General features: G+C 38.9%; 6 protein-coding genes and 1 long non-coding RNA gene across 14 annotated transcripts in view; 6 read left to right on the top strand and 1 right to left on the bottom strand.

Moving 5' to 3' along the window:
- Positions 1–4475, top strand: part of LOC111271991 (proton-coupled zinc antiporter SLC30A2) — a 16159-nt gene extending 11684 nt beyond the window's left edge. For 2 of the 3 annotated variants that reach the window (XM_022853104.2, XM_022853103.2), the window contains one exon: positions 1–66. This exon is cut by the window's left edge and continues 2043 nt beyond it. The gene's annotated coding sequence lies outside the window, so the exon portion shown is untranslated. Of the gene's footprint in view, positions 67–4405 lie in introns of those variants that run through there. The other variant, XR_015315558.1, reaches the window with a different exon arrangement.
- A 28375-nt stretch (positions 4476–32850) lies between these two features.
- scra (anillin, actin binding protein) lies at positions 32851–44681 on the top strand. The gene is made up of 11 exons (XM_022853099.2): positions 32851–33086; positions 35689–35978; positions 36665–37279; positions 37485–37708; positions 38856–39202; positions 39586–40029; positions 40428–40629; positions 40975–41297; positions 41488–41729; positions 42376–42604; positions 43661–44681. The coding sequence occupies exons 1-11, from the start codon at positions 33063–33065 to the stop codon at positions 43856–43858; spliced, it is 3138 nt and encodes a 1045-aa protein (XP_022708834.1). The 5' UTR covers positions 32851–33062; the 3' UTR covers positions 43859–44681.
- Positions 44682–44755: 74 nt separating this feature from the next.
- Positions 44756–50702, bottom strand: LOC111271988 (ubiquitin-conjugating enzyme E2 S). Its single transcript, XM_022853101.2, has 5 exons — positions 50413–50702; positions 48446–48616; positions 47944–48075; positions 47241–47442; positions 44756–46685 (listed from the first exon to the last, which is right to left on the bottom strand). The coding sequence occupies exons 1-5, from the start codon at positions 50419–50421 to the stop codon at positions 46546–46548; spliced, it is 654 nt and encodes a 217-aa protein (XP_022708836.1). The 5' UTR covers positions 50422–50702; the 3' UTR covers positions 44756–46545.
- Positions 50703–51566: 864 nt separating this feature from the next.
- On the top strand, positions 51567–55254 carry LOC111271989 (uncharacterized). Its single transcript, XM_022853102.2, has 2 exons — positions 51567–54577; positions 54842–55254. The coding sequence occupies exons 1-2, from the start codon at positions 54341–54343 to the stop codon at positions 55238–55240; spliced, it is 636 nt and encodes a 211-aa protein (XP_022708837.1). The 5' UTR covers positions 51567–54340; the 3' UTR covers positions 55241–55254.
- Positions 55255–55331: 77 nt separating this feature from the next.
- On the top strand, positions 55332–56296 carry LOC147751913 (uncharacterized). Its single transcript, XR_015315559.1, has 2 exons — positions 55332–55906; positions 56028–56296. It is a non-coding gene; the product is annotated as an uncharacterized LOC147751913 (long non-coding RNA).
- Positions 56297–60522: 4226 nt separating this feature from the next.
- On the top strand, positions 60523–64266 carry Hibch (3-hydroxyisobutyryl-CoA hydrolase). 5 transcript variants are annotated; one of them, XM_022853095.2, is made up of 2 exons: positions 60523–60679; positions 62199–64266. In XM_022853095.2, exon 2 carries the CDS (start codon positions 62201–62203, stop codon positions 63317–63319), a length of 1119 nt encoding a protein of 372 aa, XP_022708830.1. In that variant the 5' UTR covers positions 60523–60679; positions 62199–62200; the 3' UTR covers positions 63320–64266. The 5 variants fall into 5 exon arrangements, with proteins under 5 accessions (XP_022708830.1, XP_086829248.1, XP_022708833.1 ...); XM_086973122.1 differs by lacking the exon at positions 60523–60679 and adding an exon at positions 60699–60721; XM_022853098.2 differs by lacking the exon at positions 60523–60679 and adding an exon at positions 60746–60799.
- A 310-nt stretch (positions 64267–64576) lies between these two features.
- Positions 64577–70178, top strand: LOC111271985 (zinc finger Y-chromosomal protein 1). Of its 2 annotated transcripts, none has more exons than XM_022853093.2 (2): positions 64577–64889; positions 66683–70178. In XM_022853093.2, exon 2 carries the CDS (start codon positions 66683–66685, stop codon positions 68480–68482), a length of 1800 nt encoding a protein of 599 aa, XP_022708828.1. In that variant the 5' UTR covers positions 64577–64889; the 3' UTR covers positions 68483–70178. The 2 variants fall into 2 exon arrangements, with proteins under 2 accessions (XP_022708828.1, XP_022708827.1); XM_022853092.2 differs by having other exon boundaries at positions 66678–70178.
- The last annotated feature ends 1682 nt before the right edge of the window (positions 70179–71860 follow it).

Below are 71860 nucleotides of genomic sequence, written 5' to 3'. Positions count from 1 at the left end.
TCACAACGTATATGTCGTAGGATAAATCGAAATAATCCAAATACAAATCGCACTAATTATATGTTATTGGCATAAAGTGTCCTCGATGCAGCATAAACTGCTAAAACATAGTAAGCAGCAAATGTTTTTATTTGTTTTATTAGCCCCCCCACCCCACCTAATCAATAGCCACACAAACATTTTACCCCTGATAGAAGCAGTTAAGTTCGGAGATCGACGCTTCATCGTCACCTATTGCTTTTTACCAGTTTGTTCCTTATATGTATATAATAAGTAAGGGTCAGGCTGGTATGAACATGAAAATAGGATGTACTATCTGCTTGAACCATGTAAGTTATGTGAGAGTAAAAGAAGCATCTAATATTGATGTATGGTCTAATTTACAGTACGATAATAGAAACCGAGCGATACCCACTATTGTTCTAAAATCAACTGTCAACTTGTTTGGAACTATAACGCTTAAGCCAGGCATTGCTAGCAGACGAAATTCGGTCAACAGTCGCGCCAAGTCAGTAGTTTTTCAGGTTAAGCATCATCAGCGACTCATGAATTTAGAGGTTGAAATACGTTTTAATATAGGAAACATACGCTCAGCAATTAATAATTTGCGGCAGGTAAACAGTAAAAGCGAGATAATCGATCTGCGTCAAAAAACCTAACTTATTGTCACAATAAAATTGTGAGTTTCAATTGACTTTTGGGTTGCGCTACTAACAAGGTAAGGTCAAGCTTCGATTTTTAATGATTGCTAGATGTTAACGCAATCATTAAAAATCCATGATTTTTAGATTTTCTTAAAAAAAACATAGCCAACGTTGTTATACGAGTAGATAATTATGCGCAAGTTAAAGTTGCAAGCTGTGGCACGTGTGAAGCTAAATCGGACCCTTATGATCTATAAGAAAGTTGCGTTCAAGTGATGCTTAGTATAGCTCCCGTTCGTATTTATAATAGAATATTCTATCCACAGATGTGTATCATTACGGTTACGAAATGCTTCGATGCAAAAGAACCAGTCGTCTATATTGGTTAAAATTAGTCTTTTTTTTCTTATAGTATAGTTATAACAGTATTAAAAAAAAAAAAAAAGATGATAGCAATCTATCGGTGAAATTGTTTTCGTAGTGGAATTTCGAGTACTGGAATACGCCCAATGTTTCATTTATCTCTTCCTTTGACTGGTGATCGCTTGGGCTACTTCGTTCTTCTAGATAGTCATTCGTTATTTTTTTTCCTTTTTGCTAATTTGCTGGTGATGGCGCAAAAAATAGTTGCAGCAGTCGTCTAGTGCTGGTCATGGTTTTCGCTTACAAGACACACGTTTCGTCTGAGTAATGTATTACGTATCACAAACGTTTCCTGTTCGGTTTCGGCGACACTACGTCAAGAGCGTGATGATCTTTGAACAATTAACAGCGTCGTCACCAAAAAATCCTACTTCCCCTTTGATGACCCATCACTGTACAAAATATTGACCAGTCAATCGGCAATCGTTCTTCATGAAGGTCCTTGCCTAGTAAATCGCAGAAGTTCATAGACAATATGTAGTTGTCACTACAGGCAAGTCGTTCACTGCGATGTCCAAACATAGACCGGATTTAGATTAACGTCGATGAACTTAGATTGTTACATATAGAAACAAATCTTGGATTTTGACTCTTCTGCGGGAAAATCAATAATGACAGTAATAACAATTAACTCCTGAGTTGTCTATATCGTCAATTTGCCCGAAGTACTCTGTCAGATTGTGAATGTAGAAGCCCTAGCGTCAAAGGAGGTGACCTAAGCCCCGCTTCATCAAAGAACTTCCTGCGTATAGACAGAAGGTAGTTACTCCACGATGTCCTAATTAATATGATAAGCACTTATCTAATTCGTGACGCAATTAAGTTAAGAGCACATACTCAACCTAAGTAAAGTTTTGGTTTATCTATAATAGGACACATAAATTTACAAATATCCTCGTACAGATACTATGAACCCACGATGAAAAAACGCTTTCCGATTTAATTTAAACAGTATTTAATAAATAGACGAATAAATAAATTATTATGGTATATCACCCTTGGTCTCGCAAAATTAAAGAAAAACTGTATGTTACCTCTAGGATGTCCGTGTTATCAACGCACAACAGTTGACACCTGTTTCAAAACCTAAATATATATATATATATATATATGTAATAAGTTCCTTTGATAGTGTAGAATCAATTATATAGGGAAATTTTTGGCAAGAAAACGCATTATATTGTTCAAATTTTAATAAAAAAAATTAAGTTACGGCACGTTTCTTCGGTCTGCTAATTAATTTACTCATTGTTCCCTAATATTTTTAGTTATCGGACAACGTAATAATGATTCGTTGGAGTGAGTATTATCCTCCATTCAACTTTCTACTAGGTTTCAATAGGCAGGAAGCGATTTTGCCTCGTCTGTTGAATAGTTAGGTGTATTTAGTTGACGCAGCTGGGATATATTTGTATCGTTGTGTATGTAACGTCTTGTTCTTTTTAAGCGTCTCCCACAAAACATAAATAATCGATCGAGGTTTGCTGTAGCTCTACGGAGAGATGTACCTCTGGGACTAGCCATTTTTTTTTTTGGCTTTTTGATATCGAGCTAGAAATGTTACTTTTCATTAAAGGTGAAAGTTCTCTATAAAAACCAGTTCTTATACTTTGTGTTACTTAATGCCGGGCAACAGATTGAGAGGCAATGGAAAACCGTATTCTTTCATGACGTTCACTCAGTTTTTGGGGCACCCGGAGCTCCTAATTTTTAGAGTAAATCCTATGAATATAAGGTGCCCATCGATAGTCATATGACTGCATTTCATTTTCTCAACCAGTTTACAAATTGCTTCAACTTCAAAAGCGCCTTCAATCGCTCCTTATCAACCTCAGCTATCCGACAGAAGCGAGCTGCATCTTCCAGTCTTAACGTGCTATTCTTAAACGTGCCTCAGTTTTAGAGTACTCACTGTGCATGGCACGAATATCCCATGGTGGTTCAACAATCGTTTGACTTCGATAAATAACGAAATAAAGTAAGTGAACGAATAAATACAAATAATTAATTATAGCAAACTTACAGAATGGAGAAAATACTTTCAAATCGTATGTAGAAGTAAAGAAACATGCAAGAGTATAAAGTAGGAAGATTAAAAACGTGTGCCTCTGAGTGACGGCTACTTTGGTGCTTGGCAGGATCGACTAGAACTTGGAACCCGTTAATCGAGCCAAAGATATTTTCGAGTAAATTTATCGCCTAGCTGCTCAAGTCCTCGTTCAGAGCCACGTACAATTATATAGCCTATTGTACATATGACGTTGGTGCAACAAGCAAATAAAATTACCGCATTCATCGTGAAAACGTTTTTGAAACATGAAAAATTTGTAGTAGATGAAGACCGCCAATAGTCGTGCGGGACACGAAAGAATGGAACTATTAATTTAAATGAATAAAATCATTTTTCTACTTGTTATCCCTTATTCCGAAGATCGTTCTACATTAAAAAGAAGCATGAGTATTGTTTCCTAGTATAGGAAACATGCTATCGATGCCAGCCCGAAGGGTTACATGTGCGTGATGCCTAGTCAAAACCAGCTACGTCCTAAAAGACTCAACAGGGGGAACATCTGAGACAGCGCTGCTAGCGTCTGAAAATTTACTGATGAAAAATATCGAACAGATATTTACAGTGGGACGATTCGGAAGTGCGCACGATTCGGATGAGACAGTGAGACGCTCTAAACAGGACTCACATGAGCGATAAAGGTAGCATTTGAAACCGGCGTTGACCTGACGACCGCTGGCGGCGCTTTTTTGCCTGTATATTAATTAATAAGTTCAATTCTGATAAAAGCAAAAATCCTGCGTACAAAGTAGCATAATTGGAAGAAATACTGAAACGAAGGTCTAAGGAAATGGCTAACACCAAGTCAAGTACCACCTGTGAATATTTGTCGAGTTCAGGGGTTACATTTGGGTTACTTTTATTTGTTTCATTTAAATAAAATATTGTTACAGAGCATAAATACGCTTTATTTAGAAGCTGCGTACATACGACTCTTGAGCTTTGCTTTGCTGATAGAAGGTTCGGAACAATTCGGCATGTTATTTTCGACGCTCATACATAAAACTGTCTAATGACTATTTGTGGAAGGGACGTTGTGTGACAGTACGTACGGCCGGCCCTTCATCACCTGCTGTCTAGAGAAAAACTAAAGAGCCCAGATGAAGAGGAACCCAGGCGACAGAATGGGTTAGATGCGCGCCTGCGTCAATCTGCGAACCCGGAAGGCTCCAACTGTTATAAACGGTCATTTGTAGAAAGGAGTCAGGGTTTCCTTGTCTGGACCTCCGAAATTAACATTATTTAACTAACGTACGGTTTTCTTTTTTAGTTTACAGATGGATGATCTTAGCTTGACCCTTTTACGCTTAGAGTCTGCCGCATTGAACCTTCTCCGTTACACTAAATACTCCGTTTTGCTTGTAGATTTGTTGCTAGATCGGACGCGTCCATAATATGTTCTTATTGTATATCCTGCTCAATAAACAAGCATGCATATTCAATTGCAGGGACCACTCGTTAATTTTATGACGACTCTCTAAAATGCCTAAGCAGCATTAACAAAGACGACGCCGGACGTTTGAAAGTTATCTCGGCAACGCAAGGGGTTTCTATAGAACTGACGAGCGACCATACTTAGTCATGGTCGCGCTGGCAATGTCAGCCTTAAACAAACTCTAAGACGGGCAAGAACTTCGATTGTCCATCTCCCCGTACTGCGATTGTTGATGTTGAGGCTGATCCGAAGTTCGGCGAAGTTCGCTCTATCGAGTTTTTTTGGGATCAAAGGTTCTTTCCAACGGTTATTCGTTCTCGTCGCGACGCCACCGTTGATCTGTTTTTGGCTTAAATGCAGCTATTTCGGTCCACTCCTCCGGTCCTTCAGTCCAACCTCCAGTTATCTTAAGAATATCAACGTTTATGATGTCGCTGCTCCTTCTGGGGAAGGCGTTTATGATGATTAGCGCTATTAAAATTTACCGTACGGATTAAGTCCTCGCGCGTAATATACCAGTGGTAATGAGATTTCATAAAATACGGGTGCACGGTGCTCGAGCCTGGTCTTGCTCTTCAAAAGGATTCCATAATGGAACTAAGCTAAGCGCAGCTGATGTTGACACAGAATGCATCAGGCAGTCCGGAAAAAAAACTATACTCACGTCAGATCCGTGCCATTTGTGGAAGAATGGAATACACCTGTTCATAAGCAGCTTTTTCGCACGGGCTATAAAGTGGGATCGAATATTTACGACGCCAGATGGCGCTAGTGTGCCCATTACTGCGTTGGTAAATGAAAGGCATATTAGTCTGATACTTTTCCGCTATGTTTAATAATAAGGAATAAATAATCTGTCCATCAAGTCTGCCATTAAAACAAGTATTGTCTGGGCAATTGCTCTGGAGCAATCTACTTAATACACTTCGATTCCATTAGTCATCTGAGCATAGCCAAGATATAGCATATGTTCTTGCAGATCCTATTCAACTGCTAGTTTACTTAAACTTTTGATATTTCACTGCAGTCGTACTCGAAGTACAAAAGTAACGTCGCTTAAACCGTTATGGTTATCTTTCTGTTAACCTTTCAGACTTTATCTTTGCGACACGAGCCCCCCAGACGGGGCCGTATAGATAGCACGTATTGAATAGACGGCAGGGATTGAATGTATGTTCATCAAAAAAAAAAAACCTAATAATAGACAACGACTATTCTAATTCAGGGCGGAAAAGTCTCCAGGAACCCGACTGACACTTCTGTTGGTCTTCCTCTTTCATAGCAGAAGTTAATGTAACAGCTACGAGTATTTCGCAGTTACCTAACTTAGTCCGACAACTTCTGACAACAGATTCGGTTGCTAGTCTTGGATCTACGCCACAGTAACTATGCGCAAGCACTTCCCCTTCGAAAAATTGCTTTTTGGCACATGAAATAGATCTGTGAGCAGAGGTGTATCTATCTGTGTGTTCTTCGTTATCAGTGATGACCTCATATAATACACAAAAATTATCATATACTTTGTCTGAAACTTGAGTATCCCTGGCACGAACGTCTTATTCAGAATAACCCTAACAACTGTTTTATCAGTACCAAAAAACGCCATCTTCCAGTTGAGCGGTTACTCAGCTTGCGGGTCTAAACGCGTTCCGTTCGACAGAAATTAAGTCAAACGGTCAGCTGGCCACAGCTGTGAACCTACTTTCGCATTAGATCTATTAGAGATATGAAGCTCTGGCTTTAAAACGATTTGTTACCAATTGCAATGTAAACCACGACTTCAATTAGGTCATGGTCATCGTTGTTAATTTGACGGGTCAGCGAAGCGTTGTTTGCCAAAAATATATGACGTATTTTTCGTAATTTTAACTAGCAGTTCTAATGATTCTATGAAAAAATGCCGCATAGCCATTTTGTATGTGTTCCTTAGACAGCTCGCTTGAGCATTTCGTACTATAAAAACTGTCTTGGCTAGTATTTCGGTGTAGCGCTCCCCAATTTTACAGGTGACTGCGTAGCAGCTGCAGTCTTCATATCATCGAACGTATCGCTGTTATAGTACCTTTTATGTATATGTACTGAATTCATGTTGGTTTTCTATTTTCTGCCCAGATTGCTAGTTACATAGGTATACGGACAGGTCCATGATATGATTCTTTTGATTTCGCTTCAATCGTACATAGTCTGTCGCAGACTGATCCCGTTCAGTCAACATGATATCCCCACAAATGTTCCACGCATGGGTATCGTTAGAAATGTCCTTATCGTACACCATAGGCCACGTCATACTAAATGCATTCGTTTGTTGAATCATTTCCATCATGATTTATATTATATCTTCTATATCATTTATGTCAGGCAAATCGCAGATTAGTGACTCTGTCACGATGAAACCATCTAGCAGCCCGCTGAAGAAAGACGGCCCATTTCACGGATTACCCTGTCAAACAGGAAATATGAACGTAAAGTCGAAAAACAACAAATACGCCGTATTGTATAGGCCGCCGCATGCAGGTGTGGGCTGAATTTTCAGGGCACAGATGATCGGAGGCAGAACAATAGATAACTTGCTACAGAGTGATCCATTCTACATAGTCTACAAACGCGCATCGACACTACATTTTAGCGTAGTATTTATTTCGTTGTTTGGTCTGGATTAGTTTGTTTTACGACATGCATCGAATCTTGTAGTCATTCTCTATATACGGTTTTCTTCATCGTGTTTAAGGGCCTTTCGTTCCTGGTCATCATATTGTTCCTCGTTGTTAGTAAAGTAACATAAAGTCGATGAGCTGTTATTATAATGTACAATAATAGTTGACGCGTTGACCGTGACGCGACCAGGATTTTCAGGCCGAGAAACAGCATCAGTAATATCTCACTGCGTTCGACGTCAGTAGAGCTTCGCTTTTATAGAACGATTAATCGATCGACTGTGGCCAATTGTTATGCTTGCTCGTCGTGCCTAGAGCGGCGACCAAAGAAGCTACTACATATCGAAAGTCTACAGATTTGCATACAGGTAGCTGTCAAAAGGACATAAGCAGAGGTAAGTCAGGCACAGAGAAAGCCCTTCGTACGCCGGCCAGTCTGGCGCAATCGAACCACTCGTGATAATAACGGTCATGGTATATGCGTGACGACAGATAAGGCAGTAGATTTTGGGACGTACCAATCGGTATAGCTTCCAGCGAAGTCTACGGAACGTCCCAGCATTAAAATGTGGTCTGTGGCGCTGTTTGGAATTAATCAGGTCTGATAGCGTATCGACCTCACAGCCATAGTGTTCATAGGGTCTAGCCGGAATGCAAATCTGTTGATCGCATTTGATCATTTGTTCCGCTTGCGTGTCTAACAGGCGAACTTCGTTCCAGCGGATACGGTCTGCTCGTCTGAAAGCGGAGTCACTCCGATAGGTTGCCATTCAGATAAAGGGCACAACCTATCCTTGAAAAAGTCACTTTACAATAGTGCATAAGGTTCCACTATCACTCTGTACGATATTACATGGCCATCGAGCTTGGAACAGGGGCCATCTGGCGGACACAGATAAAACGTGTAACAAACATGGCACGATGGACGCTCGTTATGATATTTCATTAGAGCTAGTGGATGCTATAACACGATCGATGTCGAGTTTAACCGCGATCTTTTTTATTGAACTGGCTTGCTTTCAGAAATTTTCCAAAGGTACGCCTAATTATATAGGCAGAAGGTGGTCTTCGAGTTCCTATCTTAATATAAGTTAACAATTCAGTTTTGCGTGAGCTGCCCATGTTCGCCCAGAGTGCGTAAGTAAGTTGGGTGCGGGTGATTTTCACAGCCTAATCTTACCTACGACTTTTGATGCGATGATTTATCAAGTTGAACACAGCTGCAGATATCTCGCAATTTTGATATACCCGTTCTGAAACAGAAATGAAATGAGTATATCCCAAAAAACTCTTAGATGAAAATCATTCACGAATGATTTTTTATGTTTAATAATGCACCGTCTCATTTGGGTGTTTTATAAGCCAAGCTTTCGCATTATGATGATATATATGTGATAATGATTTGAAAAGTCAGTCTATACATTGTTTTCAGGGATGAAAAATAGCCTTTTTTTTTTCAATATCTCTTGTTGTTGTTTCTTATTTATTTAATCATATTTGAGAATTTTTTAAAAACTCTGTACAATTAATATGGTTCCATATTGATTCCATGTACCAGTTTCAGTGCACAGCTTTTCTATCAAATTAACGTTCAGTGGCGAAAAAAAAATGATAAAAAGCAGTTTAAGGCTAAAAATAATAACATGTCTGAAAATAATTTCACAGGCTGGCATGAGATGGTAGACGAAACTGAATGACTGTTTACACAAAATGTATCTTTTATATGGGGATTTTCTAAAATGTTTTCTTTATACAGAAAAAAAGTCTGAACGATTGTTGTTTTTTAATCCGCTATCTCCTTGTTCGACTTGTGTGTAGTAGAAATGCCAGCGCCGGATGTTTAATTGTAAAATTTTACTTATTTCAACCTTGTCGATGGCATAAGGTGCTAGAGATGTGAAGACTACAGTGTCACTAATAGAAAAAATTACCTACTTACAACAAAGGCGGCAAGATTTACCGAGATCGAAATTGTACCGATATGTTGACATTAGGCACTCTGTAGTACTATTAAATAAAGATCCAAACTAATAATAAAAATAATAATAATTTAGTAATAAAAATGAACAGAGATATTAATAGCCCTCTCAAACGTCAAACCCCTTTTACACACGCTCACGTAATAGTCTTTGATCATTTTAAGGAAGTCATTTCCGTAAATACTCAAACACTGAATACTACAAGCTGCCAGAAAAATATGTCGGTATGGTAGATAGCCATGAAATACGAAAAAGAATTAACAAATTACTTAATTTGCCATCCATCTCTACAATTACAGAAAACTGTTTTGCCTATAAGGTTCGGACGGACAGAATATTACATGACATCTTGATACATCGACATCGGGGTAACGCGGCAGAATATCGAAAGAATTGTTTGCTTCCTTTCAAACTTTTTTGCCACAACGCTACTAAGTTAATACAGCGATGCTAACCAGTGTTTATTATAAACTATCAGTGGTAAACGATACAGAACAAAGGCAGTTTGCGACCTTTGTGCTGTTTTAAATATAAAATGGCTTCGTAGAAATAGGTCCGTATGAGCTAGTTACAATTGTATGTACCAATATATGAGCGTAATCCAATGCGTTCTGTATCAATCAAGTTGATTCAGCTTCGGGTAACAATTATTGCTTCAGTCACTTTGAACACGCCGTACAGTCGTAGAAATGGCTAGGAGTGTTTAATATACCCTTTTATTACCATAGTCGCGGTTTTCGCCTCTGCCCGATCGACAGTCGAGCATTGGAAGCCCCTCATATTATGTTATGGGTCTACGGTGTAGACCCATACCGCTGCGGTGGGTATTAAATGATGAAGTTGTTGATAAATTAGCTCTGATTTCGATCTTTGAACACATTCATATATAATGGCGAATTTGGTCAATTTGTATTACGTTTAAGTGAAATTATAAGAATAAGATCGTAATGGTGATGATTAATTAAACGCTGAATTTAGTCAAACTAAAATAGTATAGGTTTTAGCAGATAATACGAAAAGCGATGTCGTTAGGTATCGGTTTGTTTGCCGCTCGAGATGATACAGAATAGGGCCCAACTATGGACTGATTGTGGCCAACCGTCGTCACCTGGCATCTACGCTGCTCCAGTTACAAACGTGTGGCTGCATGTAAAAAAAAATCGAGCATACATGGCGAAAAATTCCGTTCCTAAACACTAACTTGTGTGTTCTACTAATTATTTTTCTGTGAGCGACTCTAAGCACACTACAACTGTGAGATGTATAACGCGGCAAGTACATAACAACTTAGCGCGTGGTTGATCTTTGTCTTCGGCGATAACGCATTTCGCAGCGACTCTGAGTATCAAAGGAACCTGCCAATTTCTTTCATTGTTTAATAAGTGCATGTGGCTAACCGAATACAGAGCGACAGTGAAGATTTAGGAATGGTACAAAAGCCAGTGTTGTACGAAAGATCCAGCTTTCGGAACGGACACGAAGATAACGCATCGTCGGGTCGCCATGTAAAAAACCTCTTATTGTCACGTATCCTCGATACGCCAAAATGCTTACCAATGCTAACGCTCACGCACGGGCTGATCTCAGATGTCCGTCGGTGGCGCTGCTACTGCTGCTGTTGTCATGGCAACGACAGTAGTCATAAATGGACTGATCAATTGCGACTCAGAACAGATGCGGTCAAGCGTCGATGGTGAGTGTGGGCAAAGCGGTAAAATAGCAATAAACGCGATGCGTACCTAGTAGCTTCGGTTTTTGCATCGGCGGTAATAGAGAAATGACTAATAACAGAACATTTCTTATTGCTCTTGGTTACTTACAAGACAATACAAGAATGAATGCGGTAATCGTGTTTATTAAAGCCACTTAAGGGAGTTCCGGGTAGTTCACAGAAGTTATCAATGCTCGGGTAGAACACAGATGTGGTTGCTATTACATTAATGAATCTAATATTCGTATTGTGTTTATTATATGTTTGTTTATAGCTTGTCAGTTATTACTTTGTTATCGATTAGAAGTTTCGGTTTCAACCAGAGTATAAATAGGGCGGTGCAAAAGTCCGTTGGCAGCTTGAGAGTCTTAACTTTTCAATACCTGTACTGTATTTAGCTGTTTGTTAGCTGTATGTTTTAGGTAGCTTTTTCAAATTGTCAAGGCCAAAAAGTCTTTTCGCAGTTTTAAAAGATGTACCTAAAAAACAATATATATATATAGGCTTGTAGATGGCTAAGCGAAGAGATGTTCGGATACGGATCACTCTCGTGGAGTTTATAAACGTTGAAAAGTTGTTCTGAGTTTTGTGGACATTTACAGCGGTAACAGACAACTAAGCGGTAGAAATTAATATTAGAAGCAGATTCATAAAGGACCACAATATAATTCGTAAAAAACAAGGCGTACTGCAAACTCTCGATGTATACTTTTGCAAAAATTTCAAAGTTTTTGACAAAAGTTAGCCTCAAATACAAAGACATTTTTCAGATACAGAAACAAGACTATTATGAGGAGATCGCTGTAACAGTAATAATTAAAACACAGTAAATGAATGAAGGTGAACATCTATATCCTGTTAATCCAGAAAAAAACTTTCCTTCGCTAAAATAAGAAAAAATACACCGTTCGATATACAATTAATTCGTTTCGCGTTATCGCTGTACATATTTATTTATTTTATCGTATCATTCAGCAAATATAGTTAAATAAATATTTACAATATTTTCTGTGTTGTGGTTATTATTTTTTCGTCGTTTTTTGGAGAGACTCCCCTCATCAGTTTAACGGAATCGGAGGAAGAATTAGGATAAAATTCACATATTCAGTTACATGGCACCTTCAAAGCACCATCCCAACATCTGCAGCTTAAATAAGTCGCTGATTCGCTCGGCGAGTTCTTATAATACAGCGATCAGCCTATAGAGAACTCCAGCTCATAGGGAAGCCATTGTCATCCCGCATCTTATCTCATCAATACTCCGCAATAAAAGCGAGCATTGAAAGAGCGCCTTAGTCGCAATCAAACAGGTTTTTTATTAAAAAAAAAAAATAGTACGTTCTAGTTTTCCCATTCAGAACATTTGCTTCAATAATTTTTCTCGGTATCTTTCTCATCCACTATTGACATTTTGAAGTTCATTCAGTTTACCCAAACGCGGATGCCCCGACAACTGAGTTCCACTTTTCGATGATATGCCTTGCTGGATGCGGTCCCTTTTTACTTCGAAACCGCTTGTCGGCAATACTTTATAGCGTTCATTAAACTGGCCATTCGGGTGTATAGCTGGAGCCGGTGTTCAGAAGTGTCGTTATTTGTCGGGTCTTGAGCATAGAAATTGCAGGTTTGGCTAAAGCCGTGAAACGTCAGCGTGATAGGTCAAACGCGAACTCGAAATGTAGTAGTAACTTAAACACAACGTTAAATCTGTTTCTTCTATATGACCGATGACAACTTATCCGTTCTGCCATGTCTGCGCTGTGTACCGTTTTGCATACGGTTGGATGCAAATTTTCCGTTTCCATTCCGTTAGAAGAAAAAAACAGTGGCTATTTTGTTTTTTTTTTTTTGCGGACAACCAGCTGACTGAGTGCGTCTCTGTGGGTTTTTGCCGCCAGTATGAATTCGACTAACATCCATATGCACCAGTCAAAAAGCCGGTCTGGTTTAACTTCATGTATTAGCCACTAGCCAATCAACGAATTGACGAATAGGGACACATCAGAAATAGCTCATCAGAAGTAGTAGAGGGGTGCTGCTGCAATAGGCGATTGCTGGTGGGGCTGTTAGATATCGACGAAAGCGTCACTGCGTCTGTTATTGAATCTTTCTCTAACAACATAGCAATCCTTTATTGAAACAGCTTTCTTCTGACTCGACACAAGGACGCTAGCCTCCGCTAACTCATTGGTTGTAATAATTAATTATGAGCCTGATAAACGTTAGGTGCTAAAAGGGAGAAGTCAGAACAGAAATCAAGAAAAAAATCCTGAAATCCGGCAAACGCTGCGATCGTCGTTGACCATAGAATCTGCCTTGTTTAGTATTAGCTGACCAATACTTGTTGAGGCGATAAAAATCGAATATTGAAATTAAGGCTCGTTAACCATGTTAATCACTGATCTCTAATGTGGTTTTATATGTTTATATCGTTCTTCGATAATACGTAGGCATATAAACGAATAGCAAAGAAAATAATGTCGGAAACTTTTGAAGACTGAGCACGCTATGCACAGAGCTGTGTATTTTTCTTACACGTTGATTAATTAGTCTCTCCTGTAATCGTAGATGTTATTTCTGCCTTCGTAGCTCCTTGCTGAAGTTTGTTGTTGACCTATTGTATCGAGTCTACTCTTGATGAAACTATACCTCGCATCATCACTGAAACGTGGAGAGAGGTGGACTTCGAGCGCGTTGTTACCAGGTTCGTCTTGACAGAGACGTCTAATGTTTGGCTAATTGCATCGAATGCGCGAAGTCGCACTGCGGCCGTAAACGTGTCAATCCATTATAGAAGTAATTCTATTACACAGGTGCAAACCTCACTTAGCCTCTAAAACAACTAGTCAGCAATCAAGGCGGAAAAAAGTCACACTAGAATACGTAAATAGAGCACTCTTAGTTAAAACAACTTTAAAACCGATTGCCCTGTGATCAGGCCACGTGAAAAATACATCCCGAGTTGTCATCTTCATCTTAGTAACGAATGGAGAGCACTTCGTTTATAGAGCTATAGAATACTTTGTGTGAGACATCCATAGCTTGTGGTTTTATGCCTCAGTCACTGATTGGTTAATAAATACTTGAACGAGTCACGATTGCCGATTTCCTATCAAATGTTGTGTGTATATTTTTAGTTGCCACATTTAGCTCGTGCCAGTTACTTTCTCGGCTCCTTACTCCTAAGTCGTTGGATCCTCTGCGAACTCGAAGGTGGTCTATCAACGAGGGATTTTCCTGTCTTCGTGTCCACTTCGATCGTGCCTTCGGCCAGGGGTCCTTTATCCTCGACAGCTGGAGGCGGTGATGGATTGGAAGAGGTCTGAAGCGCTGGCGGGGTTACGTATCGAGGCGGCGCGTATGGCGGGAACTTCGGCACCAGAATGGTTCCTGCCTCTCCATATACCCAGCCTTGGTTCTCCTTGTAAATCGGACCCCACAGTTTGGCCTGGGCAACCTGGTCCCTAGGAAGGCCCTCAGGGATGGTCTGATTTTCCAGAGGAATGGGCAGCGCGACAAAGTTCCATGACCCATCTCCATTCTGCTGGGGGCTCAAGCCGAACCCGCTGTAAAACCCCGGATAGCCTGCCGCGACATGAAAGCCGGGATTCGTAAAGGCATTGGTCGAAAAGCTATTTGTGAAGAATGGATCAAGCGGAGACGAGGCGAGGAAGATGTTCTCACTACGCCGACCGCCACTACTGCTCTGAGTTTGTTCTATATGGGTCACTGCATGAGCTGCGCCCTGATTTGGTGGGCCATACAAGTCCGCTGGATGCGGCTCGCGTGGCGATCCGTGAGTAAGAACCGGCCCATGCGGTACCTGAATCTGCGCCGAAACTGCTCCCAAGCTGGCCAAAATCACAGTCACCAACATGTTGCTACGAGGCCCAACAGGTGTTTACACCAAAAAAGTTCTGCAATGCAAAATTTTTTTTGCCCTTACAGAAAGGTCAGGCAGTTTCTCTTCTTTTATCAACGCCACAACGATGGCCTGAATTTCTCAACCTGTTATGTTCTTTTCTGAAGGTGCGCAACAAGACTAAAGCTACGCGCAACCGAAGCAAATGGTGTTTAGAGCGCCATAAATGTTGATTTTAAGTTGCCCTCGCCGTTAATTTGCGGCCCTCACCGGGCGTCCGCATAGGGCAACCACTGCATCAGAGTATGAATTTTCCGGCTACTACTACTGCTGCTATTGCTGTTGCTACTGGTCGTTCTTCATTGGGTGTTTGCTGTTGGGAGGTGGGCATCGGGTGATAGGGGCTTTTGTCCGCAATCAATTGTGATGCGGAATCTATACGATAGATTCTGTAAGGCTGATGTGAAAACATTGGCTGGTTTTGCTTTCCATTTTTTAGCTTAGCAAGCAAGCATATGGCTGTTCTATACCGTGTAATAAATGTGGGCTGCAAGAATAACGCTAGTCGCTTATTAATATGGATAAGCTGTAGCCTTATTATTATATATAGATAAAAGTTTACGACTAGGTAGGTTTTAGGTCGTAAACTTTTATTATGAAGACAACCAGCGCTGAGAGTTCGTGGTCGTCTTCTAAAAATATATATTGATATATTATATATCATTTTTTTAAAATAAAAAAACGTCTGTAATATTCCAAAATAAAATTACTCGCCCTAACTGCGCGTCTCAATCTCTGAATCTAAGAGTCTTCGTCATAAATTGCCCATTATCTACAGTACTAAAACTAAAGTGCCACCAAAGTATAGCCCAGGCACAATATTGATTTTATAGAACAGTACATAAACATACGGAACGATTTTTTCCAGATATGATACTCAATTAATCTATAATCACTAGCTTACACACCTATACAGACATAAAATAGACAAAATAAACCAATTTAACACCAACAATCATCGTACTGTCGACCGTAAACGGTATTCTATTGGAAATCTTCTTGCGAACATAAATCAATTTACCTGCATTGTCCGGCAGTGTAACACGTAATCTGGCTAGTGACAAATTAGTTAATTTAATCATAAGTCATAAGGTTCCTAAGACCTTACCTAGCTCCTGCTCTTGTAGAGCTTTCAGTCCTTAACAGATTAAGAAAAGTGCTTCTTTAATCATTATAATGATTAAGAGTGCTAATAAGATTACGCGTTTCGTATTTAAGACGAGAGAAGATTCAGATCCCGGTTGCACCACCATCACCAAATAGCAACACCAACGTCTTTTATTAAGCCGTAAGTCTTCTCTCGTCAGGCTTACGTTATCACTGATTCTATTGCGGGGTTTCACCGGCTACAAGAACCCAGTGCAAATTCGTGAATCAGTGTAAGGATACGTCATGCAACGAGGCATACAAAAGGACCGATCAGTGCGACGTGATGAAAGGCAGACGCGGTCATGCGCGCCGGCTCGTTTTTCCTCTTTTGGGTTTCTTTGTATCCCTCAGGATACTCTGAACTCCCGTACAGACACGGCTATGACGCGAAACAGAAAGGCGGATTCCGCCTATATATATTTTTCCCACGTGCCCATTCAAAAAGAGAATCATCCATTGTATTACCAATATAAAAAATAATAGACTCAACAGATATTTAAATCATCAGCCGCCATCATTCACCGTCGTATATGTGCAGATTAGCACGACTGATTAAGAACGTATGTAAATTACTAGCTATAATTCGTCTCGCAAGAAAACACCATTATCCAATATTCTTTTTCCGTTATAATCACAACAAAACAATGGGTAACGTGGTAATTTTCAGTTTATTCATTACTGACCTTAAATGAATCATACCGTTCGTAAAAGATCATTCGCGTATGCGTTAAATGTATTTGGTCTCGGTCGACGTTATGTTGATTTGAGCCGGCCCCTATTGAGGCCTGCGATCATTTTTGGAGCATCTACATCGGACAGGTGTCAAACCGACGTGTTGGGCACTGGCCAAACCTTTCTGGGACCCGACTATGCGACATCGTTGACGCTAGTATATAGTGTTCTGGTATCCTCAAGGTCACATTTGACCACAGCTTGAATTGAGTGAAGGGACAAATATAAGGATACGACAGGCAGAGAAACGCGGTACAGTCAACCAGCTTCGAATCAGGTTCGTGTACCAGGACAGAGAGTGACAAACAAACAAGGATATAAACGTGCTATCAGAAATGATTGCCAGTAGATCTACTTTGCGTAAATTTTATAAATATGGAATACGGTACAGATTAGCGTATGAGTCGCTTTTATTTAACTACTTAGTTGATTAGAGGCTGGTGTTCATCTGATGATATCTGATCTGACTTTTTTTATTCGGTACCCCATCATAATCTGTATGGCGGGCGTTAAGAGCTTAATTTTTGTTAGCCAGAAGACGTTATTAGCGCACTACTTCGTCATCTGGCCATAGCTGAAATAATGAAGCACGATTATACAAAACAGCTTTCCCTATATCGGATTTTCTGATTTTTTTTTTTCAAACCGACCGAGTCGTTGAATAGTTTATCATATAGTCTTCACTTACATTCGGCATCCTTTTCCAATTTGCATATGCTGCAGTGACATCCACAAAAAAAATTGTCCTGTAGTGGAAGCTATTTATGTTAGCCTTGGCAGATTTCCGTCCGGTCTATTGTGTTTATAATAATGACAAGCTTCATTTTTGGAGTGCATCCTCGAAGCTTGTTCCCTCAAAAACTTCATGGAACAAGAAGAACTCAATGTTAGCTATACTCTGTTCGTGTTATATCTTCATCAGTCGAAGCTGATAACTGTACTATAGCTTTATCGAATGTTGTTCATAAGCTTTGACAACAAGTATGTTCTGTTTTTATTAGCAGCATACCTCGAAAACAACATCTCTGTCTGTTAAAACGTCAATATTTACCACGATTCGAACCGCTCAGACACCTTCACCAACTAGAATGTAATTCACCTTTGCTGGCTCATCATTGTTGGTTGCCGTTCGATGCCAAAAGCAGTATCTGATAGTGTAACTATAAAATCTGAGAGTAAATAGAAGACTGATAGTTTGATTATGCTCTCATCTTTTTGTGTCTGGTCTATCTAAAGGTAAACTGTTTGTATTTAGAAGAGGCAGACGCTTTCCATAGAATAAACTGCACCTGGAAATTTTCTGAATTTTCATGAGTTATTAAACAATCGTTTTTTTTTCCATTTTACAACGTAGTATTTAGGGTTACTAAATATAGGGGCAGTTCTCGCTTTTTAATTTTCACTCTTTTATACAAAGTAACGGTAGGGAAATAATCGCCTTAAGGTAGTTGATTTGAATATGGTAAACGACGCATCAGTTCGTTCAAATATCTATTGAACGTGGCCAAAGCTTGAATTTGACGCTTGAATTGGGTCGGCGCCTTGAAGTTTCGGTTAAATACTTTCTGGTCGTTGGATTTGCCTGGTTGGTATATGTCGACTTGGGTGAGCAGGTAACTTATTAAATCGATAAATAGTGGGCGATAAACATTTAGTAGAACGTTTAGATGTAGAAATACCATGATATATTACTATAAATAGACTGGCCCATAGGGTATACAATTAATGGCTGATTAAGAGAGATCTGCTCCACACATCAGTCCTGTAAATAACTGTACGCTAACAAATTCATGAAATCCGAATAATGGAAACGTTCACGCGAGATATCAACGTTTTGCATTGCGGAAGCCAAAATTACTACAGCTGCTAGAGCCTTATTGGAGCTTGTGGATGGACATCTGATTGAACTTATCAATTAAATGAAAGATATGATTAAATGCATCGACAACGACGTAAATGTAGTTATGCGCATTGGCTAGAAAATACAGATTTTTTTTTAGATGCACACACAAATTCTAAACACTTAATGACGTCCAAAAAACTAACAGGAAGATATAAACTTAATATGATGAGAAATACATGACCCCTTTAACTCTCAACGACTAGTTTCACTCGCGAGGTCGACTACGGAGCTTGTAGCAAGACCGGATCATGAGAAAACGTTAAAAATTACACAGTTGAACTATGAAGAAGCTGCAACTCGGGCACTCATTTACCCAGAAGCTCTGGAGAGTATAGACACCTTTGTGTTAACGGAGATTTGGGCAACTAGCTTTTTAAACTTCGCTCGTTTCTATTCTGTGCACTGCAATCAATAATAACGGACCAGGCCGTCCTAGTGGAAGTATTTTCGTCTTCTACAACCACAAGGTAGGCGAGCTCACCCCGTTCCTAGTTAAAAAGAGATAACAAGGTTAAGTTTCATAGTAAGAATCATTCATTGTCAAAAGGTGCAAGCATTCGTGCTCACGTAGCAATGGCGATAGACCTCATTGTCCAAGCAGAAACCTGCGCAGACTGTCCAGTGCATAGCTTCATCGCTATGTCTAGATATAGACAAACTCTAAGGAAGCAACCACAAAGTTCTTCCCGTATTTGATCCGGCAAATGTCAAAGCCTACGCCCACCATCTAGCCGAAATTTTTTAGTCTACAGTACAGCTTTTCCGTACGCCCAGAAACATAGCTGGTGGTTTAACTAAACATATATATATATATTTGCAGCTTTGCCTGAAGGCTCCAGACGGTCTTCAGGCTTATGGCCAAGGTACAGCCTGACTTATAACTTTTACCCTCCGCTTTTAAGACTATCTGTCTAAAATAGTAAAACAGAAGCAACTATACCTTGGACGGCCAGGGTTCCATTTGACCGCCGATGTAAAACGTTAATGAGAACGGTTACTAACGCAACGCCAATTCAGCGACTTTTCCGGTTAGCTTTCTGTTCTTCGTAAATAATTTTTCGCGGATATTTGTGTCAAAAAATATGGTGTGCTATTTTTCGCCGGATCACTGGAAGAGAGTATCCCAGTACTTCAACAAGACTTCGCAATATAGGGATCAATGTAATATCTTAATAGCCCACACAATAAGAGAGCCGCCGGTTAAGAGAAAGTCTACAACGAACGTTTCCAAATCGTCGTCGTTTTGTTGCCGCGTTTGACTGCACTATCCAATAAATACATACCGGTACATTTCCTGTCCAATGGAGGTCGTAAACAAGAAAGCGATCCGGACGCGCCGACATGGGGACCGATGTAAAAGGTTTTTGTTATAAACACACAGAGACAGCGTACACGTCCTTTTAATGAAGCATATGGGTTCCGGAAAAAAACGCTTCACAGGAACATGCAGGATCCTGATGTCCGATGTCAACAAAGCACCGGCCACGCCGCGCAACGCGCTAAAAAGTCGAGTTAACTGTCCTTGACTCAGCGTTTTGAAACAAGACTCTCCTTACGCTGGCCGAAATAGGCGTTTCTATGAATGTGCTCAACCGTCTCGCCGCAGTTCTGCAGAAGAGCAGAATATCCATCGATGACGAAATGGCCGAGCTTGCGCTCTTTCCGCAGGCAACTGGCGTTGTTCACGGAAATAACCCAAGCCCATCTTATTGAAGGGTCTCCCTGATCGAGTAAGAGGGCCAAGAAAATCAATCGCACTCTATTCTTATGCAGACGACATAATGATGTATGAGACGAGTAAGTTCGAAATGCAACAGTTTCTAGCTCGATTTCGTGTGCCAGTCACAAATGTGCCACACACAGACGATAAACCTGAGCAAAACGGATGCGATGGAATTTTGAAGGGAAGACAGGACTGCGGCCACTGACGCCTTGTATTTTGTCAAATCACATCTTGCCTATCCATACCTATTTCCGCACTTGAAGTTGCTCTCTTCCACCAACGGCAGAAGTTTCATTGTATACGTTACTGCAAGATGCAGGAAGACATGCATCGTTTGAGAATATCTTACGGTGGTGAACCTGGAATAGTTGATATGCGTCAAAGTCTCCTTCCTCAAAAGAGCACCAGGACTGCGCATAGTGATCTGAAACCACCTCGCGTATCATTTAACCGACACACCACTACTATTCAAGATCATACGTCGTCACTCTGAGCTATCAGCACCCGAAGCCTTTAAGGTGAACTTTAGGAGTTAAGGATAAATATTTGATTCGAAAAGATTTCCTGAATTTTCTTTGCTACGGATACGATGAGGGACAACGGGTGTAAATGGACGATTCGGCTAAACAGACGTACCGTCATTCGCTTTCCCGCATATAAATTCTATCTTACACTCTGCAGGAAACCAGGTTTTCAGCAACTTGATCATACGAGATGCTCCAGATACGGAAGAAATAATGGTAAATGTCATGCTTTTTTTTAGAACCTCGAAAATGCTTTGAGAAAACAAGTTTTCTAAACTTAACAAGAATGACGCACACTGTTTGAAGCTATTCGATCTTCGACTATTATGGCTATTGGGGCTATTTATGAAGTTTTTATGAAACTTTTAACTAATATCAGCAAAGCGAATGAATAATTTGATTGATAAGATCTTGTAGACATTATTCATTTCTCAATTATCCACTGTATCTGTATGGAATTACTGCAAGTTACACATTAACAGGCCTATAAAAAAGGGTTATAACCTGTGAAGCTCTTCCTATAGGCCTGTCACTGTACTGAATTAAGTTTCGCTCTATACAATTTTTAAACATATCTCACTGCTTTAGCCGGGGCATGATTTATGCTCAAAAGTTATTTTCTTACTATTTACTAACCCTCTGATGCTGATGATGTAGTTGTGAGTGGTCTTAAATAGAGTTTTAATTTATGACAATTCTAATAAATTACCTAATGTTGCAACTGGAATCGAACTTTTACGAAACTACTTTTACGTACGTATCTATGAAAGACGACATGCAACGGTGAGTTCGCATCGTTAACAGGAAACAAAAATATCTCTCACAAAATGAATATTCCTGTTGTACAGAGGTCTATCTCAACGCGAACGGAATATTTGCCTTTTTCATACCACCGCATGTTCAATTAACAGTTCTACAAGTCTTTTAGCGTCATTTGATGCGTATGAGCGTGCTCTAAGTCCGCTTCTGTCAAGAAAAAATCGAGAAAAATCTAGGGACAAAATACATATTAAATGTAGAGATTTGCAAATATTTAGATAATTACCGCAATGCGTGATGGATTAAGTACTAGACACATAACTAAATAATTATCCATTAATTATAATCATTATTTATGGTCCATTGTATCAACCTTGTTTATCCTGATCATTCGTTTCATGGCATTCGTTTTTCGCTTTATCCCTTTCCCGCTTCCTTGGTAAAAATATGTGTCAGTTAGTTAATCTACTTACGGACTATATATAGCAAAGCTCACGAGCACACCTACCTTTAGTGTTTAATACTACACCTCACTGTTGTATTATTTATTTTTTCGTAATTTTCATCTGCCAGTAAACGGTAAAATCTCGTCTATGTAGAGCATCGATTTGTCCGAGAATTAAACGTTTGAATGATGCTAGAGTCGCTCGGTTAGGGGCTTCCGCGCTGAAATATATGCCAAATGTAAATGGAGCAAACATGCGTAGAGTAAGTGCCAGATATTTGAATTTATTTGAAATAGCTGAGCAAAACAGACGGAGACAAAATGTGTTAGAAATTGATTTGCAGGAAAGCAAATAGTGTATTTGTGGTAGGAATTTGTCTGGCTTCGGAAATTAGATTTTGCGCAATATAGACGCGAATTTCGAAAAGTAGTACGTCGTTAGCCTGCATATGCGTTTCCATCTGTCGTTTTCTTTTTACCTATCTTGTAGTTTTTAAGGAACAATCAAAAAAAGACACCCTATACATAATGCCTATGTGTGTTTCGGACAATTATGTATGGCCCAACATTGACTAGACATAACCTATTATGGGGCAAACTATGTGTATGTGTATTCTATATAGAATTAGATAGAAGTCCATATTTTTTGTCTTGAAAGTTTGTGGACCCCTTATATATATATATATATATATATATATATATATATATATTTCTGGTATTGCCTAGCCTCATAGGACCCTCCTGGCTTTTGTGCCAGAATAAGATTTTCAAATTATCGCACAAACACGTTTCGGTTATCTTAGGAAAACAAATTAAAATATGCCCTTCTTCTTTATATATATATATATATAACTATAACGTTGCGTTTACATATACGTGACCTTGACACCTGAAAAAGGTCTCCGTCGATATCTGCTCTTGCGCATATTTAAATATTCAACTTACTGGGCTATAAGTAGTTCCATTTTCGAAAACGTTATAACTGCCTTGAGATTCAAATTCGATCTGTTTAACTCACAGGTATATGGTTAGCATAGACTCACTACGCGACTATTTAGAATACATTTTTTATTTTGTTAGTTATTCAGACCATGATTATATAAACTGGTCACTTTTTTATAGCCAAAACTACCTGTCGCCAACTTATCGTGCCATTTTTTCTATATATATATGTCTCGTTAAGGCTTTAATATTATGCTTATATGTTGCCCTCTGCCTTTAGGGGTCGATATATGCCGAAAGTTCGCGATCAATAGCCGTCTCGTTGTGCTAAGCAAAGAACTCAAAATATTGAACTTACATAAGAAACGCTCGCGCTGTTCGTGGCGGGGCCATTTTCACAAGCAACCGATCCATTTCATCGATGAAACTGTTTGCCGGAGGATAGAAGATTTTGCCTTTAACAGCTGCGGATAGATATTGTCCACTGTCGCTGCCTTAGCCCTGGAACGCCAGTAAAAATGCTTGAATCAACGGGCGACGACGCGGCTTCTTGTTGTTAGACTCCACTCTGGTAGTCGCGCGTGTTCTGAATCTTCTTCCTTTGTAAGCCATCGCCCGCGGTATTCCATGGGTAGCAGAAGATTTTTTATAGAATAATTCGAAGACAAGAATCTTGACATAACACGGACAAGCGGTGCGACCAGAAATACGTCGCTGGAAAGTTAGCAGTGGAAGTAAACCAGGTCTGTACATATCACGGAGATAGATCGTAACTACCTTATATGAAAACTAACTTTAGTGTGTCTGGTATGCCCCAGAACCGAACGTTGACTCTTGAATGAGAGAATTTGACTGGCGCGAGTTTCATGTAACTTCTCAGAGTGATCATAGGAGATATATTTAGACCTTGTTATTCTTGGTAAATGAGAATTAAAGTTTTGCGAAAGGTTAATCACTCCGTTTAGTTTCAAACTTACTCTATTGGAGAATAATTTGGTGAGGCCACATACACAATCAAATTATAACAAGACAAACCGCTACAAAATGCAGGAATCAGTATTCTTGGGTGGACCCCCCACCTGATAACTAGATTTTAGGTTAATGCCAAATTACATCAAGTTTCCCATAAAAGAGTTACCAAATCGCAACTTGCGTTTATAAATTGCTTAGAAATTTTGCGATTAATCTGAAGAATGAAATTTCCCTGAAAATAAACAGCATCTACTGTTTTTTTACCTGTATAGTATCACTTAGCCATAATCGTTTAGGCTGCAACACTTTTAAGCAGTCTGCATCACAATAAACCTAGAACAAGCCTACGTAAACCTGTGTAACACGCTGATTACGTTTACCTCATAAAAATATATCCAGTGGTGTTCGATGCCGCTAACCCGAGATTACGCTCATTGTATCCATGCAGGCGTGTCCATAAAGTGTCAGTAAGAAACAAGCTTGTAAAAGAGCAACCGAGTACCAGTTTTTTCTTCAGACTCAAACGCCTACAAAGCTGAACTCGTATAGATTAACATCGTAAAATCTTCATAGCCAAAACGCGTCTTCATTCTAATTCTTATGTCCTAGTCTTATTCCATGTCTAAGTCTTATATAAACTCCATTAACCTGGTTCAAAATATTCTCGGTTTTCTTGCCATTAAGCGTCTTCTTTCTTAGAGAATCAACCGATTGTCTTCGTTTTGCCTTTAGGATGCTTCTAAAGAGCCCCATGTAACTTAGCGTTTGCTTCGACCGTCTACGGAGCCGGTTCGATTGAAGTTATACCGAGAATGCTAATGATCTTCGGGGGATACTTATTGTGGCAACGAGATGATTTCAACCTGTCTTCTTTGAATGGCATTAATTCGTGTTATCCACACAGAGTAAGGAAGTGATCGCTTGCAATCACAAATTGATGTTCTCTAATTAACTCTTTCAATCAAGATGTCATGTTAGTTTTATAGATATATATAGAGTATATATATAACGGCTGTGTCATTCGCTCGAAGTACGTTCCCGCATAACCTTATAGAGGCGCTATTGCTAGAAGTTCAAGCAAAAAAACCACTAGTATATGGTAGGTATTATTTTCCTAAAAGATACTTTAGACTAGGTCTTTAGGGCCGTAATAGGTACGTTTAATTTCGGTGCCACCCGCTCGTTACTTGGGCGCTATCGTGGTATAGGGCGATATGTGGAACTTCTAGATGGTTTTCGAGCTTCTAAGTAAGATACAGGCAATATGAGCAAGGCTGATATGTAATGGAACAGCGGCTTGTTAGCGAGTCAAGTAACGAACGGAGCAGCTGATACGCAGCTGTAAATATACGATTCATCAACTCACATTCTTAGCGCAGGGATATGTATCTGTCGATATTCTTGAAAAGTTTCTAACTGCTAAGAGTTACATTAGTATCTATATAAGGAGAACCGTCGATGAAATTTCTTGAAAAAAAGAAACATATTAACAAACATAGAAACGGTACGCAATAAACTGATTGTAATCTGCAATTTAAGACTTATTGCCTATGCTGAATCTCATAGGGATACATCTTTCGAGTGTAGCACGAACGTAGCGTGCAACCGAAATTCTCAATTTTACGTGAAGTAGTTTCTAAAGCGATGCTCCTCTCGATATGGAGGATTGTATGACATATGAGAGTTGGCAAGTAACCTAGACGGCCCAACTATCAAATTCAATAACAAAAAATAAAACTTGCGAAGAAAGCTATTATATTTTCTATAGGAAGAAATGTTCTTTTTTCATATATAAAAATATATTGTATCTCTGTATGTCTTAACTTTCTGCATTAAGATGTATCAACGAACTTAGATGACGCAAAAAATAACGTCAGAGATCAATTTTTTTCAATAAATCACATGTGATTACACCGGTAATTGGTTGGCTTGACAATTCAATGCCCTAATATTTCACCGTTAAGGTTTTCACAGTAGCAACTATAGCATTACACATAAACTGCTCTAGCAATAGAATTCATTTATTTGAATTATATTCAGTAGTTATTAAGAGCTAGCGGGTATGAATTCGGCAGCTTAACCTGTTTATTATACCAACGTCATTGATAGAGTAAGTTTTGAAATAAGCCGATACTTGAACTAGTTATTGTTGTTATATCGTTATACCGAATAATTAATAAAAACGTAGTAAATTCGAGACGATCGTCATCAACAGCATAAAAAAGGGACTAAGTTTAAGGATAGTATTTAGCTAAAATCGAATTTGTTCGAAAAAACTCCTTAATAGACCGAAGCGAACCGGTATAAATTTTCGATAGAAAAGCTAACATCAATCAATGACCAATACGTCTTAGTACGTGTTAGCTCTTTATCAACTCTAAACCCTAATGGTCCTACTATAAAAAAATCAGAGGACACACTCTCTATCGCTATGGGATAGAGATTAGATAGAATAGAATTTAATATTCTACTCAAATCGCACATATGCAAAACGTTATTTAAATACCTTATTGAGCAGCAGTCAAATTTTATGTTTGTTTTACTGTTAATATAGGATTCGCTTTCTCAGGTCAAGTTAAAAAAAATGCTCAGCATCCTTCAGAACACATACAAATCGCAGCTATAGCCGGCAATCAATCATCGATAAAAAATGTTTTGCGCGGGTGTCCAACTTTAAACACGCAACTTCTACAAAAGTGAATTATCATGTCACCGGCTCAGCCATAATTGGTATGAGAAAAAAAAATGGCCAGGTTTTCATTGCCTTCTATTGGCCTTTCAGTAGATATGGCGGCTTATGGGACTAGGTCTCTGGCTGGGGAAGTCAAGTGTCACTAGTGTGATTCTCAGTGTGCGACATCTTGTACAATACATATCTGTGCAGAATAAAGGAAATTGAGAAAAAAAACGCTTCTAGTTATTTAAGTCTATAGTGCAAAGAACATGCGATGCATACTCGTGTTTTCATTTTCAAAAAGAAATTGGTTCTCAGTTACATAGGAAACAAACTTGATCACGTGAAAACTCACGCTGCTTCAATTGTAAGTGTACTTTTTCTCCGTTTTTAACCTGTGTAAACAGAAAAGTTTCACTTATTTATTTACCTCCTAACTCTAATTTGTTTCTTTTGGTAATAACAGCAATCATTAATGTTTCGAGCTTTTTTTTCTATAATTTTCCCTTAATCATTGCTTCACAACGATGACTTTTTCAGCACATAACGAAATACGTTTACGCCAGGTTTTGAACCTAGACAGGTCCACATGCTTTCAAGTTTAATAGGCAATCACGTTACCACTGTATAATGGCGGGGACGAATTAATTTTGATCTAATTGAAGACCCCAATCTTAGTCGACCGCCAAGATGATCTTCGTATTTGTAGATATTTTCACATCCCCTGCGTATGCAGCACTTCCACTCATCCGACAAGTACTCTTACTAGCAGACACACGGTATAAGTGGAACGTTCCATCTCATTATTATACGCAGTAGCAAGAAGCATGAAGTTGTTCAACAATATAAGTCAGACAAAGGAGTAAAACCTGGTTCTGATCATGGCTTAATGTGATATAAAAACTTACATTCAACTTGTAACGAGTTATCAAAGAACGTGAACGCTACGTTTCAAACTGAGAATTATATCTTGGCCGTGATTAGTATAGTATTATAGGATTAGTATAGTATATTAGTATTAGTATAATGACACTTTAATACTAAAAAAATTCTACGCCGGTCATTGTGGATCGATAAAGGTGTGCCGAATTTTGTTCTCCTTAAGGAAATAAGAATGCTCGTTTCATTACAAAAAAAAAATATAAGACTTTACGTTTGCTGCATTTAGCTCTCTGAAATGAAATGTGAAAGTTATGGAATACGTCCTCCAAGCCTATGGAGCCGACCCTCTGCTGTGCCGGGGAGAAGTGCATGAGTCCAAGACACACTCCAAGGTCAGGTTCCTGTTTAGTACAGGAACGGATTTCAATGGGCTGATGAATGCCGAATTAACATAAGTAGTTCGTAGACAGAAAGCCACCCTTCAATAAATGCTTAACTCATTTTATGTAGGTCATTTAAGTATCTCTTTTTGATTTTTTTGCGATAAACAACTAGCTTACAATCAACTATTTGTTTTTCATTGAATTTACACTTTACAGAAAAATCGTCCTCCTATCCAAATTCAAAACGGCTGATTGCTTCATGGGATAGAACTAACTGGGATATGAGTTTGCCGCATATCTGTTGATTACGTCGCAGTTGCCATTATTTGGCTATTAACACATCGAAAAATGTAGAAATAAACAAAATATCAATCATCAGCCAACAGAAATCTTACCTGGCAGCCCTGCACCTCTTGAGCTTGAGGGTGTGCCTTTTCCTGCTCAGAAGACGCTTTCCACAGCCCTCCAAAAATGATCACGAGGCTCATTTGTAATTTTTACTAGGGCATCGAGCTCTACTCGAGGATTGGAAACAGGTATGATTGATTTTCGAACTACATAAAATCTAAAGATTAGGAGAAAACCTAGAGACAACAGTAGACACGGCTTCCGTACTATCCACTGCCAACGCTATCACTAGTAACACGTGCCACTTTTTCTGGCAGACGCAAAATACGTTTACGTGCTCGAGACCTAACGAAAACTGGACGTTTCTGTTCCAGCAAGGTCAACATGTGCACAATTTGTCTCCGTCTCGCAAACAAAGTCTTCGGCAAAACTCCCGTAAGCAATATACCAAGTTTCAGAGAGCTGAAGCTGATCAAATGTAAACTACCCGTTGCCACGCTGGCCATATGAACAAGTTGAGTATTTTTCTTATTTAATTTTAAAACTTCGTTACTTTTTGTAGTTCATTAACTTGTTGTTGACGGCATAATTATTGAACTATATACATCAAGTGCGTAAAATTATCGTTTTTGCTAGCCTCCAGTTGAATTCACCATTATCTATAGATCGAAAAATATTCCTTAGCAAGCCATTTGCATGGTACCTAGTCAAGGGGAACTGAACGAAGCCATTAGCATACAGACGTATGGTTAACGAAAAACTTATGATACAAGCTTTCTTGTGCTAAGCGTTAAGCTAACACGCTTGCGTATCATATGCTTGTCATTGGAATAAGGCCAGCGACTGTTTCAAGTTACCACGTATTAGCTGCTCGATTGTTCTCGTCAACAATACAGCTAATAAGGCGCGCAAGACGAACCGGTTAGCTATGATAAAACCAACCAAGTAAATTCCAACTAAATAAAGCAATGTATGTCGGATGCAAGAGTTTGACCACTGAATTATTTTAGAATCTAACGCGTAAATCACTTGGGCTTGGCTTCTAGGTATCTGCAACGGTAAAATGGGACTTTACCTAACACTCTCTAACCACTGTAGAAGAGCACACTGAACACAGACGCTTCTCTATCTTTCACTTTTAATTGGCACTTGTTCTTAACTTATTATTTCGTCCCTGAACATGTAGTTACTTAAAATTATAGCGATGTTGATTAAAAGCGAAATATTAAAGAAGTTGCATTCGAAAAGAAGCCCAGTACGGTAAAGCAAGTGTAGTTAGTTTATGACAACTGAGCTCAGAGTATGCCCTTAGAGGGCGTGTTTTGAACACTGATTCATTATTAGGCTGCCAGCATTTCCGTGATAATTAGTAATGCAAACCGAAACATCTTGTAAACGTTCGAACTAAGCAGCTAAGACGAAGTGTACAAAAAACATACCGCGTAAAATTAAACATCTATCGATTTTTTCATCTGAGATAAAATACCCAGGTTTATCATAAATTCAGACGACTGGACCTAGCTTGTGTTGATCGATTCATGATAACGACTTTCATACGATATGGCCTTATAGCGTTAACTCAAGCCCAACTTGCAAGAAACTGTCCGGTCAAATTGTACTTTCCTGGTGTCAGTGGTAGTAAATTGCTAGTATAAGCGAATCAGCTACAGATCCAGCTTTGTTGGGACACCGCTAGATAATAGAAAACTGGCTGTCGTTTGTTTCATGTCGTATTCTTATGAAAATGTAGTCAGATTTACGGCTGTGTAGTATGAATTTTCGGGTTAGATCGTCAACATACGATTGTTCCATTGTGGCCATTGTATGGCAGGAAATAGCCCCGCACGTATTTAACAATACAATCGCCCAACCATATATACAACGTTTCTGGGTATTTTCACAACCGGTCGCCTTATCTTTTAAAGGCAGGTATAATCTGTATTGATTCATCGGCTGAACGCTATGTGAGCGAGACATTTTCACGGGTGTGATCAATAGGGTTTTACGAACCTGATAACCCGAATCGAAGTCTATGTAAGTAGAAATAAAGAAAACAACTGACAGGTAGTAATCACGGCGTGCTGGGCCCTTGACAATATATCAATGTGTATGTATCTTCACTTGTTGTGAAGTCGAGAACTCCATAAATACTCACCCCTCACAGATTTCTTTTGATAAGTTATCAGAGCATCCAGAAGTTTTCCCATAGCTGACTCGTAGCTATCTCCGTTGTACAACACGTTTTACAAAAACGTAGCTTAACATTATTTTATGGATTTATCGGGCTACGGGGGCTTAACGCAAGTTATCTGGGGGATCAAGCAAGGAAAGAGATCACCATATTGATTTTGCTTACCATTGTTCGTATCTTATTGACAGGTTAAATTGCGTCGATGCCCAGATTCGATTTCAGGCCACCGTAGTAAGATAGGCAAAGTTCGGATTAAATGTCCCAGACAGGTGATTTCAACATGAAGATGGCTACCTGAGTATAACAATGACGCCAATGAAATACTAATATGATGTAATACAAAATTATGGGTGCTGAAACCACTAATATAATGTGACTTCGTGTCTATCCAGTTTTCCGTCCCTTGGGCATTAACCGACTTCAAGCCTACAGATTGAAACCAAGGCAATCGACGGGCGAGCTACTCCTTCGCTCTCATGCTTTGATAATTAGCCGTAATTATATGCGTGTTTGTTCAACGAAAATACTACGACCGAGCCTGTCGATACCCTCATTCGCCAACTTGCAAGCGGTTCACACCGGCAAGTACTTCTGGTGGGAGGGCAACTGTACACAGTCGATAAATATCATCGTGGATCAAGAAGGTCAGTGTCCCAATTAGATACAGAAATGTGTTATATTAATCATGACCTACATGATAGATTAATATTTCATACATACAAATTAAACTAAAGCCTCTTGAAAGTTTGAGTAAAAATTCATTCGTCAGGTCGTTCTTCATTTTATGTCTTTACAGTATATATAAACATACAGTATGTATGCTGTACATATAGGTATATAAGATGTAAAGTATTAAGTTGGCGAGTGATTTTGTCACTCGTTTCTTAGTCATTTAAAATATTTTGATCTAAATTATGTGTACGATGGAGTCTCAAAGACAGAGTGACAAAGCAGGATATTATGCAAGGTAAACTGCATTCTTTTTAAAGCGATGCGGAAGAACATCTATGAAGTAGAGAACTAAAAACTTATCGACCGCAGCAGGTAAACCTCAGAGCAGGTAAACCGATTCTTTAATTTAACTGCCTCTGCCAAAATCTTTTTGTTAAAATTTTTATATAAAATATTTTTTGAAACCGTCACAGTATACGTCATTAGATTCTCGCTGCATCTTGAGGTTATAAACTAGGTACCTCTTGCTTTGTGAACAAATTTACACCTATCAACCCGTTCTCGAAACTTATTTGGAGTACTAATTCATTTTAGGCATATCTGTACGAACGGATTATTAATTTTTAACAAAAGTTACATATTTTTCTTCATTAACGCAGGTTGAATACTAACAAGTATATGGATATGTTCTAAGACACTTAAGCATAATATATATGTGTATGAAAGAAACATCACATTGGTTTAGTCAACTAACTCACATAAAAGTCATTAAATACGTTCAATATATCTGCTGTTATAACACTGCTTGAGGAAGCAATCAATAATTCGATTTTCTTTTTCGTTATAATAAGCACGACCTTCAAAGCATTAACACTTAACTTCACCGAAAAAATATTAAAATATAGCTACTAAAGAGAAGCATCATAATTTTTGTTTGCAGAAATATGCTCCTTCCTGTGTACATATCTAGGCTTCAGCTTCGACGCGATAGTTGTTTTAAATATAAAAAAACAGGTACTGGGTTCAACCTCGTACTGCCACAAATATATTTTACATAAATTATGAAAATTGGTGTGCGGTTTACAGAAGAAATTCGAGCCATAAACACAATATATGTAAATGAGTACATTCAATCTACATCATAAATAAAGCATCGCTAACGTTACATACAGGAAACGCATACTTCTCAGACTGTTGCGGTATGGTCTAGCTTTTAACAATTCAATTTCAACGTAAGGACAATAATGCAACCCAACTTCCTAATGTTAACGTGTCCACTATACGTCTGAAAAAAGGACGTTCATACTTGCCGAATTTCCCTATAGCTATTAACACTACGCAAATTGATATTAAAAAGAAAACGTTGTTCATTCTAAAACGAGCACGATGCCCTGAAGCCAATGCCATTTAAGTTTCCAGCTACAGTGTGCATCAATCCAAATCACAAACAAAACTCCTTTATTTTTGCAATGTTCATATTCGATCTACTTAGCCGATATTTAAAACGGTTCATAAATGTCATTGGCACAGTTTAGTGCTCCATTATGTTGATATTAGAAGTTGTTCGTCCAGCTGAGGTTCGGCGTTGGGCCCGAACGAGATATTTTGGCGCGTCCTGAGATCTTAGCAGACGACAGTCTTAGAGTGAGAGCAAAGAGGCCACCATATTTGTTTATCTGCGCATGCGTCGCCATTTGAAAACTGAAAGCGCTATTCGAATTTGATTTAAGCGGTTATATGTGCCAAACAAGTGGAATGGCGATTGATCGATCGAAAAATATTTCACTCACATAAGCGAGCTCAGTATACCATTCGCACATTTGTGTTATTCTCTTGCGTGCATTTTTACCGTACTACTGTGAGAGTGGTTGTGCTAGGGAGTTTTTGTGTGTTTTTCATGACTTTAAATTGAATTTTATCAGCGAACATGGAGCACGCAGAGTTCGATCCAGTAAGTTCCGCCTGTTCAATTTTTCTAAAAGAAATTTCATCCGAGATTCTATAATGGGAACACAATACGTGCAAGGCTTCTAATAACAACTGTTAGAAGAAAACTTATCTTCATAGCACACTATAATAAACAAATTTACTAGCGACCGTTATCAGCTGAACGACTTGTTCGTAACGACTGTGAATTAGATCTGCTGCAACTAAGCATGGTCGCACCTGATCATTTGACAATGCCTAAGTAATTATAAGAATAAGGTGTATTATGTGTATTATAATCTGTTATTTAAAATTAGCGACCGTAAAAGTCATTATGTAATATAATTATTTACTTTCAATTAGCAGTTCAGAAATACTCTGTTTATTATTATTTAAAGTTTAATTTTAAAAATCTTGCCATCTGTGAAACGTGAAAACTTGAGTCGTTATGACTTCTTAATTTTAGTTTGTAACAGATTGTACCGATAGATAAGTAGAAGCGTTAGGATATCCCCGAACTATCAAAGCTTAAAGCAGGTTGCAATTGATGTCTTGCGTTTGAAAAAAAGTAAAGACTTTACAATTCCAGGCTTTACTTCTTTTCTACATACCCTAGAAGTCGATATGATCCTCGAATATCTATATTAGTATATATTCATTTATCCTTGACCAAAGTTAGCTGAAATGTGAACTTAACCGACAAAATGAAAGAAAATTTGATTGCTAAAGTGATGATAAGGAAGTGAGAAATAAGGAATCGTTAACTGTTACGCCAACACTGAGGTGTAAGCAAGGCCGATAGGTCCGAATGGTTTCCACGCAACTGCGATCAATTCACAAATTTATTCAACTTTTACTCTTGGCCGCCATGTGAGCCTCGTAATATAAGGTGGGCTTATAATATGGGAATTTAGTAATATTTTGATTTTTTTTCGAGTTATATACATATATATATATATATATATATATTTAGCAAAATTTTTCATGATATCAATAACGTTCAAAAAATAATATACTTTAAGGACTACATAAGGAATATGGTAGTTAGCGTCGACAGCGCATACTTCTAGCAATTTATGTATTAGATTATAACAAACGAGGCAAGATTGTTCAAATATTTTTTTTATAAGGATGCGAGTACCAGGAGCAGGTGCCAATGAAATCGTGTTATTAGCTATATTATTATCTTATTTACGAAATTTTGTCCTCCTGTGTGAATTCACAATATAGAGACTAATTAGCTTTCAGAAGATGTGATTATACCTGAGTGTTATTGCTAATTTATTTGAGAAGATTTATGAAGCAGGGTCTTGCGGAGTAAGTCCATTAAATGATCATTGCCTCTGAGTGAACATGTTATATCTAAATTAGAGTCTTGGGCGTCATACGGACCTGCCGGAATATGATATCTACTCCTGTCAAGCGCACGTGTGAGAAATCGAGCGTTGACCAGTCAAACCGAACTCGCTCGGCAGTTCTAAGCGTTTCTCAGAACGCAGATTTATTTGGTGATCAAAAATTATTGCATTATCATAACCGCATGGACAAATGGCAAGAGTCACCTTAGAAGATGGAGCATATCGCTTGGCAGCACTAAGCAAACGTTTTATTTCGATGTGCCAATGGCAAATACTTTTAATCATTTAAGTGATTAGACAATTACAATATTCATTAGAATTTTTTTTTCATTAGACCGAAGATGGGTCGGTGCTTTAGGAGATGACAAGTACATTTTTAATTCACTTTTTTAAAATGGCAAGTATGATTGAAACTAATGAATTTATATGACTAACACCCGTCAATTTATGATGTGGAAAAGAGGGTCAGCTAGCTGTCGTACGTTGGGTAGAGGGATGCACAGGCAGTTACCGGCTTGAAATGATAACCTAGACTTTATACGTATAAACTGGCGAATTTAATCGGACTTTGAATGAAATATAAGATATTTTACTTTTTAATTAAGTGCGGCTATGTAAGCACATTGAGTTGATAGTTACTACGGTAATTTCTAAGTTCTAAACATTTTAAAGAAAACGACCTGTGTCCAAATATTTTGGTCTAGAGAATGGGTACGTTTGTTTGATTTAATAACAGCGATGTCGATACTTTATATCTATAAGTAGGTATAGCTTAGTCAAAAAGTTTATGGGCATTCGATTGCAATAAATCATTAAAAAAAATTAGGGATTTGTAAAGTAATGCTTGTAAACTAATTAAAAAATGCATGTCTCCTTATACACATTGGTAAACAATCACATTTGAACGAGTGTACACTGCTATTTTGTACCTACCATCTATACTCAAAACTAATATTTAGTTAAAAAAAACTTGTGCAATCCTAACCGCACTTGATTTTTATTAATGCTACTCGTGCCCACAAATGCCTTTGTCTGACTACGATTATGAAAAATAACTTGGTAACTCAGATTTGTTTGATGTACGTATCACATTTTAATTTTAGCATACATGCTGTTAATCTACATTAATCATGAAGTAACCCACATGTACTGATAGAAATTTGAGGGTTAATGCTTGACTGTAAAATGTCTAGAGGGGAGTCTATTGTTGACAAGAAGCTAGGAGTCGTGGATTACGTAGACTGATTTCCCCCTATTTTTTGTTGACAGGCGGAAATTAGGCGTATGATGCAAATGCGCCAGAGAGAACTGCGTGGAAAACACGCAGCGCCTGGTGAGCCATTTGAATCCCCGACAAAACGTTCACGAGGGGAAAAGGAAAACACAATGTCGCCAGCAAAGTCTGGTGAGGGCCCATCATCGCCACATAAAGTGCAAGGTTTTATGGCGAAATTTGCTGTTTCGCCGAAAAATCCCCGGAAGAATATGGCTGCTGTGGAAACAAATAATCCGAACACGGCATCATCGTCCAAAACCAGGTTCTCAGAGCTATCGAAAAGGTATATGGATCAACAACTGTATTTCATTTGGCTATTCGTTTTACCAAAAGAAATCATAAAGAAAACAGCTTGCGATAAAAAATCTAGCGCCTCAAAATGTTTAACTGATATTTTACATGCCTGCATTATTTCGTATGAACACAGATTTGACTATTTAGATAATTTACCTATACCATGTTGTTTCTATTCGTAGAATATAAATTTCGCAGCGGAATTTTTCCTGTTCAAGTATCTTTTGAGAGGCATTATGACAACCCAGACTCTGCGTGCAATCTAAAAATAACACATATATTTGCTGGCATATCTGTGAGCTGCACCTTATTATCCGTTATTGAAATGCATACTCTTTTACTTCTTGCCATCGACACTAGACAAGCACTAATAACTCATATGCGGTAGAGACTCGGCTAAAGACCCAGTTTCCATAATCATGGGTCTTTGTGCACACCGGCGCAGAAAGACATAGGTGACGCTACTCGTTTAAACTTCTCAGGTAGAACAGTCGTTTCTTTCATTTGTGCATTCAACCCGACCGATAAAATGTCTTCAGTAAGGTATCTAATCCTAAGCAGACCCTCTACAAGCAAGGCGAAGTCCATCTTACATGCTGTGTCTATCGCAAAATATATAGATACCTACTACTGCGACCTGCTTGCCGTGAAGTAATCCTTTTTTCAACTGACTAGGTATGCCGAAATGGAGGACGAATTGCCAGCAAAAAAATCGTCAACTCCAACGCAGTCCACGTCCACTACGCCAAAGAGACAAGCACCTTTACCACCTACTTCTGCGTCGGCATCATCAGCGGCTTCTGGAAAATCTGGCTGTTTTTCGCGTGATCACACGGTAGCAACAGCAACAACAGCGGCAGGATGTTCTATCGATACACGTACGAAAAAGCGCGCTCCAAGTCCGCCAACCGGTAAAAGTAAAGCAAGGAATAGGGCGCCCTCACCACCACCACAATCAACCCAAAAGCGCTGGGAAGTGGTCGAACGAACCACTGTCACAATTCGTACCGCCGAAGAGAGCGTTAATATGTCGAAGAAGCAACCAGGATCGGAGAATCGCCTTGATGATTCTGTTAGCACGATGACGTTTGCCAAGGCGAAGGCTGTTGCCAAGGCCCGAGAAGAGGCTGCGGGACTTATTAAAAGCCCAAACTGTGCAAGTGCGAAGATTGTGCCGGATCCGAGCGAAGCGAAGGTGGCCGATAAAGTGAAGAACTTCAAGAAAGTCGCAGAAAAAGAATCTGTCTCAGGTACAGCAGGCGAGAGACAACAGGTTATTCCCAAATCCAGGTAGGTTCACATAATGGTACGGTTTTATCTGCTTATGCTTCCGTTATTACTTTTGCTATTTAATTACATGTTTAAATTTTATTTTGAAGTTGTTTCTTATTATTTACTGATAAGCTAATGTGTTTTTTTTTAATAATCCTGAAGAGTAGATCTGAAAATAGGTTTAACGTATGCCCATTTCCTTCATGAACGACAATCTATTCAGGGTGGTGCCACGCGGCAAAATTGCCGAAAAGGTATCACGATTTGATGTGGACTCCTCAGGTCCACGATGTGTGATTGAGACAAAACCTCTTGGGAGCGTATCTTCTCGAGCTAAGTTCTTCGAGAGAGCGATGGAAGAAGACCGCAAGGCTGCTGATGCTGCCTACGTTCCAGTTAACCAGCGAATTGCCAAGGAAATTGAAAAAGACACCTGCTCCAACCAAGGTATTCATACGTTCGCTATTTTTAACGGACAAGTGGTGTAATTGATATAAGCAGATTTAAGCATTTAATTGACACAAAATATTAATCAAACGATCGCAACATTTGAAAAAGTATTTTGGACCACTCAGTTTAGTGCAGAGCAGACAATACACTGGTTGTTAAGTTGTTAGGTTTTAGACTTAAATTTAACTCTAATAATCGAATTAATAAAACAAGCACATCCTTACTTAAATAATTTTTGGTTTGATATTTAGTGATTAGAGTACTGAATATTTATATTAGGTTAATCACATCCGACGATGTCCGAGACAACATAATACTTCTACCAATGTTTATGTTCAACAAACATATAGTGCAAAAAAAAAGTAAAAACGACCATAGTAAGTCGTGTCCTAGTAAGCATCATATTTCTGATGTCAAACGAACACCTAGATTAAGATCGATATTCTAGTTACATATTTACCAGGTGAGGATGTAGCAAATCTTATCTTTCATAAAAACGTCTTATTGAATGTCTGAATGTGCAGCTATGTGCTCACGAATTTGTTTATTCTCTGTTATATCAAAACTAGCACACGTTTATATAAAGCCATAGGTACATAGCAAGCAATAGACAAAATATTATGATGGCTAGAGAATGTCAGCGCAGAGCAATATTCTATGGGTGGGAACACTTTGAAGCGAATAAGTTTTATCTCTTAAATAGCGACGCAAGCATCGGCTTATCGAAACGTTCGGCGTATCCAAATACTGTTCGTGTCATATGATACGCTCACTGTCGTATGGTGCTTTCGTGTGTGTTGATCGATTGGGTTGTATTGTCTCCAACATGTTTTCCCAGTACGACGCTTAAATAAACATTTATCGCTAAGCTGGCTACGCGTGATAAGCTGTATACAATAAACCATCTGCGCAGGAAGTGTCGACACACAAAATTGCTGTACAAAAATAGAATTTATTGAAGTGAACAGATAATGGCGGGCATTGAAGGCTTGGCATTTCCTGCCTTAGTATAAAAACGCATTTAAACACGAACGGTAAAAACTCAAGCCCAATTAATTTTATATACGCATATACAGAAGCGTTCGATTTCGAATCATTTTTAATGTTTCTCCTTTTTCTCTTGGAACGTACTGTACTTGAATAGCTCGTGCTATAAAGCTCGCTGTGTGCAGTACTCAGCTTTCTCCGACGGAAAAGCCGCTAGTCACGCCTCAGCCCGGTAGTTCCCAGCAACTTCAGTTGAAACCTTGCAAGACTGATGATGCTGCTGCTGCTGCTCCTTCCGTCGATGATAACGCGGGTAATGACGATCACGAAGGTACGGAGGACTTCGACAAATTTGAAGATCGCGGGAAGAGCGTTGACGAAGGTGAATCTATTGAGGATGAGCGGACCACCATAGCAGATGATCATCAAGTCAAAATTATGCAACCGTTGCTACCACTATCGCCTAAGGCCCAGAATCCTCTAGAGAAAGATGTTCCAAAGAAGGTACTTGCTAAAGTCAAAGAGATTTTACGAACTAGTAGAAAGTTTACAAAATTGCTTTTTATGACCTATGTTATAGAATATGTATATTGGCATCTTTCGATAATAAATAGATTAATATGTCATTGAAGAGACATTTGTTGTTTATCTTTGTGGCCACAGCAGAAATGTACTATATGTCAAGCATGTTCAAATCAACGTGTTACGTTTGTTTTTATACACATATTCACAAAGCCCAAAATTATTTATTTGTAGTAGTTCGACTTGGAGCAAAATATTTTTTTTTTGTTAAATTCAAATAGATTTTCTATCTTCAAGCGAACAAAAATCTAATTCCGCATCCATGTCTGTTTCGTTTCTTTGATATGTGAACGCCCAACGTTTAGATCGGCCAAGTGTCTAATAAGCTTAAGAATCGTCTAGAGGACATGATAGTACACGGTCATCAAACCCCAGATGAGACCTATCTTTCAGTGACAGAACGCACTGAGCTTCGGCAGGAGCAGTCTGATATCGTTGAAGAGGAGGGAGAGCGTGATGATCTGGGGAGGCGTGGAGAAACGTTTATTGACGACTCTATATTGACACCAAGGCTGCCTCGAAAATCTGAACATCTGATTGATGACGATACCATCTCGAGACTAACCGGCATCCCAGAGGACGGGCATAGTACGCCTCTTGGCAAAGTGCCGCCTTCTTCCGAAGAAAGTTTGGCAACTCCGGTCACAAAGACAATGAGTCAATACCGTAGGGATGAAAAACAGGCTGCCGAACAGCATGAAGAAAACGTTAAAAGGATTGTCTATCAGATTCCCTCAAATATGATGCAGGTAAAATCAGCAAGTTTAGCTATGACATTCGTCTGTTTTTCTGACGAACCTAATGAAGGTGAAGTGGTTCTCAAAACATAAAATTAGCTTACACGGTGCCTATATCTTTAAGTTCAAATTATATATGGCTAGGAATACTTCTTGTTTTTCCTATTTAATAGCGCATATAATTTGAGATGAAAACCTTGGGGTAAATTAAGTACACAGAATCACTCATTAACGAACGCTTCATGGTGCTTATTTTTTGATACTAATATGAATACCTCAATCGCCGGTATAGTCTGTATCGTTGTGCTGTCTAAGTATATGCTTCGGTGCTCTAAAAAAATATCTTTGTGGACATATTTCGCTTACAAAAATAGTAATAATGTCAATTGTGTGTGTCAATGCTCCTTTAGGAGATACGGAAAGGCAAAGACGTTCCAATTGAGGGAGAGTCCAACTCCAGCCTTGGAGAGTACAAGCGTCAGATCGAGGAAGAAATTGTAAAGCAGGAGTCAATCATGAAGCAGACAAGTCACGCCCTGGCTGTCTGCCAAGACAATGGAGACCGTGGTAGTGAACAGCACGTTGAGGCCGAGCGTCTTTTATTAATTTCAAGTAAGTGTTTTGCCATGTTAAGATTGGACGTGCCGTAGGCAAAAGAGCCAAAGATCTACAAGAGGGATCCAAAATGAAGTTTGATTAGCTTTAATAAAATATCACGTGTTTTCATACCTGCTTTAATAAAGTCATGTTAAGTCGTTGTTTAATCTATAGACCCCGAAGATTCAACGGTTCTTCCTTTAATGAGATCTAACTCATGATTCATGAAAAGCCAGTTCCCAATAGATAGACAATAGCAAGCAGAATAAATCAGTGCGATCGCTATGGTCAACATGCGTGTTTAAACAAACGTTTTCTAATTGATACAACAATTATGAACTCTTACCGTTTTGCTTTCAGCACAGCGGCATCAGGCAGCTCAGAGCGAGCTTCAAAGGCTTAATGTTCAAAATAGCATTCCACAACCCGGCGGAACTTTGACAATATGCGATATCACGCTCCCATTCAAAAAGGAATTCCTCAAGTTGTTGCGTTCATCGAATGACCTGTTGACTAGCACACACTATTTCATGGTCCTCGTACGATCGGGAGCATCGCTTCTGCATACGGAAGTGGTATCTACAAATGAAAAGATTCACGGGGGTGCGGTCAACCTTACGCATCACATGGTACTGAAGAACCTGCAAGAGGGATTTCGAGTGTTCATCGATGTCTACGCCGTAGTGAGTATAGGTGAAAGAAAAGGCTAGATGCGAACTGGATTTGAGAAAGCCAAAAGCACTACTGCTGCTGTTTTTTTTAGGCGAGCCATCAACTTGCAGTAGGTTGATATGCATGCAGAAGTTTTAAGGATAAAAACATTTTGTAATTCTATAGAAAAGTTATCTCAGTTATAAATATATCTGTCTGCAGGAGGCGCCAAATCGAGAACACCCTGATTACGAAATGACAATGAAAAAACTCCGCCGTGAGAAGGAAAAAGAGCAAAACGCTCACAAAGGAGGTATCTTGAGCGCTTTTACACCGAATAAGAGAAAGACGCCTTCCACTCCTGGAAATGCGGGATCCTCCTATGAGAGCGTGAAAATTCGTCGGCCTTCTTTCGGACTAATTGGCAGAGTGACTCTAGACGAGAGTCTTATCCTCGTAAACAAGTAAGTTACCATTTTCTAGGATTACCTGCAATTAGCTCCTGGCTGTATTCATTCAGGCTATGGTACTTTCGTTCTATTTAGTTTACATGCGTTTTAAACATAATTCAGTAATCTGCGCAAAACAACTGACGAGACATCTTTTTGTGCTGCCATCTTATGAAAGCCGTGAGAGCCAGTATCTTCATGAACTGGTCTTCTCTATTCGCTCATGCTAACAATCTTAAACATGGGTGTAACCACAGCAAAGTGCATGTCAATCTAGACAGCCCATACCTTTAGCAAATTGCAATGTAGAGTATCGACATCCAACAAATTTAGGACTCTGTTGAGTCCTAAATTTTTAGTTCATTATGTTAAAATATAGTTTTTTGCGGTTTGATCTTCTCGAACACCAGACGCTGATCTTTGATTGTCTCGCTTCGATGTGGCTAGCTCATTATGGCCATCAATAGAAAAACAACTCAATAAAAAACTAACTATCGAGAAGTGTGACATCCGCCCTTTAGCTGGCGATAAATATTAGGTTTGCAATATCTACCATGATTGAACGGCAGTTTTTTCAATCATTCAGTACGAATTATGATGATTCATTTAGTATGAAATAAACAGCTTACGCACAAATTATGGCTGAACTGTCGTTCAACAGAGAGGTGCACTACTTGGACAATTACTACAGTGAATCACCACTTGACGGCCGAATCGTGATGAAAATTCAGCTCAACATGCCCCCAAAGGTTACCCATTGCGGTATGTTGAGGCTAAAGGATTCGAGCGGTATGTTCGGCACTACCGATTTCATTAAATCATTTTTCGCCGCCATCGAGGGGAGCCGGCTCAATCTGTGGAATGATATGAGAGAGGCTGAGGAAGAACAGGTGAGTTTCCCGACGATGGCTGTTCTCGGTAATAGGACCCTTGCTTTAATTATTACTACAACATTTTTCTTACCTTACTCCTTCTAGATTGCATTAAGTAAACATTTTACTAAAACTTCTTGAGTAACTCTGAGGTATCCATTAAAGATTGAAGTAACTGGCACCCAACAGAGCGAAATGCAAAATGGTCGTCATTAGGGAACTGGTCGCTTATAGCCAAAGCCCTTTCTGAACTCGATCGTTTTTTAATGGACACGGATTTTTCGAAGCCTCAATTGGCTTGCATATAATGATTACTGCAGCTAAATATACGCGTCACTCGTGACCCATGCAGGGTCATGCATCTACAGGTCACCTTATGCTTCTGGAAGTACGGTTTAAGATCTCACAGACATGTCCACGCAATGCGAGCCTGTCAAATGAAGCACCATGTTGAAGATTCGGAGGCTTTTTGAAATATTGAATATAAAGCTGCACGCCGAGATATGGAAGGGGCTACCCGGTAAATCTTAGCTGATGACTTACAAGTTTGAGGCACTGTAGATCCTGCGCATATATATTAAACGGCCACACTAAATCAGTGTAAACGTCTTACTGCATCTTTGATTGATCATGGTGTTCAACTCACAGTTTGATACACACCGCGCATTAGGGATAATGCAAACTTTCAAACTAGTATGATCTTATATCGGTGCCCCTCCCCCCCCCCTTTTCGTATTTTTTGGATCAGCGCACGTCAGACGGGTATATGAATTATGATGCCTCAAACAAAATTCTTTTCGTGAAGAAGTTGTTCCTTAACTGTTCAAGGTTTTGTTTTACTAGAATTGGACACTATGCTAATTCCAGACTCTTCCTGCGTGGCTCCGGCACTAATAATTGGTAGCTATAATCTTCTTCACATCAAGATAATGAAATAAGTTCACACTTGACTGAAAAATACGTTTCTATTTCATACGTACTGTCGTCATCTGTTGTTGTTGCTACTGCTGTTGTTGTGACGACGGTAATGAACATATTGATGCCTATTTTTTTTCTCTCCATTTGCTTTTTCAGGAACCGTTGCGGTCCTTTGATCTTGCGCAGGTCGCTCACACTGTGCGGGTCCAACAAAGTTTCAATTTTTTTTACTTCCCAATCCGACTTAACAACGGACTCGAGCTTCTGTTTTTAACATATAGCGAAGCGGAATCGAGCGCCTGGACGGGGAAACTCAACGCCTGCATCGCCAGCGTGAAAAGTCGAAAATATTAGAATGTGGTTCATTGTGTGGTAGCTATGCATATTATTAGGTACTACTAGTCGAAAATACTCGATATAGATCGCTACAATCGATTAGCTTGCCGATATTCGTTATCGCCAATGATACTTATAAAGGGATGCATTTCTAAAATCTTTTACATGTGCGGCTTTATGTCGATGACCAATGCAGGAAGATGCGTCCGTGATGTGTCGGTTATTCTTAATGTTTACCATTTAAAATCAGTCTGTATTTGTTGAATAAGGGTCGTAACCGGCTGGATGGCCCCAAGGGTTAATAGAAACAAGAGAAACATAAATACAGGAGACAACACGGAATACATAAAAGCACCTGTAATGAAAATCGAATATGATCATTTGGTGACTTCTTTTACCAGCATGTTCTACAGAACACACATTTTCGTGCATCAAGTTGGAAATAAGTCGCTAATAAGCTTATTTTTATCTCTTACTAACGTGCGCTTTCTATATGACTCAGCAAGGCTGAATATTATTTTTCCTTAAAATTAACACAGAACGTGAAGAATTCCAGAAAGCAGGAACTGGAACATAATTAAATATGGGACGTGTTTAAAACCTAACTGTTGCAAAATTTCTGCGAGAGGATAGGGAAAAGAAACAGCGAGGGTTTTAGATAAGGACTTACAAAAATGAACTTCCTCTGAAAATGCGGTGGAATGGGTCACTGTTTTTAAAAACATCATACGCTACATATTTAAAAGCATCATACGCTACTCTATGTATAAAGAAGAATATAATAATATACGATAATGCTTGCAAGTAAATATGCTATTCGCGTCTATAGAAACCTCTAAAAGGAGTAGTTATTTGCTTATCGGTAGCGTAGACGTTTTTTTGCGTAAAAATTTCGAAAGGTAAAGTAAAAGGCTGTTTTTAACGTTTATTAGCGACAAGTTTATTTAGCATCGTGATGTCCATATTTCTTTTCGACTTCATTCGTCATAGATGTGCAACTGAGCCAACGTTAACGGAAGCAGCAGCCGTGGTGGTCGTAGTCAAAGTCGTCCAGCAGTCTCCCACTACCGGCAATTTCAACACCAACACACTCACACACGCACATACTGAAACTTGACTGGAAATCAATGACTTCGTCAACCATTCGTTAAGGAAACGAGGCCAGCAAATGATAATTATTTTAACTCTGCCCGTAAACGGTAAAGGGTATCATCGTATCTTCCACATCGATTTCGATTTGAAGCTCTGATAGCAACCTGCTAATGTAACATAGCGACACCTCTAGCTGGCTGATAGCCACGTACTAGCTAAGCAACAGGTGCTCGCTGCTTAGCTTCCAAATTCACGGGTGCTCTATTACAGATAAATTTTCTTCGCCGCAATAAATAACGCGACCTCCAACGGAGCAGGTGGACCTTGCCTTGGCAGATCCCGTATCATCTGCTAGTTAAAGTTCTAGCCTTACCCAACAGCGATTTATTCCTGCTACGGCTTGGCACAGATCCTGTCCTTTTCTCATAGTCACGTAGTTGCATCTTGTCAACTTATTGATCGCTTCGCTGTCACTTAAATCGATACGATCCTAGGCAACTCCACACTGTAGACATTCGTTTGTTTCATTTCTGCCAAACAATATAGTCTTTTCGTCGCTTAACTTTGCGTGATTTCTTAATACATATATTCATGTAAATTAGCGGGCATTGCACGATTTTTTTTTATCTCGCTTTATGCCCTTTCTTCTTTGATCCATTTCTCTAATTTTTCTTTCATAAACTGTGCGTCTTTGTCAAAGGTGTCGGTGTCAGTTCGATTACTGTTCACTTTCATTCTACGCTAATACCCTCGATAATTAATCGTGACCTCTTCTATGCTACAATTTACTAAGATAAACATTTAGGATAATACATATAGGCAAGAGACACTCGCTGAGAGTTGCTACGACCATTTTAGCTGCCAACGCCACCGGCTCCGTTTGCCTTCGCTGCAATTACCACCATGACTGGCGCGCCATGATCGTCATTGTATCACTACATCTTCATTATTTTCCAACAGCATTTTACTGTGTCGTTATCTGCCAACCGCGATCGACTGCTTTCGATCATCCAATCACCCCATTGTCAGCAGAAACCAGTTGTTATTACCCACTGTGTATGCAGTAATGCATCCCGCCTGTGTGTGTGATTTGTACAAATCGCTAGATGAATTTGTCCTACTAATATATATATATATATATATATATATATATATATTCAATAAGAATAGTTGCGCCTGTAGCCTTTCCCTCATCTGTTCGAAGCCAAAGCAGCTCCGAATTTTTCTCAAACCTGCGCGAAACGCTAGTTTGTGTCATTGCTGCTACTATGCAGCTGAAAATCACCGCAAAGCAGACCAAGTCCCCATTTCATCGTATATATATATATATCCACATGATAAGAAATGATATCCGCAAAGGCCGCCATAGCCGTTATAAGAGTTGCTTTTGTCGTCATTGTTGTTGTTTTCAAGAGAGACTTGTTTCCATATAATTGATCTAATTGTTGTTGCCACAGTCTCTTTTGTTGTTGAGTCAAATGTTCACCGATTTCGTGACTGTGACGGTATCGGACGGACTAAGTTGGTGGCAAACATTCACATCGTCCGATTGTCTAATAGAATAGACGGCTGATAGGCATTCGGATGAAAGGCTTTCGTAGCCTTGGCTTGGCCTAAAGTCGTTTCAGAGCTCGCTTCTTCTCTTTGATGATCTTCATTTGCTTTTTACTAACATCACCCTGCTGAGCTGCTAGGGGCAATTTCGCTTTCGAGCTCGTTGGCTGAGAGCCGTCGCAACTATGACTTGTTGTGTCTGAAAAAGTAGCCGGTTTGCATAAAAGTCGTTTATGATGCAGGTTAGATAACTAGTGGGTTTCCCAGGTATAGCTATACATATTTTTTTTTTTATTACTGTTGCCTGGGGTCATCTCGTCAGTATAATAAAATACGTAATAAAAGCAAATGTCTGCTATTGTATAACAATTTTAAGTGACGTTTTTTTTTAAGAATATAGGTTAGCTTTGAACAGATGGCGTTAAGCCAAATGACTCGGGGTAGAAAAATGCGACTCTCCATGAGGAATGTTTAGAACCCAGGGTCTGTACCATGATTCACTGTTCATGTCATGTCATGTCTTATCCATGTATGTATTAGATAACGCTTCAATTAGCCTGACCTTTACATCTTTTTTATACGTTTGACAAGGTTAGAGGGCTTCAACCAAGATGACAAGTTTTTGACAGGACTGAGAGTAAACAATTCAGACCCACATATTATTGAACTGCAATCCTTTATGTGCGAGTGCATGCATTCAAATACTTGACGATTGTTGCTAATTCGACTTACTGAAAAAATTATTTTCACAAACCTGAACAGTGATCATCCCGTTGTGACTGGACGGGTTGAGCATGTATTTGGGTCATCATTTTTGCTCTCTGTTCATATTCAGAATAGTGGTCGAGCAAGAGTCGGCCTGCCTCCTCGTTTAGCGCTGACTCGGGGTTGGGAACGATCAGAAGACATTTGATCGTTAGGAAAATACGAAGAAGTCCCGTATCTGGCGTCCAATCCTACACGTATAAATGGACGGCGTAAATGTACGTGTGTATACACGTACACATATAAATGGTAATAAAAACGGAAATGACTACCATTACTCTGTATTCATCTATACGATGAATCGTTTGGTTATTGGCTTTAATTTTAATTTGTGTGTGCTCCAAGGGACACGCATGAATATATTGATACATATGAATATTCCAGTGTTTTCTTGTTTTGCCAATATATATATACATGTAAATCAGTGAAAATATTAATTCATTATAAAAAGTATATAGTAGATCATAACGGAAATACGACATTTCATTTAACGATAGTAAGGTCAAAAACAATAGACGTTACTTGTTAGCTCTATGTATTATTTGAATGATGCAGCGAATTCAAGTATACATAGTCAGTATCCTAAAAACGTAACGACTTCCCGAGTTTTCTTCAAATAATGCGATTATCTCATAGCAGCAGAGCATGAAATATATAAAGCGTCAAGAAAGCTAACTTAAATCAAATTCTACCTTCTTGAGCGTGTTTACACAAATCTGTCCTGAATCGGGTGCGACATTTGGGTGGAATATCCGCGTGAGGAAGTAACCCCGAGGAGGTGATGCTGGATGGTTTTTAGCTAAAACAAGGCGAAGTTTGAATTGCTGCGAAAAACACCAACACAAATACAAAATAGTGGAAATTAATATAGTGCATATTACCAATAACAGCTTATTCTGTTATATTTCATTTAAAATAAAAGATATCTCGGTAATAGGATTCGCACTACTTTCTGTCCATTAAAGTGATCTCCCTAAAAAATAAACTTTTCCAGCCTTGTGCCATAACGCAGCATTTTTATGGCCCTTCGTAAGTAACTAGGTCTACTGAACTGGAGTCCTTAATTACCTATACGTTCCACTAGATTTGCTTGGTAAGATTCCCGTATAGACTTTAACAACAGCTAGAACTTCAGTATAGAAAAAATTTTGCTTAGTTTATTTTGATATTTTCACAAAACGTCAATGTACTTACCCCACCAGCGAACGGTGTGCCCTGTGGTCCGTCAAGTGTAGCCTGAATGTCCGTTACGTCAGCGTCATTCAGGTGAACTTTAAGGCCCTCAGGGGGACTTTTTGTTAATTCCATCATCTCCTTACGCACGGCGCGGATGACGTGGGGAGCTAAATTTTCTACATTTGATGTCTGAAATATGCAATCGTACGACAAACACAAACCTATTATCAATACGTATTATCTTTAGTGGCGCTTTTGCAAGAAGTAAACATTTGAGTGATTCAAACTTAACGTAGCCCTAATAAGCTTTTCCGACATAATTTGAACGACCTCAAGAAATCTAAGCCCACATGCCCATTGTCGAAACTTCATTCGAACATCGAAATATTAATCAACCATTACTGATATACTATCAATTGTTACTTGATGTGCGAACAGTGTATTGTGCAGACTCTAAAGCGAGTTTGCTTTGCGCCATTCGCAAATATACTGCTTTTATGCACCTTCTTGCATCAGCACCAGAATTCGATTGAGCGATAGCGATTTCTTACACAAAATTTTGGACCACTAGCTCAAATCATTCGTTAGATTTGTGACAGAAATTACAATGATTTATAATATTTAGATTAAGCAATTATTCAGCGAACTCGAACTTCAATGAAATCAAGTAGTCTCAACTCAGTAGAGCTGTAGCCTTCTTGCCAAGAATGGCATTTCTAGAAGCCAGTTAACCGATGGTATAAATCAATCGCTACGATGCCAATGTTAATAGATTCAACAGAATATACGTGATCCTCCGCGTCGAGTACTACCAGTGAGATAGTTTACAATAGTCGAAGGCGAAATAAACACAGTTCGTTAGATGAACGCTTCTCTTATAAGCAGGCGTATTCCCTAATTAAGTAGCCGGTTAAGTTTCTCCTGGTTTTTACATAGTCAACCCGATCGATCTCAGCTTTGTCGGATCAGTGGCATCTCATCTTTTGTTCAAGCTCAGATATACGCATAGTACCTGTTAAAACCCTAATGATAAACCCACTTAATTACCCCTAGGAATCAAATCTCGTTGCATCAAATACCAACTCTATATCAGTTTTGGCATCAGGCACCCACAAAAGCCCATTCGGCCTCTGCCAGCTAGCTATCAGTCCTGAGCCCGCCAACAAAATCTTCTCGACCAATGTCTACCCCTGCTGATGCAGTCGGCAAATTTCACGAATCTTTATGCAACGCACGACACCAACCGTGTTAAGAAACTAGCCCTGTGTTATGTTGAAAAAGTTAACCCGACCGAAAAACAATCGTATTTACTGTTTACTGAGGTTTTTTTTTATTTTGCATTTCACTCTTTGTCAAGAAGGCAAACGACGGTGGCACCTCTCCACATCATACACGCGATTCGCCTCGCCACCGTGCAATACACGGCGATTTACTCTTAACAACAGCGGGATACCAACGGTATAATCAATCTACTGATTGTTAGTAACGAACCGGCAGATAAACTTGAAAGGATCCCGTATTTTCGAGACCATCCAATAACCAGAAATATCATCTGACTGATATTCGCCAGTGTGGCTGATGATTATGTTAGCGTGTAGCTACACGACCCTTCGTTGATGTGAATTTTCGTCTAAGCCCTCTTTATAAAAATTAGTAGAGTTTTTACTATAATAAACTGATTTTACTAATATTATTATTATAATCTATAGGCGGCATATATCAGTTGACGACTGCTTACGACAATCGGATCACTGTCGCATCAACAGACAGGGTCGTTCCCGCTGCTCCACTTGTATCTGTGTGTCTGCGTATCTCTTTCTAGGTCGTGTTAGCAACTGCAGATCAACGGCGCACTGCCTTCTAATGAAGAAGAATTTTTCTCATTTTTATGTTGTTTACCACGTTTCATCATCTATCTATCTCGGGGATCTGGTTAAAAGCTTGCAAAGGAACGAACCAGAAACGACGAACTAAGATCGACCTACCTGCGCCATTGTCGTTGAGGCTTTCGCCGACAGAGAGGCTTGTGTTTTTGGTAAGATTCCTGGGGGCCTCTAGCTGACGGGTAGGGGAAAGGGGGCCCAAACAAAGACCAAGACACAGTCTTACATTAGCCGACACTGCTATATTCAGCGTAGGCCAACGGCCTCAAGCATCCAGCGGCAGCATTAGCAGTATCAGCAGGAATATCAGTAGTAGCGGGAGAGGTTCGCCATTTCGACACAAACACTCTGAATACAGGAACGGCACAGGCAACAGGCAAAACTGCAGCCAACGGCAAACTGCAATAGCAGACATCACTCAAACTGTACGAACAGGCCCCGGGCATTCGGTGGCGCCAAGGTTCGAACTTAATGATTGAGTAGATTTTTTTCAAAGGTTCGAAGAAGACTTCGACCGAAGTAGCTCGCTTAGAGGTAGCCCAGGCATGTGATGATATTTGAATGTAACTAGAAGGTAAAAGAAGATTAGACGTTTGGAAAAAAACGGCAGAGAAAGAGGCGTTGTTTATGCTGGATGCCATTGTATAGATGAAGCGGTAAACGTGATGATCATACGATGTTGAAGATGGACAGGTACAAAATCGTACACAATGTCGTTCGTCGACCTAGGATGTTGTCGGATATTACACGTTGACGGCACGATTAAATCACCTGTCTCAAGCGTCTAAGAAACGGTACTTTCCAGAAGAATTGCGATTTACCGAGATGTATGAGTAACAAGAAAAATCACTATACTACAGCTAAGCGAAAGCGTAGAATACAAAACAATGCACTGAATGATTGCAAAGTACTTCCACTACTGAGTGATGCCCAGGTTTCTTATGCTAATTATATAAGTCAATAGCTATTTGAAAATATATGATAGCTGTTTGAAATATATAATTGAGTCTGTTTCATCTACGTTGTATGCCAATAAAGCCAAAATTTCCGGCCAAGGACCATTAACTTTTCGACTCTTTTGCATACATACGTCAGTCAAAACGGCGGTCAGTTCATGCCTATAACTCTAAAAGGTTTGAATTTTCTTCACGACAATTAATTTTTGTTCTTAGACGCGTATATTACACTGCAAGAGCTTAGTATTAAGGTTTATTACTGTATTAAATCGCGTAAGTAGCTGCATTTTACAAGATTAAATACCACACCGAAGGCCTGCTGCAAGCAGCTACATGCGGGTCCTTTCGAAAAAATGCCATCAGAAAGTGCAATGTAATTATAAGTATAGGTAAACGAACACGTTTTCTTATGTACATAATGAAATTTATTAGCTCTTCGGTTCGACTCAGAAAAGTGTTGCTAGTGGCGACAGAAATGCTGGCCCATAGACGTACACTTGCCCTACCGCATGGGAGAGTAACAAGCTCCTACTTCAAAAGGCGGCCATTTTTCTTGAGCCGACCGCACTGCAAATTTCTACGCGAATGTTATTTAACTTGAAATGGGTCCTTTGGAGAGCCTTTTTCTCTAGATTTGCAAATGGTTTTTGCCCGATGTTTTTTTATCGGTTGTCTGCAGTGTGGAGCAAACGGCTTTAAGGAATCAGTAAATAGTAGCTTCAGTGGTTAGCATAGAAATCGCATGTTCTTTTATTTAGTGCCAAACCGTTCGGAGGCTGACTAGAGCACTGCTGTATGTTAGCATGTTTCGCTGGATCTTATTTCTCTTTTCAGATTAAGCTTGTAGTGCGCTTCCTTATTACACTTTCATTTGACAAACAGAAAAATAAAGCTAAAGCAATAGCTTAAAATTCAATACACTACACTTAAGAAATTAATCCGAACACAAGTGGACCAGTAGTAGCGCTTAGTTTGTTCGCTCATAATCATTTTACGCTCGTGTTAAAACACGTTTAAAATACCCCAATGGTAATCGAAGTGCAGCTAACTTATTTATAGCATTCCCAGCAACACGTCCACATTTCTCGGTGATCTACACTACCCCATTGATAGCTCAGTGGGTAACGTTTTTGCCTTATCTTAGGGACAGGTTGTAGTCTAGGTTGCGAAGCTAGGTTGAACCCGGGCACAGACGGACTTCAGTACTAGACATAAAACTCTAAACATAGAGGAATCTGAACTACTTGACTGTAATTACAAACCAGAGCTTCTTAGTAACTAGCGTTCCAACCTACAAAGAAGGTAAGTTATGCTTTTTTTTCTTAATAAAGAACAGTTTTCGCTTTGCATACCCCTCATTTACTGCATACGTATTTGAACTCTAAAAGCTATCATTATACCAGCAAATATATTGCTTCTTGCTTCTTCGTTTTGCCTAAGACCATAGGTGTAAACATGTTGGTCGGCATTGTTTCTCAATTTAGTTTGAAGTAAACCACGACCTGACTCTTCGTCTGAATTTGATCTAAAGCTTGTTGAAATTGCCTTCATGCGTAATTGTGGTGAAAATAAACTTTATTAACGAACTTATGAGTATAAGACTGCATCGGTCGGCGTGTGTCCGAATAGCTTCTGGTTCCAAACCCTTGACGCTACCGCCTATTGCATACCGTGGGCAATTACAATGTTGTTGTTACGCTAACAATACTCACCCAGATTCACTCTTGTTGCCCCTTTGTAATTATATAATTTCACGAAGCGAACAGTTTGACCTGGCGACATACGTATCAATAAGGATTACACTCGGACGTGAAACCGTTGCACGACTAGTATATTAAAAATTTCGACAGCTGGTTTCCATTATTCGGTTTCCTTACTACAGACAATACATACAACTATAGACAAGCATGGCTTCAATTTGAAACAGTTGACTTGTTCTATGGCCATCCTGCTTACTCACAACAACATTCGCGTACCGTACATATATATCTGCCAATTTCTCTGTTACTTAAAATTCGTATTCAAACCGAATGCCAAATAAGAAAATGTCTTAAAACAGATCTCAAATTTATGTTCCTTTGTATGAACGAGTCGCATTCTATACACCAGCCGCTAGAGCAAACATGTTACTATCCTGAAGATCTCCAGTCCTCTTACAGTTTTTGCCGTAATAATTAGCTTAGAAAAGGGCCTTGCCTGTTTCGTCAATAACATTTTAACAATAACCACATGGGCGAACCAATATCGATCCGTCCAAACTCCTTGAAATTGTCGTTGAACACGCCACATACATAATGTAACAGATTTTCAAGCTGATAATAGGCCAAACATTATAAAAATGTAAAAGATTATATAGAATACCAGTGAAATCGAAACAAAAAAAAAAAGCTCATTATTGCAGCCAGTATAGGCCATCCGTCTGGTATATGTTCGTCCAAAGTGAATACACTGGACAATCATTGATCTTCACTAATAGTCCGAAAACAAAATGCTTACTTTCACTATAATAGGTTTGTAACTTCGTTGTAGGAAGAGAAAACAGGTTTTCTCTTGATGGCACTAATGGCGAATAGGCGCATTACCGCTATTACAAACACCGCCAAATGTGTTCCAATTCATTCTTGTCACCCACATCGTACTCTGGTCATTACGAATGGGTAACTACAGCAAAACAAGTAAGACTACCTAATAGTATCAATGAAATTTAAGAAAAACAATAGAAACAGAACACAAATGTGTAAAAGAGAAAGGAAAAGAAACAAAGTGGATTATCTCATTTTCTAGGGGGTAGCTGATTCGAAATAGAAAAGTAGAATTTTGGGTCCCATGTTACCTTCATATCTGTCTTCGAATTCGAATCCATGCCATGAAACGTCCGAATACTTGTCTCTTACACATTAACCGAACCGCTTAATATATATACTGTCAATAGATACCTTTTTGGTCAGTAGCATTTCGCCAATCGAATCGAGTACTGTATGATGTCATAGGACTCTTTCGTATTCAAGATTATCGGAAGCTCGCGTTGCTAAACTGTGTGTTTTTCTCAATAGGAGATTCGTGTGTAAAGCGAAATGTTACTCAGGTGCGCAGTTATCGCATTGGCAGCCCTGATTGGGACAGTGCTTGGAGACCCGACATACGTTCACCCTGAAGGGACGCCGTTATTCGCGAAGTTCTCCGGCGAAGATCCTAGGGGGCACGGAGTAAACGTCGAACATTGCAATGACGTCCATGTAATCCATTTACAGGATATTGGCTATCCTGGAGTTACCGTCGAGCAGATGGTCGCACCATACCAATATGCAATGGTAAGTGGTTACGTAGTTCTCCCTTGGGTTTATATCGCTGAAAAACTCACAACACGCGTTTTATGGGTCGGTAAGTATGTTGTACAGTACAGCAAGACACGTGTCGATGTTGTTAACGTACTATTGTTTCCTTGCAGCCAGACTTTCCCAGTGCAAGTAAGATTGCAGACTTGTTTTAAAATATCTAAGTGTGGATAGGATCTTCGTCTGCAGTGTTTTGCGGAAAACTAATGTTGGTTGTTTCTGGTTCCCGGCTTGTTGTAGGCACCATGGAGGAAAAACGACGAAATGCTAGCAGGCACTCACCTTTTGCTAAATAAAGACGGCGTGCCAATGTTTGCCGCGTACTGGACAGATTTCAGTTTGTACCGCAAGCCGTACGCCGCCGTTTTCACGTACTTGTACCATCCTAAATCGCTGGATAATGCGAAAGACTTTCGACTTATTAGTAACGACGCGGGGAAAGGTGACAAGGAGGCTCATCTTGCAGCGTTACAAAAGCGGACGGCAAAATTGGCCGAAGGAACTGGAAGTTCCAAGGACACAGGTATTTTGAAAAAATGGGTCAATGCGGCGATCACGGACGCCGTAAACTGTATTCGTACGTCTATGAAGAGTGCCCTCGATCCCAACAATGATCTTTATCCTCCGTATGATAAATAAATGTCATCGCAATACGCAGGGTATCTTCTTACTGTGTGTCTAAATCTTCGTACTGTGTAGCGGATCCTTTTACTACGTAAGTCATTCACTGTGTTATCATGATAAGTTATCAATGGTACGTAATTCTATACCACTAGTACGTAATTCTATACCACTAGTGCAGGATCAAGAACGCGATATATAAACCCATGGAGACCATGTAGGGGCTTATTATTTTTTTTTTTATTTTTATTGTTTTTTTTTTATTGTTATTGAAATATCTCAGTGTGCATCAGTGTGCATAGAGTTTTGCCAAAACTATGTTCACAGTGTGCATAGTTTTGCCAAAACTATGTTGTAGGCACTCATTTGCCGCGTACTGGACAGATTTGTATTGCAAGCCGTACGCCGCTGTCTTCACGTACCTGTACCATTCTAAATCGGTGGATAATGCGAAGATTTTCGACCTATTAGTAGCGCTGCGGGCAAAATCCCCCTAGTGCAGGGTTAAGAACGCGCTGTTACGTATATTTACTATGTATATAGATGTATATAGGCGCTCATGGAGACCATGTAGAAAAGGAGCCGTTCAACAACTAATCGAAGCTGTCGAAACCAGACAAACAACTGGCTGCCAATAATGGACATATTTAATAGCTGACGATCATAGAGATGTACTTTGTACGGGTATGAAAATAACGTTCTTTGCTAATGGCCTCCGAGTCAGATTAACCAAAAAAGCAAACTCAATCCAGTCCAAAACAACCTAAAGCGAAAATATAACGGTCAACACATTTTTTCAGCGCAGGCGTCATAATGAGATTTCTAGCGTATGGCTTCTGTCGGTTTTGTTCTCGGCGAGTCCTGCAAAGGCTTTCTACTACAATATTAGCCGAAATCCTTTACCACGATGGCAGCGATGACCTCCTCTGCACCGAGTTGCCATCAGAGACCCAGCAATCGTTTTTTTCGACGAGCTATACCGACTATTCTTAAAGATCATAGAAATGAATCAAACTATTCCTAATAAATGCTGCAGTCGAACGATTTTAAAGGTCTACGGCAGCTGTACAAAAATATTTGTCGATGCATACTTGTTGTTTATTTTGGATATACATTTCGTAACACAATTTTCAATTTTTATGAATCGATTCTTTATCTCTTTATTAGCTTATATAATCGTTCAACACAAAATATATCCGACGTTTGTATATTCATATATACACGTGCGACATGTATTATGTACGCAAAATGCACTTTTTTCGGTTTTATTAATGAGTTCATTACCGAGAATGCCATATTTTTTTTTTTTTCACTTTAGTCTTTTTTTTTTGCTGTTTGCGAAGTTCGAGATTTAATTTCTATTCAGTCCTATTCAGCACACTCGTAGTGATGACGAACCTGTGAAGTACGAACACATCCTTCCGATATGCCAGGTAACAACTGGCCACTTCGAAGGTAGAAATCAATCAAGGACCTTTGGACGTAATAAACGGAAAGCTACGTTCCAACAATAGTATGTGCTATCAAAGGACATGATCTGAACCAAGGAGAATGATTTTGTACAAACAGTACTTGGAAAAAGTGTACAGGATACACAGCTTCTATGGAAGATTACTTAGAGTGAAATGCTACATTTAGATTATATGGCACAAATAATCGACATTATTGCAATTAATCGCTGACCATAAATCTCCATATACGGCATAGACGCCATGTGGCTTCACCAGCATTTAGCGCATCGCTTACTTCAATATATGATTAAACAATCGCAAATATAATTAAATCGTTCTTTTTGTCAGTTTTGACAGTTATCATGCATCTGAATGAATTTTCGTAAAAATGAAAAGTTTTCCCTTCAGTTTATATGATAAATGTTTGTAATGTATCAACAATACACCGACCAATAATAATAATAATAATACTTGACCGGTAATAATTTTGAACACTACGGCAGAAAGAAAAGTTTGTAGAACTTTTTTTTTTTATTTAAAAAATTTTATGTAGATTTCTCTCCAGTTCATATGTTAAAAAGGAATTGGAGTTAAAAAATTTGTTGACTGAACTGGAAATGCTTGGCGTGCCCTGTATCCTTTTAAGCATATTATTAAATATTTATATACTGTTCGTAGAAACTGTATATACATTTTTACTTTCTGCTGCTTGTGCTGCAAATAGTGTTTAAATTGCTACCTTTAGATGAGGACGTGTGTGAGATTATCAGCTTTATTAATAAATCTTCGCACCACAATTGACTCGTTAATGCAAATAAAACGTTGTTCTCAAAACTGTCTCTGGGGTTCAATATTCATAATGCACTGTATATACCTTTCAGTGCTTTCGTTTTAAATCTATCGTGTAGAAAAATCTAAGCTGATTGGGTTAGTATGCGTTACCCCACGACTTAGGTAGTTTTTTTTTTGTAATTGAGAACATTTTAGGGAATCCGAGCCGATGGTATACTATGCCCAAACTCTATCGCTTATGGATTATATATGGTTCCGATAAGACGACGCCATCTGTCACTACATTACGCACTCGCAATAATTTAGAGAAAAATCTTTTATAGACATACCATTTTACGTCAGCCATCCATACCACACATGATTTTAAGCACCGCTTTTAGAAGTTTATAGGACTGGGCCGTACTTGTAATTGGCAAGCTGAATATACAATAACAGAACTTGGCAATCACGTTTGCGGTATACAAAAAAGTCACCGAAAAGTGTTTTTGCCTTAAACTTATAAAGAAGCACCGAACTGATCACTTCAATAACATAATGTTGTAATGTAAAGGACATTGCTATCTGCAACATGGTCCCGACATAGTACATATTCAACAAGCTGGTGTCACGGTGCGAAATCGATACATTGGAAATAAATGACTCTATAGAAGACAAGCCCGATTAACACTAGACGGAATGAAGCCTTCGATGGAATACTAACTAATAGACTTTCCAAGCATTCCATGGAACATTTTCCAGTAATTAATGTATCTTTTATTATGCTTACCAGCGCGTTCTATCAAGAGGAAACCTCAACACTAGCTACATGAAAATTTCTTATACTGTTACAGGTTATATCTGCCCTAATGAATCCCTGGTTTGTTCCAGTTCTATTGTTTCCCACTCTGCATATTTCGTAAGAAATTCATCATGTTTTTTCAGAAAAATCTGCGAGTCACCAATACAGTCACAGATGAAGATACATCTGTACTTGTTCGACACTCAAAACACTTGGGTTTTCTTGGATTCATCTTGGGTTAGATCCCCTAGAATTAAAAGGGGTTTTCCTTACAGGTACATTCCCGGTACATTAAAAAGGGTGTAATACTCCCCACTAGATTCGTTGTCACTTAAAAATTATCACGAACTATTGTTGCATAGACAATTAATTTTGGTGATACGAGCCTACGCAAATTAAAATTATATGAACTTCAACACGCATCGCAGACCCATCTCAATATCTTGCAGGTTAATACTCTTACTAATTGTGATTTCTCAATACGGTGTATTTATCTAACTAGTACAATACAATACAGTTTCGTGCGATTTAAGTGCACTGTGAGGCTAAATGAACAAAAAAAATAGATTTTATTTTATCGAACAGGGGTCTTAAATATCTAACATACTAACTCAAACTCTTCAGATTATATATAGTTGTGACGCTTACTAACTATGCTTCGACAGTATGAGCGTTGTACCGATGTTTCTACGCGATTGTAGGCTGCCTGTACGCCCTTTCGAGATTTGACTGCGGGTCGTTTGTAAAGGGAATGCCGTCAAGTTCACATGAAGATACGGCTAAACTCGAATCCATATGGCTAGATATTATTCGATGTAACAGGGAAACTCTAAATTATGAAATAAGCCTTTTTTTTTACTTTCGATTCGACTTTGTTATTTTAATAGGTACTCAGAGTATAATTAAAAACTCCGATGTTAGCCGACGATAGCGGTGCAGCCATATAACGATTTGGCTGTACAGATAGAGACAATAATCAGCGTCGAATTACTATCTCGAATAATTTCTTTCACTATTTTAGCAAGAAATCCTGCACTTCACACTTGTTTTCGCTGGGTGTTACCTACACCTTTTGTTTGGGTTAGAAGGATAACCCTAATAAACGCAAAGGTCTGAACCCACTCAGCGCAAATATTAAAATTATATTAATTAAGTAGCTATATACAGACGTCAGCTTGCAGTATGCATACGCTAAGTTCTACTGTCGATATTGTGAAAATTGTCTTAAAAAGACCGTTATCAAAAATGAAGTCGGAGATCGAACTTTCATAAATGCCTATGCAGAGCGCGATTTCTATTACAGTAATATGCCTATATACAGCAACATGTGCAGACTGTCAGGTTGGCCATCGGCGGTGCGTTTCGTGTCCCTAACATAAGTTGGTGCCTGATTATTTAGATTAGTCCGATATTCACTAATTGCGATAGGTACATTGATATCGTGAGGTGAATGCCGATTTCGGCTTTATAAGCACAATAATTCTCTTTTTTTTTTAATCGGTACATTATCATGAATTATAAGTTCCATAAGTAAAATTTATATGCCTTATATGAAGAGATTTCACACTACATGGTGGGTTCTCCTTTGTAATTACTGCAGCACCATTCGAAATTAGGAAAAAAACTGGAACGAAGTTTATTGTTAACATTTTTTTGGTATCAGTGCCTGTGCAAAGCTATTAAAGCCATGCGTTGAAATTAGGTAAGCAAAAGCACCAAAATTAGCGCACCAACTAGTTACACAATAAAATTAGCTAAGACAGAAAAACTTATTACAAAATTTAGAAAATCTATGGGCCGAATAGTGAGAATAATTGCCCAATAATTGAGATGTTACATCAGAAAAATGTTACGAAAGCTATATATATATATATATATATATAGCTTATACATATTTATACATATTTATATTATATTTATATACATATTTAAGGAAAAATATAAAGACATAATGTATCCGTTTACTAATAAAACGCATGCACATATAAAGAAAATATTAGTAAAGTAAGTTAAACGAAACAACTTGATAATATACTGAATTCTGTTTACTTCATTATTCGACGCGACCTACGTAGAGAACTAGACAGGATTAATAAAATGACAAACACAGAATAATGAAGTCTGCTTATAATTAGAGCACAATTAACTTGCCAATTACAAAAATCCGTGACAACGACACAATGCGTATTTCTAACAATTAAAGACTCGTTATTTCTTATCACGGATCTAGTTGCCGGCTCGGAGTTCGAATGATCTTATGCGCATGTCATTTTCGCACTCCCCCAACTGTTTCTAATTGCCTGGGTGCGTAAAACTCAGATAAGAATTAAAATATTTTTTCTGTTCCAACGAGTTAAGCGCGACGCATTGTCGTCGTATCGGAGAGCGTATCGAGTGGTAGAGAGTGGCATCCCGTGTCATTCTGCTTCGATTCAGGTGGGCAAATTTAAAAATGTCAGTGCTCAGTTGTAATACCAGGTGAGGACAGGCCCACTGCTTACAAAGTACTGTTGACGATATTGAAAGACAACTGTGCTTTATACGGATGAGCATGAAGTTAGTTACTCTGCCATGGATATTGTCAGCATCTGTAGGAACCTACTGTTTGGTTGCAACTGATCCAGTTTAATCAGGTTACCGACGTTCAAAAACTGTGAACACCAATTTGTTGTACTTGGTAGCGCCAACAAAATCATAAACGCCGTTATAAACGGGTGGTAAAATGTCCAGTAATTTACTTACCTCAGCTTGGTTGTCGTGACGAAGTTAACGGTGCTGAACGTCATGTGAGCATTACTTCACCCAAATATTTTTGAGATAATTGCGCGCCTTAGACATTGTTCTAAAAAATTCTCTGAATCTCGAATTGACTAGCTTCACAGACAGTTAAAGAACGGTTGCTCCGAAGCGCCATTATTTTGGCCGGACAAAGTCTTCATTCACCGATGCAACCTTGTTAAATTTTAAGCGTTGCCTAATTAGTGATAGGTACGCATAAATAATAATAATTTAACAGTGATATATCTGCCTGGCGAACGAAGTTTCATCTTTTTTTTTACCTTACTCATAGCTGCCGTAATACATTTCTGCTTGTCATGCTATGCGATCGTATTCCGCGGCAAGCTGGAAATATTAATTAACGAGAAACGCTCCAGATGACAGGACAATTTTTTTTCTCAAACGTGCTACCTCTTGTACTGGAACCATTTCAGTATTAATTTATGATGAAACTTAATAAAGTTTCAATTAATGTACACACGGGAAACCATTTATTTCTTAATATCTGTAAATAATTTTCATCTTCAGTATGTCGTTAATATACAAAATATGGTAAAAATAAGCTAATAATGTAGAAGGGCTTTTATACTTAAATCCTTTATTAATTTTTTAATCACAGAAAACATTAAGCTTCCTGTTGCGGAGCGTGTAAGTTTACAGATAAAGTAGCACCCGTTTCAAATAAAAATTTACGTTTTTCTTATTCGAAATCTTATTTCTCCTATCTCGACACTTACGTTACTCCCCTCTGTAAGCTTACTTTTGCCCCACCCTGTATATTTACAGCTTAAATCATCGTAAAAACATACGGAAAAAGCTTTGTTGGAGTGGAAGATATGCAAAGTGCACTGTAAACAAACTTTATAACCTTAACATATCCTGCCTAAATAGTACAGCCCTTTTCAAATCTAAAAATGGTCAGCAATCAAAAAAGGTAATTTACAAACCAATAGTTGGATACCTGATTAACTCTAACACTTTCTATTTTGATAGAAACTGCATTTAATATAGTGCTACTTATTAAGTGTGCATATTCTGTAAGTACATAGTGGAAATTTTATTTAGCTAAAGATATTTTTCCATAGCATTTGTTTTTTATGAATCCTCATCTTTTCTTCATAACAAATCTAACCCTAACGTAACCTAATGTTCTAAACGATCGTGCGATGTATTTCAGCAATGCTTCACGTGAGTCGTGTGAGTTTTACGCACGCGTATAGACGCACTATGACTTCATCAGCGTTGACCGGAGACGCTCCCAGTGACGTCCTATTGAAACTCGTTGGCCGAAAAGGTGTCATCACTATGAACAGGCCAAACGCTCTAAATGCGCTCTCACTGTCGATGATTCGCGTTATGGAGCCAGTTGTCCGCAAATGGCACAATGACAACTTGGCTGACCTTGTTGTTCTGCGGGCCTGCGAAGGTAAAGCTTTCTGTGCGGGAGGAGATGTCAAGGCTGTTGCTGCTAATAAGGAAAACAATGATATTTTTTTTAGGGAGGAGTACGTCCTTGACTATCTTCTGGCTAAAATGAGACCTACCCTCGTGTCTTTCATTGACGGTATCGTAATGGGTGGAGGCTGTGGTATTTCGTTCCACGGCCGATTCAGCATAGTTTCAGAGAATGCATTATTTGCTATGCCAGAAACAGCGATTGGTCTCTTTCCCGACGTTGGAGCGTGCCACTTTTTGTCTCGCATGAAGCATAACTTAGGTGTGTTTTTCGGTTTAACCGGCAACCGTATTAAGGGCGCGGATTTGGTGCATGCGGGCTTGGTAAGCAACTTTGTGCCCTCTGAGAAGTTTAAGCAACTCGAGAAAGATATAATGAACCTAAATGATTGCTCAGAGGGGGTAATTGATACGGCGATATTGGCATATCAAGCACCAACAGGCAAATTTTCACTGGAGTCCCATCTGTCCGAGATTGAAAACTGTTTCGGAGCTAACACTGTGGAAGAAATTGTCGCGAAATTGAAAAAGACCGGAAGTGACTTTAGCAAGAAGCAGCTCGACATCATGTCGAAGATGTCACCACTTTCGATGAAGATCACCTTGGAAGCCATTCGAAAAGCTAAAATGATGAGTCTTGCAGAAGTGCTTCAAATGGACATGCGACTGGGTGCTCGCTTTTTACGGGACAATGATTTCTATGAAGGTGTAAACGCTTTGTTAGTGAGGAAAACCAAAGATCCAAAATGGAAACCAGCCACCCTTGAGGAGTGTACTCCAGAAATAGTCGACAAGTACTTTTTAAAGCTACCACCAGCGGAGGAACTCAGGCTGGAAATTTAAAACAAACCAAATTTATAGAAAGGGCAAATTGAACCAAGAAACACGCTGAAAACTGTACGTCAAGAGTGCAATTGTTCATATATCGGGAGTAAAGAACCAGCTATTTTTCATCCGTGAATATTGTTCCTCTTAGTTTTTTTTCGGAAGAAACACGCATTTCTTTAATGAACATGACGTGTATTTAATCGAATTGTCTCATTGAGCTGGGAGCGTTTGTTAATCCAATCAGGAAACATTTATCTTCCTGCACCTAACGTTTTCTGGGATAAAGCTTTGTGATTATTATGCAAAACTTCAGTAGCCTTCTATAATATACGCGGGATCAAATTCCTATTTAACATCATATACTGCTCCAGCCAGTCGAACCCATTGAGGCTATTTCATGAAGGTTTGTTATGAGCGAATGCGATATAGAAAAGTGTGGTTTTGCATAGCGATCTAAAAAAGTGTGCATAGCAGGCACCCCACCATTCAAAAGATTAATGGAGCATGTTATGACAGTTAACAAATGAGTAAAGCCGTGATATATATACCAAGTGCAAGCCTTCGACCATTAAAAGAGGATTATTTTTGCTCTTCGTTTGCACTCCGTTAATTTCACCTGCAAATGGCGTTATAATTTTTTTTTGGAGGAAAATTATGAGTAACAAAAGTAATTCTGGTTGTTTTAATTAAGTAGCGCGCCGAGAACAAATGCTAAACACAATTGGATTTCTGCCAATTTATCTTGACTATTCGACAAAATTGCTAATTACCGAGAATCTAATTATAACTTTTGTCTTTTATACAACAGTAAGCAACTTTTCGAAGAAATTTTAAAAATCTGCAAAATTTCAAGACAAAAGTCAAATACTCTACGCATGTGTATTGCAATGTAAAATAGATTATATCAAATTATTTTACTGAGAAAAAATAAAATAGGAAATGTATTTGCATCATAAACGTAAGTTTCATAGTCTAATTCTTCACATTGTAACATTGTTCAGAGTTTATACAGCAGCCATTATGGTAGTCAAACAAATCGTGCTTTTCTGGCGAAGAATGCCATGAAGATAGATATATACTCTTTAATTGTACTGTAATAACATGTATCTAATATAGTGGAATCTAGGTAGGGTTAAGTTGATGAAAGAAGTAACCTGTCAAAATACTGATCATCACACACTATAAAATTTAGGAGTCGAAACTCAATGAAATCAATGGCAAAAAGGTGCTTAAAAAATCAGCGTGAAATGATACTGATAGTGATTGATACTGAAACCCTTTGGTCTAAACAGCAGAACGCATTCGAACCTTGTAGATGGATAGCTATGTTTGGTAAAGAAATCAATTTTTTAGAAGTACTCTTTGAAGTAATACTACCAACAGTTTGATTTACGGTACAGAGAAACAAGATGTTTTTAAAATTTGCCGCCACAACTTGACCCATCCCTTTGTAAAGGCCTCCGGGCGGCGATTGTTTTCGAAGTCTATGAGTTCGAGTTTGCGTTGCTATACTTTTTAGTGGTGAAGTTTTTCGTGAAGTTTTTATCCAAGTTCATTTCTTTAACTTCCCTATCTCCACGTAAAGGTTAGTCAATATCTAGGAGTTCGTCATTCATACGTTTTCGGTGGCTGTGACACCTGATTTGTGCTAATTCAACAAATTGATCCGGTGTACAGTGGTTGGGTCTTACTGGCGCTGCGAGCAACAAGCTAAAGGCACTATCCCACGAACTCCTCTGAGAAGGAGGACCCCTATCACTATCCATTTGGGTTTCTCGACTCTGGAATCGAGTCCCAGCTTTGCCGCTGTCGCGCTGCTCCACAATGACAGATCATAACACCATCACTTTCTCGTCATGATGTATTCACACAATTATCTCTATTTAATTCCTCTGTCATGGACTATCCAACTGCGGCGTGTTGAAAGCAAAATCAGGCAAACAAGAAATCGCTAGGCAATCATATTTTAATTGTGGTAATTTGGTTCAAGGAATAAAATTCGTTAATTTCTTTATCGATAGGAGCGGGCTTTAAAATGATGCTGTCACGTAACCAGACATACCCGTTCTAAGTAGTACATATTTTTTTTGCACGTTCGACAAAGGCATGTAATATAGTAATGCATAATTTTAACAACGGTTACATACGACTTGCTCTGTGTAGCGGTCGTTAAAAGTGGCGCCGCCTTTTTACTGTCAGTATAATTCATCTGTAATCCTGGTAAATTCTTTCGGTTTCGATTCGCCCTTTTGCCATTTAATTAAACGGCGGAGGGAGAAAGGCAACTACGACAAGTGTCTCCTAGAACGAGAAATTACTGATTATGCTTCTGTTAAGATTACAGTTAAAAAATGTGCAAGTCGATTGATACCTAGTTATGGATCAGCGTTTATTTATATTTATTAGTTGTACAAAAACGAAACCGATCCTTGCAGTCAGTCTCTGTGTACATCGAAATGGCAACCAGAATTCTATACACGGACCTATTGCAAGAATTGGTTTCATTTCTTAACATATTTACGTTGAGTATGAAGTTGCATATATTTGGAAGGTGAGAACCTAATATGTAACTTTGCCAGGGATATGACGTTTGTTTTCTGATTAAAAAATGGGCGCGGATATAAACATTAGATGCATTGATTATATGGTGTATGAGTAATTTACTTTTTACAGTCTTCTTTGAAGGACGTAATGAAAAAAATTTGTGATTTTTTGTACCCGAGCGAAGTTTTAGTTAAACATTGCCCTGAATTTAGTATTATCCTTATTTTGATATGGCTTTTTCAGAAGTTATTTATATTCAAATTGATATCGCTATACAATGGTATACAACAACAGGCATATAGTATTTTAATTATAATAACAAAAAAGACGAAAAATCTTGACACCTTTAACCTATATAATTGACTACATAATTGACCGTATTGAAAAAACCGTTCTTGTCAAAACAAGCAGTCTATCTGAAAATGAACTCTTAGATTAAAACAGTTTCCATCTTGACGGCGCACATTTTACGTATTGATGCTATTAATTTTCCTGCCTTTGTCATATCACGCGTATTACGGATGAGTGTGGTACAAACGGTTTGCTTTCTCGTATTACAGGTCATTGTGTAGCAAGTGCACATGTATAGGAACAATTACGATATAATTTATCGAGCAATGTGATAAAAAATAATCTAATCTACCTAACATGATATGGAGAGAAATTTTTCCGATGACGTGTAGATACATAGACCGATTTTTTCAGTACTCTCTTATTGGCTAATCAATTTTGCGATATGAATACCGCACAAGAACCCCCCTATACATATACATAGGAACTAAAGATAAACTCAGTGCTCTGTTTCTTTTCCGTTAATTTCTTCATTCAGTGTAGATGGATGTTGAAACCGGACTTCACGACGACGAAATTAACCCGGTAATGAAACGGTCGCATCATTCGCGCCTTGCTACAGTGGACGCGGCTGGTGGCCACAGCCTTGTCGAAGGGGTGGATGTCCATGACACGCAGGATACCGAGCAACACACCGAAAACGAGAACTCTATGGAAGACCATGAACCTGCTGAGCTCGTAGAGCCCGGTGAAGAAGCGGTAGAAGACGATGCAGAAATTGCCGCAGCCGTCGGTGAGGAGGAAAGCGGCGATCAGACGCCAATCTATTGCATTCTGTGTGACGCTGAAATTCGTGGCAAGTGGGCGTATCGTAAGCATATTATTAAGCACCAAGAAGCTGCCCAGCGGGGCCAGGATCCGACAGAAGAGCTGCTCGTACCGTTCAATCAAAACAAGCAGGAGGAGTCGCCCCTGACGTATACTTTACGTTGCACCGTGTGTAGTTTTGTTACGAACGTTCCCCGCGACCTAGAAAAACACTATCACACCCATTTCGTCGGCTATCGATGTCTGCTCTGCAAGTTCACGACGCTGCACCGAACCCGGTTGGCGGCCCACTATCCATTACACAAAAAAGAAAGAGCCCGATTTGAATGCCGCATGTGCGGCGCGACCTTGTCATCGACCAGTGCATTGAAGAAGCATGTGGCCCGTCACTCAGAGGGGACGATTTGCTGTAGCATGTGTGAGTATAAAACATATGATCAGTTTCTGTTACGGGAACATTTGGCCACAAAGCATAACGAGGTTCGTAAGAAGTACAAGTGTGAGCACTGCGACAAGGAGTTTGGAACGTTTAAGCGGTTTTTCCAGCATCGACAGGAAGCGCACAAAGGCTTCGTGTACAAGAGGCAGGTCGACCCGAAAATCTGCGACAGGTGTGACTTCCAATCGACGAAAGTTAAAGAGATGAACGCTCATAAGCTCAGTCATCAGGGTATGGTCGATGTTCTGCCAAATGGGCGATATCTATGCAGAATACAGGGATGTTCCGATACGTTTAGCAGCGCTACCAAATACGAAATGCACTTCACCAAAGTGCACGACAAAAATAACATCTACGGGCTGCGATCGGAACGAGGGAGAAGCTGTAAAGTTGAGGGGTGCTCGTTCACAACGGTGAGAGAGTCTCACCTAAAGCTACATATGAGGGTTCATCGGACTCAGCAAACGAAAGGCACTGATTTGACAGAAGGAGGTGAAACTGCTCAAACGGCGACGCACGTCGCGCCACCACCGGCAAAAGCTGAAAAGAAGAAACGCGCCCAAGGAACTTGCCACATCTGCATGGCAAAGTTCAGCGACAAATACAAAGTACGCAGCCACATTGAGACTGTTCACAGCAATCTGAAGCCGCACGAATGTGATATGTGCTGCTATAGAACGGCGTACAAGTACAACATGAAGATCCACATGAAAAAGCTCCATAACACCGAATACGGCACGACGGCCGCGGCAGTTGCTGCTACGGCAATGAAGGGAGCAGTTGAGGCTGGCCTGGACTCAAATCAGGCGTTGGCCACATTTCAGGACCAGGTGGCCATTGGTGCCACGACGGCACAAGCGGCTGCCGCGGCGTTGGGTGTTGGGGTCGTAGGAATGAGCGCTGCGCCCTCGACTGTGACGTTTTTGCAAACTGCACCAACGACTGCACCCGCAGTCACAACAATAACTGTTCCGGGATCGACGTCTGTGACAGGGCAACCAGCACATGAACAGCCTGATTATCAGCAGGAATACGAGTCGGGATCCGAGTACGAACCGGAATGGACTACAGAATAGACTGTTAGTTAGGGTATTTTACGAAACATTTTGTTTAATTAACTTATTGTTGTGGGGTTTGGTTGCTTTTTTCTAGTTTTGGCCGTTGGAGGCGCTTACTTGTCACAATGGGTGTTGCTAAAATAAAGCCTTTGTTTTCTAAATATCCATGGATGAGGGATTCGCTTAAGTCAAGTACTGGTTGATTGCTAATTTAACTTACACAATGTGTAAATGATTATTTTTTTAGTGCTGAGACATATAAAAAAATAGTGAATGTTGTTTTGAGTGAAGTGTGTTTAGGTAGCGGATCCCTATGGTTTGTCCTGTAATCCATTTCAGCCCATGGGCGTTCCACACACAGTTGATATCAGGCCATGGTGTTTTCCACAACGGACTATAGTGTTCCGTCCAAATATGGTAGTAAAAAACTAGCCGAAATGAATAAATAGGTTCTCGAAGTTAACTAACAAATGGGAGATTGAAAACTGGACACCATTTTCAGTGGTCCATGCTTCGTAATCGATGTTTACGTCTTTTGTACCTTTGTTTGCTCTATATAAAATCATGTTTAATGTATTGGAAAACCTGTTTGATAGATGCGAAAGCCTGCAGACAACGCTCACTTTAACATGCTAAATTGCTTCGCTTTCACCGTTAAAAGACTCGGTGCAAGCAAGCTAAATATCAGTAGAAGATTGTCTATTAAGCCAATGCTGCTACACCATTGAAGCTCTAGTTAAGCAATATAGATTATAAAAACTTTATGCAATTATTGATCTGTGGATGTGTTTGAGTGATCTCTACGTTTTTGTTGTCCGTCTCTTGAAACTATATCCGGTTGTTATCGTTCATTATACCGAATCATGTATAGTGCCGCATAATATTATAGATTAATATCCTATGATAATAAGACACATATATATATATACAATTTTTTTGGTTGTATCATTGAAAAACATGGGTTATTGTCTATTTAACAGGGCTAATAGCTGAAACGAAGTATAACAAAAATTGCACTAATTTATCAAAAGACGTTTGTGACCTATTTCACCGACGTAGTAAATGTAACAATTCAATAACGAGCGCGCAAAACACTTGGATATGAAGTGGCAACGCGAGGGGGCAAAAGGTCTTTGAAACTACAATGTACATTGTATGGGGCATGTATTATAGTAGACTGTATGCCAAAAAAAATCATAGGACGTAAATGAATAAACAAATAGGAACAAATATGCCAGAGATTGTACAAATGGGACTGAGAATCTCAAAAGTGGCCGCCTCTTCTATATGAATATGTCTCAAATAAAGCAACGTATGTAACGTAAGGTTACTGCATCGTTAATATGCATCAGCTCGATCCGTCTTCTATTTAATTTCTAGTTATTAAACTATATATATGCATAAAGAGTTAGCAGTAGTAATCTGCTAGCATTTTGTTGCTTCTAAGGCCCATTAATAAAGCGTTTCGTTTTTTCTTACTAACAATTGTGCCAGTTATCTTTATAGATTTGAATAAATACTTGGCCTAATTTTTGTTGCCTTAAATTGGAAAATAATATTCACTCAAGATTTTTTCAGTGAGATTAATACTATTTATAAGTATGGCCGCGTCACTGTGTGTTAAGAAGTATGGTTATTGTGGTTTGACCTGTACCATTGGCAGACGTGTTTATAGACTAAGTTGATTTATTTATTAATAAATGTTCATTGATGACATTTGATGACTTTTCCTTTATTACCTTCAGTCTTCAGTTGTCTATCATATAATTTGATGTTCATGTCCCCGTATTGATGCAGTGATAACATGTTTGCCTTCTAAATCTACAAAGACATGAAGCGGTCTAGATTCTAAACCTAGATTATTTCGTGCCGAAAGCCAGTCGTCTTAAACAATGCTTGAAGATGGTATCGGAGAAAATATTTTTGTATGATCTATAAATTCCTTCGCAATCTCAAATAATGGAAGATTGCCTATAAACAATTGTTATTATTATTTATTTATGATTCGCTTCTATTTAAGCAATGTGATATTTATTCGTAATGAATAGAAAAGACACATTTTTAAAAAGGAATACGATTCTTACTTAACAGTTCAAACAACGAATTAACGTAATACATCACAGTTAGTTTAACAGTGTCGTTTCACAATTGTATTTTTAAGGATGTGACTTTTGTGAAAAAAAAAACACGTATCCTGTGAAAATTCAACTCACTGACAGAAATAGATGTCACGATATTGCGAAATAATGTAATAATAGAGTCGGTAGTTAATCAAATAGTATAACCTAAGAGGTGTATCATAAGTTGAATATTTGCGTTAATTACTCTAACTGGGATATAACAGTCGCTATATTTCCTATCTGGAGCAGTGTCTACATCTACTTCTACTACATACTTTGTGCCATACAAGATGATGCATATTAGGATAGGAAGATCAAATCGACTCCGAGTAAAACCTAAGATGTTTTATCATTGGGTTCGTCTCCAAACAACGAAGTCAGTAAGCAATCACAAGTAAAGGGTCTAATCTTAATTAAGATTAATAAATTAAAAAATTAACAATGTGTGAACATAATTTAAGATCATGATTGCAACCTCCATTGTATAAACCCCCATAAACAACATAATTTTACTTATATTCCAAAGTTTCTTTATAAAACAGGAACAGGAATGATTGGCAAAGCGCGAAATGGATGGTTTCCGTATGACCAAGCAGTGACACCTATTAATGGTCCCATAATTGCATGGTCACCATATCAAATGCCTGGAGATAATACAAAAATGTGGTCATATAGATATAAGATAATTATTAATGCAGTAGTTGCATATAAAAGATTTGTTTCGTATGGTGCTGATTTTCAACAGCTTGTACCTATAATTCACCCGACACATGATCGGGCAATTGGAGGAATATTGGAAAAAATAAAGACATAATAATTAATTGAATCCAAATTGTTTCTTTATTTCATCACTTGTATCCGAATACTCAAAATGTTTATAAGATTTATATTCAGTTTTATTTGAAGGGTCCGGTAAATATATAAGTATATCAATTCTTCTTTTTAAAGCGGTCCAATTATATCCTTTGAAATGGTACCATTCTTCAGGGTGAGCGTTAGATGTTATAAATATCCATTCGGCAATAAAGTTAGCAAAGCTTCCTTTTATTGGGACTTTGTAGGGGTAACGATCAGCTATTTTTAATAGCTCATCGTATTTCAACCAGCCGTAGAAGTCGTCAATAATAATAGCTTTATGATTACAGTATCCGTCCCACCATTCTCCTCTGGTTTTGTAAAAAGTTTCATCTTCACCATAAAGATTTTCACATATTTGCCGCACTCCAAAACTTTTCCCAGTACCGGGGTATCCGTACACAATGCATAGTTTAGTTCT

Source organism: Varroa jacobsoni, unplaced genomic scaffold (assembly GCF_002532875.2).
Source record: "Varroa jacobsoni isolate VJ856 unplaced genomic scaffold, vjacob_1.0 contig01378, whole genome shotgun sequence".
NCBI lineage: Eukaryota > Metazoa > Arthropoda > Arachnida > Mesostigmata > Varroidae > Varroa > Varroa jacobsoni.
Note: the sequence above shows the minus strand (reverse complement) of the source record. Positions and strands in the feature narration are given on the sequence as shown.

Coding starts and splice junctions, on each gene's coding strand:
- scra (XM_022853099.2), top strand. CDS start 33,063: ATGGAGCACGCAGAGTTCGATCCA. Junction 37,280..37,484: donor CAGGTTATTCCCAAATCCAG/GTAGGTTCACAT, acceptor CAATCTATTCAG/GGTGGTGCCACGCGGCAAAA. Junction 37,709..38,855: donor AGACACCTGCTCCAACCAAG/GTATTCATACGT, acceptor GTACTTGAATAG/CTCGTGCTATAAAGCTCGCT.
- LOC111271988 (XM_022853101.2), bottom strand. Junction 47,443..47,943: donor GTGTAAACACGCTCAAGAAG/GTAGAATTTGAT, acceptor TTATACGTGTAG/GATTGGACGCCAGATACGGG. Junction 46,686..47,240: donor ACGGGATGATCACTGTTCAG/GTTTGTGAAAAT, acceptor CTACTTTTTCAG/ACACAACAAGTCATAGTTGC.
- LOC111271989 (XM_022853102.2), top strand. CDS start 54,341: ATGTTACTCAGGTGCGCAGTTATCGCATTGGCAGCCCTGATTGGGACA. Junction 54,578..54,841: donor CACCATACCAATATGCAATG/GTAAGTGGTTAC, acceptor GGCTTGTTGTAG/GCACCATGGAGGAAAAACGA.
- Hibch (XM_022853095.2), top strand. CDS start 62,201: ATGCTTCACGTGAGTCGTGTGAGTTTTACGCACGCGTATAGACGCACT.
- LOC111271985 (XM_022853093.2), top strand. CDS start 66,683: ATGGATGTTGAAACCGGACTTCACGACGACGAAATTAACCCGGTAATG.